Source organism: Triturus cristatus, chromosome 4_1 (genome assembly GCF_964204655.1).
Source record: "Triturus cristatus chromosome 4_1, aTriCri1.1, whole genome shotgun sequence".
NCBI classification, from domain to species: domain Eukaryota; kingdom Metazoa; phylum Chordata; class Amphibia; order Caudata; family Salamandridae; genus Triturus; species Triturus cristatus.
This window is the reverse complement of record NC_140585.1, coordinates 1,030,504,202-1,030,576,290: the sequence shown is the minus strand read 5'-3', so window position 1 is coordinate 1,030,576,290 and position 72,089 is coordinate 1,030,504,202.

Here is a 72,089-nt window from a genome sequence, read left to right as displayed (position 1 = left end):
GGTACGCCAGCTAACACTAAAACATATGGGCAAGATTCTGGGGGTAAGTTGAGGAACTGGCCTAAATTATTAGCAGGTCTGTTTCTTACTAATGGGCCTCCGCCAGTGCTTGTGCCATCCAGAGTAATACCTATCCTGTCTGTTCGGGAGGCTTGCGGGGTCTTGGCATCCGGGATAGAGGTACCAGTTACTGTTCCTTCTAGACCAGGGGGGTCATGATCAAGGCCCGTGGACAATGTAGGTAAAATGTTAGCAGAGGTACTGTTAGGTAACACAATTTTATCAACAGTAGGGCCTTGCATATTTACACGGCTGAGATCAGCGGCGACATTCTGGCCCCCCTCCCTCAGATCCTTACATAAAGTTTCTAATTTACTCATAATTTTGTCACCTCGAACAACGTCTAAGCTAATAGATCCTTTCCTTTTAATTTCCTCTTTTTTAACAAGGTTTTCGATTTTGTCCAGTCTCTTAAAAACAGTATTAAATTGTTTGACTATTTGAATTTCAACTTGTTTAAAAATAGTATCGACAATTGTTTCTATCAGGTTGCCATTGAATTTAAGTAAAGAGTTTTGATCGGTGGCCTCAGTCTGGGTACTGACTGTATTAACGCTACTCTCCTTGGATAACATAGAGACTCCACAAATACTTTTGTCCACAGTTGGGGACTCTAGTCTTCATGTGAGAGTAGTAGGTCTCTCAGATCCTTCATCCAATGGAGATGAGGAGAGTAGTGAGTCCTCAATGGCACTTGATGTTACTATTTCACAATCTTTGGCTTTATCTTTGTTCCACATACTCTGTGGCGTTGGTTGATTTCTGCATCGACCTGGTTGTTTCCTTTTGTTTACTATACATTTCACTGGGCCTCTCTTGCGTTTCTCTCTTGCAAGTTTGTTGGAGCGTGACGTTTTGTCTAATACTGGCTCCGCATGACAGTCCGTTACAACAATGGTCTGCAAACTTGATTTCCCAGTGGTCAAACTTAAAGTGTCCACGTTGCTATTTGTTTTAACAACTGTTACTATGGGGGAGAGAGGGAGGTCCGGGTTGGATGAAGCCTTAGGTGATTGTGAACATGGCACAGTAGTAATAGTGGTGGGGAATCCAAAAGACATTCTACGTTCGGTGTCAGCGATCTCATTTGCAACCATAGTGAGAGCATTAGCCAACAGTGAATCCATTGTTGTGGACGAATCAACAGGGGCGGCAGTAACAGTGCATGTAGTTTTCGTAGTACGTTTACCCATGCTTAGAGTAGTTACCTGTTTCGTATGTAGAATCAAGGGGGGTGGCCCAGCCCGGCCTCTTCCGTCCCCTGAGGGCCACAGAGGGCCCGCCCTTTGCCCGGGCTTCTCCCGCGGGTGCGACTCGCGGGTGCGAGGGGCGTTCCGTGCCTTAAGGTGCCTCCTGGCGCTCGTGCGGCGTCACTTCCGCCGTCGGGGCACCTGGGTACTGTAGTTCCCCCGAGCGTCGGTGTGCGAGCGCTGGCCGTTTCCCTCACGGCTGGAGAGCTGGAGAGCTGGAGCGCTATTGCTGGGCACGCTGGACACGCTGGCCGTTCCCCTCACGGCTTGAAAGTAAGTCCCCCTAAATATTAAATTGGGAATTGGCAGGCACAGCGATTGCTTTAGACCAGATAGAGGTTGTGATTTTTTTGTGATGGGTGGTTGCTGGTGGAGCCCACCGGCACTCATTTTTGGGGACTGGCATTTATTTTTCCTCATCAGCAGGAGAGGGAAAAACAGACAAGGTGAAAAGAAACAAAATGGCACAAAGGGAGAAAGCAAGGACTGGCAAGATTGAGATAAAGTGGCAGAAGTGTCTGATAGTGGATTAAAGAAGCCTGGGGCGAATTCAAGACTACATAGCCTTGGTATTTTTGTATTTTTATTAGCACTGCCAGAGCAGTGCTTTGGACAACAGAAGTCATTCCTTTATAAATGAAGCACTGGATATAGTAAAAAAAGAGTGAATAGAAAAAGAGAGAGAGAAATGAGAGAGGATGAAGAGAGCGGGGATGGCTGGAGCATTTTTGCCAGGGATGCTTTTGGTTCCCAGTCTAGCCCTGGCTGCTGCTTCAGTTGGAAATACATGTTTTATTCAGAATGTCAGAGTTTATTCTCACATGGCTCAGGAAGATAGAATGAATTTATAGCAAACGTGTTCTCATTGTAGCTTCAGGAGCATCTTCCATAACCTCTATGAGAAAATCATGAGAGAAAACTGTTTCGTCTCAAACATCATTTATCAAAGCACAGTAAAGGATTTTTCACTTAGAATGCACCACAGTCACTGAAATTAGTATGATGCCACCCAACAATTATTTAAATGGTGACTAAAATCTGTTATCCTCTTTGTATGTGATCCTTTTAGTGACTGCAAGGAGGAGAGGAAAGCCTGATAACGATATAATCAAAAAGTAAATAGTATTGAGGATGTGATTTTTATGACCAAATTTGTAATACTGGCATGTGGATTAGCACAATCCATTTGTAATTTTATGGTTCAAATCTCTTTCTTTGCATTTTTCATACAAAAATAGCACAAATAGAGCATTGCAGTGCTCTGCTTATGTACACTACTGCGTTCATAATAATATTAATGAGAAATGAAGAAGTCACCTTCTAAAAAGAACCCTCCCCACCTCTCAGTATGCAATACACAGTGATATGATATACATGACAATACAAGCCTCTTCAAGAGTCTATTTAACTGTAATCGACTGGTTGTGTAGGAGGTGACATCTGTCAGGCGAAGTGGGGGTATTTAGGACAGGCAAGCTCCTGAAACTCTGTCGAAAGAAGGGCAATGAGTGGGTGCCAGAGCTTCTGTAACAAGACACTCTGGGCTGTGAGAGAGAGGGAAATCTTTTCCATCCCCAATATGTCCTAGAGGCGATGGAGTCACCACCGGTGTGTTGGGGTGCGCCCTGTGCCCCAATGCGTTAGTATATTCTGGATTGCTGCTCCCAGAGCCAACCCTATCTGCCTTCCCTTATGGGATTATAATGGCAAAGTGAGCAAATTAGGCAGCCCCAGGATCGTGTAGTGGGGAATCTGGGAAGTTGTGCGTACAAACGTAGATCAATGTCATCTAGGATCATAGCTGAGTACTCCGATAATTTAGGGCAATCCCATAGAAAGTGTAGCAGCTTTCCCAGGAGCCCTATTCCCTCCAGTAGTCAGGGCTCCTCTTTGAATTTCCTTTATGTAGGCCAACCAGTGTGAGGTACCGATACGTAGCTATCTTGGTGGCAGTTTCAATGCTGCCTACTTTGTGTGCTCTATATCACGCTCTGTGAGACAACTTCTTCATTCTTTCAGTGTCAATTGCCTCTCCAGTTCAGTCTCCCACCTTCTCTGGCAGGGAAGGTTGGCGAAAAATGCTCTACAATTCAGTGATAAACAGTTTATCCAAGGTTTTAGCTACTTGCCACTTCTCAAAAGGTGTGAAATATCTCTGTGCCCCAGAGCAATTATATGGGTGCAACAGCCAATATCACACCTGCAAATAATGCATCCTTTCAGTTTCTGGAAGTTCATACTCAGTGTGTAATTGATAAAATAGTATCACACCAACCTCATCAAACAGATGACTCACCAAATGGCATTTTGCCAATTGCCATGCAGAAAATACCACCTGGTTCATGCCTGGAGTTCAGTCGCCATTGCCCAGAATTGGAGTCAGTGGAGAGGGAAATGACGATAAGCCCTTATGAAATCCCACCGAGTACCACACCTCCATCATAGCCCTTGTGATGGGTGAGGAGTTTTGGCTTCTCCGGTGATGTGGCTTTTTCAAGAAGGGAACTTTCCAGAGGTGCTGCCCCGCTATCTCTCTATTTTGAAATGATCAGCACTTTTCCGATTCACCCCTACTCTATTCCATCAGATATCGCAGCTGTGTCGCTTCATAGCATTGTAGGAGATTAGGAAGACCCAAGCACCCCCGATCAGGAAGTCTGAAGGAGTGTTCCTTTCGCATGCAGGCCGTCTGTCCACCCAAACAAAGCAATTTATTTCCCACTGTAGGGCTTGAATCATCCCTGAAGGAGGAGTCACGGAGAGTCTGGAAGAAAAATAGGACCTTGAGCAAAGTAGTGCACTCATCCGAGCCAGGAAAGCTGGAAGTGCCTCCATTGGGGCAAATCAAGTTGGCGTAACAAAGACCCATAGTTTAAGGCAGCAGTCATTTGAACTGATGAGGCTAAAGAATCCCCGGGTATGGTATGGATGTGGGTGCCCATTGTATTGGACAGCAGATTTCAAGTTATGTGATTGTCGCTGGAGATGCTGATAGGTTAAGAGCCTAGGATTTACTCACATTAACACGAAACCCTGCCACCAGGCCCAAGGTCTCTAGTTCAGCCAAAATGGCTGGAAAATTCGAGGTAGGATTATCTAGGACCACATCATCTGCATAGAGAAGGATGATATGTTGTTCCCCGCCAAACATAACCCCAGTGATATCAGGAGTGTCCTCGAACACGCTGAGCCATCGGCTCGATATAGAGGACATACAACATCAGTGAAAGCGGACACCTCTGCCGGGGACCCCTAATTATAGGAAAGGGTGTTAAAACATATCCATTCACTCTGACTGTCTCAATCGGAGGACTGTAGTTGCTTAGGACCCAAGCCTGGAGCCTCTCACCGAAGCCATAGATATGGAGGGCCAACTCGAGATAGGGCCAATGTACTGGATTGAAAGCTTTATCAGCATAGATCGCCAAAAGCTTTGTATATGATGTGTAGGATGCATATAGTGTTATCGCTAAACTGTCTATTTGGTATAAACCCTGCTTGATATGGGTCAGTTAGGTTAGGCATGAGGGGCCCCAGGCAAGTTGCTAAAACACTATTAAAATGTTTGAAATTAAAGAGGGGTATTTGATGATATGTGCTGCATTGCTGTTTATCCTTACCTGGAACAACCACTATGGCTGCTGCCAACATCGAAAGTGGAATCCACTCTGGAGCCGTAACTGACGGGTCCCGGCAATTTTAATGGTTTCTGGCAGGAGATGGCGGAGACAACCTTCTCTATTCAGATTGGGCAATCCATTGAGGCTGGTTGCACTGTGGAGAGCCTGGCCAAATGTTCCCTCTAAATATAAGTTATAAATTAAGAGTTTGCCCCAAATAAACCTCCTTGTAAAAGTCCTGAAAGGTGGAGGCTATGTGAGTGTCCTCCACTATCTCAGTGCCATCCGAGTCCTGAAGAGAATGCACCTTCACTGCTTGTCTTTGCACTCTCAGTCTGTTGGCTAAGAGCCAAACACATTTGTTCCCCCCACGTCGAAAGAATGTCAGAGATGGAGTGCTGCGCATTCAGCCTTGTCCAGGTCAATACCCCCAGATGAGAATGGGCTGCCTCCAATTGTCTCCATACTCTCAGTGTACCCACTTATGCTGTACACCTGCTTTTAAGTCCACAATTCCTATCCAGTCCCCACCATATTCAAGATTACTAAGAATTACTAAGCAGGCACATATGTAAATTGCTAATACTTATTTGACACAGCAATACCTACTGTGATGTCATATATGCCCCAGGTGAAGGCCAGGAAAGCTTTTTACATAAGGCAGTATCGGAGGTATTGTCCACTACAGAAAGGTTGATAATCTTGGAGAGGGACCTCAGTTTGGTACTCAACAGTGACTTGGACTGGTGGGTGTGCTCAAGCTCTCTCACTTGTTGGAACAAGTGGACCCTCTTTCCCTTACATAGCTCATTGTATGCAGAGGAGATATCTATCAGTTCTCCCCTTATTACGTGCTTTAAAGTCTCGCACAGTGTAGTGATAGAGGTATGAGGAGTAGCACTGATTTCTAAGAAGGTGAGTATTGCTTTGTTCATCCGGGTCACTACCTCAGGTCTATGTAGAAGGGTTTCCTGCATCCTCTATGTCTGGGTGGGGGGTAGAACTGGGGAAAGCGCAATAGTGAGGGACACTACTGAACTGTCAGATATGGCTTGTGGCTCTATCTCAGATGCTGTTTTTAAAGTGTGCAGGTCCCTTGTCCCTACAAAATAGTCCAGGTAGGCATACGTTTCATGAGCGTGACAATAAAAGGTATAGTCCTGATTGTGTGGATAGTGTTCCTGCCATAGGTCCCGTAGCCCTATCTCTTGAAGCTACTGCGTCCCTCCCTGTATTAACACTAGGGGTGGGCGGAATTTGCGAAATCCACATTTGCTAATTATCCCGAAAATGTAAAAAATTATCGCAAACACGCGAAAATATCGCGAAGATGCGGAAGTCTTTTTCCCGCATGTTCGCGAGATTTTCTGCATGGTTGCGGCTCGCCAACTTACCCATGCGGTTGCTCGCGGGCGCGGCCATCTTGTTTTCAGTTGTCTCGCGGTGCATGATCGCGAGAAGAAAGACGTAATCGCGCGACGCATGACGTCACTGCGGGCGCGAACTGTCGCGAGACAGAGCAAATGGCTAAAAACAATACAACATCTCATGGAGAACGCGACCGGATCAAGAAAACTTGTCGGCGAACGCAGGGATTCAGGTAAGGCGATCGCGCGCGCGCGAGAATGTATTATTTTACAGCGCGAGCAAGAACCAAATTATCGCAAAGCTGCGGAATGCGGAAATGTTGACATTTTCGCGCTTTCCGCGGAACGCGAAAATGGCAAATTATCGCAATTTCCGCGAACGGAACGAAATTTTAGCCCAGGCCTAATTAACACCCCTGTGTGGCTGTATCACTGCGTGGACCTGTCCAGGTCACTGTTGAGTAACAAACTGAGGTCCCTCTCCAAGATTATCAAACTTTCTGTAGTGGACAATACCTCCGATACTGCCTTGTGTAAAAAGCTTTCCTGGCCTTCACCTGGGGCATATATAACATCACAGTAGGTATTGCTGGGTCAAATAAGTACTAGCAATTTACCTATGTGCCTGCTTAGTAATTCTTAGTAATCTTGAATATGGTGGGGACTGGATAGGAATTGTGGACTTAAAAGCAGGTGTACAGAATAAGTGTGTGACAATTTCCCTCGTCGTTATGCTGGTTACTTGGGGATGGGGGGTGAGGCAAAGGCTCTTTTCTGTCTGCCAGAGTGAAGCCAGTGTGAAGCCAGTGAGGACAATTTCTAAGGAAGAATTTCCTCATTGGAAGCCCACCCACTGTAAAGAGGAGCCGAACCCAGCCAACTAACTATTAGAAAATACATACATGCATGAGAGACATACAGTAAGCTGCTTCACTCCTACAAATCGGCATCAAATGTGATACTTGTTTCTATTATTTAAGCACACGTGAGTCGTATAGTAAATACTTTTCACAGATTTTTTGCAAATCTCCCTAATACATTCCAGACATGATTCACAGATATTTCTATCAGAGTATATTTTGCAGAGTAGTCCAGAGTAATAAAAACCACATTTTTCACATTTGCTAATTCTAGAAAATAATTTGCATGCATACAAAATCAGTTGCATAGATGCAAAATGATTTGCTTAAATACGTCTGCCCCTAGTGCACATTCGGCCGTCAAGGACATGCCAGAAGGTATGGCAGGCACAGATTCTAGTGCATGCCATGTTCACAGAGGCATCTGGCACCCTTTCCAGTCCCCAGGGCACTCCTGATCTCGCGTAGGGTCTGCAGCCAGGGAAAGCACAATGTTGCAAGGGGACAGAATTCTAGTGCAGAAACATGCTCCCAATTGCTTCTGAATCGTATGAAACATACGAGCAGTAGAAGAAAGAATTGTATTTCCACTCTTAATTTAGGCATGGAAATGTAATTCCTTGCCCTCATATGTAAGTCACTTTCTGGCATCTGTATGGCCATTTAAATCTATTCACATGGATGCAAAAGGTACATGAGATGCAGCTTCCTGGTATTGGCCCACCTGCCCAATGGGAAACAGTGTATACCGAAAAGAGGGGCATATTTACAAGGAATTGGCATGGAGCAGCACTGTAAGAAATGTTCCTGGTTTCGCCAATTCAAAAGGGCAGGAATGCATCTCATTTACAAGATACGCAGCATTTCTGTCCTTTCAACAAGAGCACAATTAGCAGCTGTGCGCCAACACCTGAACCCTTGCACTGATGATGAGGGTTATGAACCCTTGCCCTGCTGATGAGGGTTATGAACATGAGGCACAGGGTCAGACTGATTTGCACATGGCCATGTCTGAACTGGGGTGGTTGCGTGAGCTAAAGAATGATGATGGATTAAACCCATATCAGTTGACTGGGGGTGAGTGTTTGATTTGCTCAAACGCTCCGTCATCCCCTTTGGTATCGCTTTGTTCGCCCTAAGTTGGCAGGGTATGCCCAGACGTGGGTCCCTTGCTCATTTTGCCACTGGATTCAAGATAGCCTGGCTGATGAGGGTTATGAACCCGAAACCGGTCCCAGGATGCTTGTTTTCGGTTCAGAGAAGACATGGCTTGGCAGTTCGGGATGGACTGTTCCCATGAGGCACAGAGTCAGACTGATTTGCATATGGCCATGTCTGAACTGGGGTGGCGGAGTGGGCTAAAGAACGGTGATGGATCAAACCCAGATCTGTTGACTGGGGGTGAGTGTTTGATTTGCTCAAACGCTCCGTCCATCATCCCTTTTGGTGTCCCCTTGTACCAGGCTGTCTGTGTTGTTGTCAGGATTGATTTTGTGCAGGAAGGGACACCCTCCTGCACAAAAACAGTAATTCAAGGTATTGTTTCATGTGTGATGCAGAATGAGGCACTCGAGGAAATAGGAAAAAAACAGGAGATATTTAAACATTTCTCCTCGCTACACCTACTCTATGGAGATGCAAGGTGTTGGCGCTGCCCCAGATTTATGTGATATTATAAATCTGGGGCAGCATCAAAGTCCATGGATGTTGTGTGGGAACACCCACAGCAACAGCCATGGAAGGCTTCTTTAACGCAGAGTAAGGCAATGCAGCGACTTGAGTTGCCTTGCCTTACTTCATATCTACAAGGCCCTGAAAAGCCACACAGGGTGGCTTTCCGTGGCTTTGTAGATATGGCTAAGCCCTGTGCACTACCAGAATGTCAAAAAAAGTGACAGTCCAGCAGCGCACCGGGCTTGTAAATAGGTAATGGGTATAGGACCAGGTTAATGGGTATAAGACCAGGCCAAACCTACAAGAACAGCATCCGTGCTTACTGCCCAACTTCCACCGCTTCAGAAACGCAAATTATGAATTGGGACCTAGGGTACATAAATTGCACCTGCACATTTGTGGATTGCATTTTACATCCCATAAATGGGTGGATGTAGTGTGTAATGAATCATTCATGTATGTCCTTAGTAGAGCGTAGAATGTGTTAAAGGAATGTGTTTTGCTTCTAGAATGTAAGTATTCTTATTCACTTGCCATCAAACCCATTACAATTTCTTCAGCATTTGGGATCCTTCCTTTAATATTTAATACCAAAGTTAACAATTACTGTACAGCTGTTGGTTAAGGAACAAGCCTCTAGGGAAAAACGTGTGTGCGCACAGGGTAAATCCTCCCCAGACATGAGGTCAGTGATTCATTAATACTTCATTTGGTTTAACACAACCACAAAACCATACAGATAAAAACATTAAAAGCATCCATGAATTAGTTACATTAATATATTTACAGAAAGTCCTTCAATTACACTGATAAATGTACCACAATCATGATATGATATGAGGTCGTATCAGATTATGACTATTCCGTTCATTGGGCACAATGAAATGAATTCGCTTTTCACCATTCACAATCAAAATTTATATTCAGCAGGATTTGATAAGGTTGGTATCTTTTCCTAGGGAAGTTCAGTTTGTTCAGATTATGCAAACCTATCTGTAGGTCAGTAGATGAGACTGCAGGGATTTCCAATACTAGTTAGGGCTAAACAACCTGCACAGGGATAATTGCAATACTCTGGTATGTGTCCACAATGTTAGGTCCTACTTGCAGTAATAAAATATTTTGAACCTGATTCACAAAATGGATTTATGAGTGTGTGATTTAGGTCTCATGGGGTACTACTGCACAGACTCATAAATGCAATTCACATAGGTCCTATCTCTCCTATGCAGATTTCTCAAAAAGTGGGTAAAACTATGCACCCATGGTTTTACTTTTTAGGTGAAAATATCGGAGTGCTAAGGATCATTGAGAGCATCCCCTACACGGAAATTTTTAGAACATGCAGGACTTGCAGTACTGACTCTGCTTTCCATAAAGAATTTACTACCATGCTCAAAAGATTTGAACAGAGAGTATACAAACCAGCTATATTAAATGCTGCATTACAAAAAGCACAGACAGTGGGGAAGGGAGAACTCCTAATTCCTTGAAGCAAATTCACAGAGGAATCTACAGGAAAGAGTAGATTTATCACTACATACACCAGCAGGAAGGGGACCTAAAAGGATTCTACAAAAATACAGACCCATACTCTCTGTAGAAAAGAGTCTAAGCAACTACATTGATGAAAACTCTAAGGTCACTTTCAGAAAAGGGACCACACTTAAGGTTGATTGAGTTACAGTTACATACGCAGGCAATAACCTGACAAAGCCAAAAGGCTAAAGGGTTTCTTCCCCAGACTCAAATGCAAAGCTTATAGACACAAGCACAGATGCGACAGAATTTCTGTCACCATTGACAGGATTTAACAAGAAAATCAGCCAATATTACACATGTACCTAGGATTTTGCGATATATGTACTGACATGCTCTTGTGACTTAAACTATGTAGGGAGTACTACGTACCATGCTATGAATAGAGTACTAGAACATGCACAAGCAATAACTAACTTAAACCAACAGTACCCTGTAGCTTGGCATTTCAATACATTTCACAACAGAGATTCAACTTAACTCAAATTCTTTGTAATTGATCACACACCAGAACAAAGCAGAGAAGGAAACAGGACACGTGCCCTGAGAAGGTTGGTGTCTAAGGACATCTAGAACTCAACACCAAATCACCGTAGGGGTTGAACGTAGATGAGGAAATGCATAGTCATTTGCTATAGCCACACATTTTTTATCTCAATTTTCTGAGTTTACCATAGGACTATGCCGGTAGAACTCTGTCATATCTTACTAATTGATATCTTCTTTCTATTTTTTTCTCAGTTCATCCACTGTAGTATGTAACTTAGAGGGTTTTTTTTACCTTTTTTTAAGTCAATAGTCACAATATAAGCTTTTTTCTTCTCTCAATAACACTGCAATTTTCACACATTCTTTTCTTGCCTTGCAGGGTTGCAGAATCGAGGCGATGAGTGCCTATCATTCTCAGGCAACCATGAAGCTAAAAGCTTATATTGAATTTGTTAATTCATTTTTAGTTTTTCCTTGTAACCTTGTGCATCTTATATATTTTTCCCAATGGGGCACGATTGGTTTTAATGAAATGACTGTTATCAGTGTCAGTATTGCAAGATGTCAATTAGCCTTGCCTTGATTCCTATATGTTCTGTGATAGATAATCAAGATGGCAACTTTGCAATTTATTTTCTGTATGCCACAAACTGGTATCACAACCATAAGCAAAATTGCAATACATAAGATATGTTAAATCATTCTTGATGATCCTGCCATTTGTACCTTAATGGCAGGATGCCTATTACAATTCTTACTATTTGAGCATGCTTTGATTTTCAACATTTTGCTATGTATAATCATGTTGTTTTTCATAGGTATATTTGTGTACCCTGCAAGTCCTTTTTTCATTTTAATTCATGTCAAATGTAAGGTTCAAATACCCACAGAGAGAACTTCTTTTCACCCGTGAGCAAGGTGACAGGTTCGCCGAAACGTGTTGGATGTTTTTTGTATCCATATGGCTTGTGTTTGAATTTATGGAATACAATTAACCGAGCCCACTATTAGAGTGGGTATCTTTCTTTGGCTGAAGTGAGACAGGAGGAGTGTTTGTGCCATAAATGGACAAAATTCACAAAGGTAAACTGAGCTGAAAGTCTATCTTTATGGGTTTTGGTATTCACAAAGGGCATTTCTGATAAAGCCCCATACAAATATATATGTCCCACAATTCTCGCTCTTCCACGCGGCGAAGAAATTCACGGCACTGTGAAGAAAAAGGTATTTTTTTGATAATTTATTTACCACACCATAGCGCAAACAAAAATATGAATGGTCTACGTGTTTCGGCTCCCAGCCTTATATTGTACCACAGACTCCCTTCGTCTAGAGCGTCTTTAAAGTGCTCAAGTGCTTTATTCCCTCATTGCTTTCCATTGCGATGTATCCCTAGGCTGCTAGCCCCCATATTCTAACAATGGTAAATTTTATCGCCCATTTTGGAAGTGCTTGTAAAGTACATACAATTTGTTTCAATATGTTCCTTCGTATGGCATTAAGTGCAGGTGCATATATTTTCAGAAAAATAGTGGGAATTTGATACATACATTAAGATAAAATTGTCCCAAGAAATTCATGTTTGTTTTGGTTCTTGATGAAGTTAAAATAAAAGGGAGATTGATGTGAAAAAGTTTTAATTGCATAAGAATGATAAGATTTATATACATATATCAACTATTGATGAAATTCAATATCATAAAAGTGATCGGTGCAGTTGAGAAGATATAGGTGAGAGACGTTTCTCTTGTATCAACATTCTCTTTTGGATCAATTAAAAGTAAAGTACATTATAATTGATTCCTTTATCATTCCATTATTAGAATTCTAGCAAATTATTGAGAAAAACTTCCTATTACCAATTTTTCAGGGTTTCTATCTTATCAGTTTTAGCGATCAGTTCCCATATAAGTGTAATAATAAAGTGCTGGTCTGTTTAAGAAAATATGATTTAAAAGAAGCATCATTCTGCATCATCTCATTGTTGTATTTCCTGTTTTTCTCATTTTTCTTCCTTCTTCTTTCTTCCTAATGTGAAACTTTTCTATTTTGAGGCAATTATGAGAAAGTATAAACAGAAAAAAGTTCAAAGTTAATTTTCTTGGATCGATTGCGACTTCTACAAGTATATATGCAGTTCTGCATCCAAGTTGTGTCCAAAAGGGTTTTATGTTCCAATGAACCATTAACATCAAGTGGACGGATTGAAAAAGTGGATCAATCCAGATCAGAAGAGATCCACAAACACTACAGCATCCATCCTCTACTTTCTAAAGAAGTCATTGGTGATGCTATTGATCTCTTTCAAATGAAGCAAGCAAAAGAAGCTCCCATGCATGTGTTGGAGAAAAATTTGGTAGTTTGCTGTTTTCGCAACTGCTTCCCATTGGAGGAAGTGGCCAATTTGATGACTGCTCTGTACAGATACCAGCAGCTGACAGTCAACCAGATTAAATTGAGGGGGTACAAGATTTCAGCAATGTAGTCCCTACATAATCCATCTTCTGTTTGAGAGTGACTTGCCTGGACTTTCATATGCTGTTAACCATATACTGAAGATAGGAGTTAATCTTCAAAATCTCTCTGTAAAAGAATTCATTGGCAAAGTTCATGGGGAGGACCAAAACCTGGAGTATAGCTTGAGTAATTTGATAGCGTGCCAACATGACACCAATGAGTATTTGTATCACCGTCATGGAGAACTGAATGCATGTTGAGAAATATCGGTGCACCTACTTGGTTGCTGACAATCAGTTGTGCAGAGGGCACCCTGGATAACCTGCTTGAATTTTTAAAATAGGAAAACTCTAACATGAAAGACTTCAAAGTGAAGACAGCCAGAGAACTTTGCTCCTTGGATAACGCTAGTGTTTGCAGATAAATTAACCACCGGTTTCAAGCTATAATGTCTTTCACCTGCATTAAAAGAAATCCTCCTCTTGGCAAAGTAACTGATTTATTTTGGTGGAAAGAGTACCATGCAAAAGACTGCTAAAATTCACATGTGGTTATGGATAAAAGGTGCACCAAAATTTGGAATAGGCAGTGATGAGTCTGCCTTTTCTTTCATGGAACAGCACCATCTCAAAAGACAGTCCTGAAAAGGGCTTCAGACAACAAGTTCTTTGCTTTCAAACTCATAGATGTGGAAGTACTGTTCGTGAAAATACAGATGCAAAAGAAAATTTTACACAAGATATCGATTTGAATTCCTAAGACCTGTGATTTCTCAAGGAAGAGTGAACTGCTTTTTGTCTGCAGTCAGACTTACACTGACACAGAAATCACCCATAAACACATACAGCCAGCGCCAAGATACTCCTCGCGGAGTGATAGCTGTGCTTTATAAATACAATCTCAAATCAAATCAAATAATAATGACAACAGCCCTGTGATTCTCAAGACGTGGAATGCAAATATTGATCTACAATTTGTTGCAGGCAACTCATTTGCTGTTCCTCAGTACGCCATTTCCTCCAATGATGACACCCTAGTTTCTCAAATATTCCTGGGAGATTTCAACCTTCACTGGTCTAACCCAAACAATCAAGCTGTAAACTGGCTAACATCTTTCCTATTGGAGCACGAGCTGACACAATACTGCGAGAGTCCAACCCATAACAAGGGTGAAACTCTGGACCACATCATCTCCAAAGGCAAAACCATCTAAATAAATGCCATTATCCCTTGTGATTGGTCTGATCATTACAGCATCTTCTTCCTAGTTAAAAAAGAGGTGTCACCAAAGAGGGTCCAACCCAAGAAAACAAAGAAATTGTAAAGGAACCTTAAGAATATGTTCTGTGGATCAAGCAAACCACTATTGAAAGACCTTGACTCCCCAATCAGACATGTCTGATTTTCATGTCCTCATGGATTTCTATAATACCACCACCGCTGGAATCCTGGATGAAATAGCCCCTCTACAAAAAAAATGCCTACCTCAGAATCTCCAAACCTTGGTTCAATGGTGACCGAAATTCTGAATGCCTTTACCTAAGGGTAGCAGAAAGATCCTGGAGATCAGTACTCTTCACTGAACATCTAATTCACGTTAGATCTGTTAGGAACACTTATAACACAAAAATCAGATCTGCAAAGGTTGACTTCTTTAGAACCAAACTCAATTGAGCCAAAAACTGCCCCAAAAAACTGTTTGAAATTGTTCAACAACAATCGGGCCGGACACCCAACAGCTCTGACCTTGGCGGAGGCCATCCATCATGGGAAGAATTGGCGGCCTTCTTCACTGAGAAAACAAAATCATCAGTACAGACCTGGAAGCTAAAATAACTATTCTCCCAACATCTGCTCACCATGAGCGGCTCATTCCCTCCAGTAGTGGCACCAAGAACAGCGCCTTTACTCCCCTCAACAAAAGAGATATTTACAACACTCTGCGGGTGATCAACCCACTTAACCATTTCACTGACCCGCCACCACCACCCATCTTCAAAGATAGCAAGGATACCATCCTCCCCCTATGGACAAAGATTGTCAATGCCTCGATGTCGCAAGGCAAGATCCCCGACTGTTAAAAGTAGCGCAGGTCTCTCCCTTTCTTAAAAAACCTAATGCAGACAGATCTGATCCTAATAACGTCTGGCCTATCTCCACCATCCCCACGCTGGCAAAACTGCTGAAAATGTGTGTGCAGATACAACTTTGTGCACACATGGATTATTTCTAACTTCTGGACCAACATCGATTCCGGATTTCAAATAGGTCACAGCACAAAATCTGCTCTCACTCACATTATGGATGACATCTTGAAAATGCCAGACCACAACGAAGCATGCCTCCTGATTCTCCTTGACCTTTCCTCAGCTTTTGACAATGTTAACCACGATAATCTCTTATCCATCCTTGAACACATGATGGGCTTTTCAGGTCCGGTATTGCGATGATTTGCTTCCTTCCTCCACAATAGATCACAAAAAGTCAATGTAAATCAATCCCTATCCCAGCCCTTCTCAGTTTCAATGGGGGTTCCCCAGGGTTCTGCTCTATCACCTATACTCTTTAATTTATTCCTAGAACCTTTAGCAAATGTTTTGAACTCCGTGAACATCTTCTTCCATATGTATGTGGATGATACTCAACCTTATCTGAAAATCACATCCCCTGAAGATTTCAACTCATTCATCTCTAACCTTATGGATACGCAAAACTGGCTAATTGACAACCACCTCAGGCTCAACACCCCCAAAACTGAATTCCTTCTCATCGCTCCGCCTAATCACTCCCCCAAGATCGACCACTGGCTGAAATATCTTATGGCCTTCAACTGCACTCTCTGCATTATCGATTCTGCGAAATCCCTCGGAATCACACTTGATAAGCACTTGAGCATGCAGAATCAAATTAGCAATTTAAGCAAGGGGGCTAAACACTAGATGAACACACTAAGGAACCTAAAATCATTCCTTTCACAAGAAGACTTCAATATGGCGGTTCAAGCTATGGTACTAACTAGGCTAGACTATGGTAGCTCCATGCTCTGTGGACTTCCCAAATATAACTTGGCCTCACTAAGAGCCTTCATTAGTGCAGCAGCTACACTTATCACGGGTTCAAAACGAAATGAGCACATTTCCCTAGCCCTCAAATCCTTAAACTGTCTGCCATATGAAGCTAGAATACAGCTAAAGATAGCCTGCATGACCCACAAAGCCCTACATCTCAAGACGCCCACTTATCTGGCTCAAATATTAGAACTATCTGGATTCTGGAGTTTGCAGACAGTCCAGAAGTGCAAGTTCATTGCTCCTAAAACCACAGATTTTCCACAAAATGAGAACGAGTCACGGAGCCTTCTCAGGCACTGCCCCAATGATTTGGAACTCTCTTCCACCGGAAGCCCGACAAATTTCGTCCACTACTACCTTCAAAAAGGAAGTAAAAAAAAATCCAAATGTCTAGGTTTTTGCCATTAGATGGCCCTGGCCACACTGCTCATTGAATGCTCCCTGATTGACTACTAGACTGTTGGACACCTTTGAATCCCAGCATTTGACTGCCATGCTTATTTATGTGGTGAATATTATCAAACATTCTCCTCCATGATCTGGATCCACCCTACCTTAACTGTGATACCCAAATATCTTGTTGTTTTATGCACATTCACATATTACCCATCCTAATTGTAATGAGCTCTGATACCCACCTGGGTCACGTTCACACTATAGAAAACTTTCAAAATAAATAAATAAATACATTTCATACATTACAAAATCAAAGAAGACAGACATGAAGGAGATGTGGGAGGAGATTTCTGCTGAAAATGTTTTCCCATAGAGAGATGGGATCCTATGAGTGCTGTGACCGGTTGAGTTAAGCCAGTTTTTTTCTCAAAGCCAAAGGGTGATAACCATCGCAAAAGTTACTTAACGCAACCCTCAACATCGCAGTCCATCGCGGGAAATATATGCCGTGTTAACCAGGAATTCACAACACGGCATTACCGTGCGATAGTCACCAGACAATGCGTTAAAATCAATGCCACGCCGCAAAAATGAGAAACACGAACGCCAAAAAAGCTGCGATGAGGCCAATCGCGATACAAAAATCAGCAAAAACCAGCCACAGGCCTGCAATCCACATGCGTCAGATGGGAACAATCACCATAAAAGGTGAAAAAAAGAGACAAACAAATGCCAAACTACAGCAAAGAACCATGGATGTTGCAGGAGCAAGTACGGAGGAGAACCAGAACCCCACAAGCCCCCCGGAGGACCTGCCTGGGACCTCGGGTTCAGGGAAGGCCAAGGAGAAGAAGAGTAGGAAGAAGCACTTCAGTCCGCAGGAGAACAGGATCCTGATAATGGAGGTGGTCGAACACCATCAACAACCTTTCGTCACCTCCACTGTGTCATTGGCGACATAAAATGGACTATGGCAGGCCATCATGGACAAGGTGAATGCAGTCGGAGTGCTGAAGAGGGCAATGGACGAGGTCAAGAGGTGCTGGAATGACGTCAAGTGCAAAACAAAGCTGAAACCTCGCCAACAACCGGAAGGCAGCAATGCAGACTGGAGGTGGCAGTCCTGTGCCACAGGAGGAGCTGGACGACATGGAGGAAATGGTGGCCACAGTCATCAGTGAGGAGACAGTGGCAGGAGTTGGGGGACCAGTCACTGCTCAACAGGACCGGAGACAACAGCAAGAGGGTGAGTAACGATCAGGGACGGGGGCGGGGGGAGATGGGCACAATGGCACACATGCACAATTAAGTAGAGCACAGTTATGGACAAATCATGCCCCAGACCCCAACTCCCACCAAGAGAACTATGTACCCAAGTATGCAACTTTCAGCACTGTATGAGCACAGAAGTCAGAGAGCCACAGCATGTAAGGGATAAGGGGCAGCCAAATCAGAGCTGCAGGGGTGACTCCCCCAAAATGCGGTACACACACATCGGGCCCGATTCACAGAACTAACTTAAGACAAAATCCTAAACTTACTACTATTTTGGTATTCACAGAAGGCACTTACTCATTTTGGTATTCACAGAAAGCACTTACTCATTTCGGTACTCACAGAAGTTAGGAGTCCTAACTTTAAGACTCCTAAATGCCTTCTGTAAATACCGAAAGTCTTAAAGTTAGGATTTTTCTCAGTTTAGGAGTAGTAAAGTTAGGACTGCTAACTTTAGGACTCCTAAATGCCTTCTGTGTATACCGAAAGTCTTAAAATTAGGATTTTTCTCAGTTTAGGAGTAGTAAAGTTAGGACTCCTAACTTTAGGACTCCTAAATGTCTTCTGTGAATATCGAAAGTCTTAAAGTTAGGATTTTTCTCAGTTTAAGAATTGTACAGTTAGGACTCCTAACTTTAGGACTCCTAAACTGAGAAAAATCCTAACGTTAAGTCTTTCGGTATTCACAGAAGGCATTTAGGAGTCCTAAAGTTAGGACTCCTAACTTCTGTGAATACCTAAATGAGTAAGTGCCTTCAGTGAATACCAAAATGAGTAAGTGCCTTCTGTGAATACCAAAATGGTAGTAAGTTTAGGATCTTGTCTTAAGTTAGTTCTGTGAATCGGGCCCATCATGTGCACAGCACATCAACATTGACAATGAAGTGGCACAAACCACAACACGTTCACCATAGAACAGAAGACACAACTGGTGCCAACTGGGTGTAGACACTGACCAATCACAAGTGGCATTGCAGGGAAATGTGAGTTGATAATGTACAAGTACTAACACACAGCCGTGATGTTGTCGAAATGTCCACAGTCCGGCAGCAAATGGGCAGCCCCTCCGAAACAGCCACGATGTACACAGTCATGCAGTCTGTATGTAAACCTGTACAATGTGACAACACACATGTGAACACATTCTTAAACTGCATCTCCCCTTCACATTGCAGAGGGACAATCACCACCTCCTGCAGAGCAGTCCCAACCTCTCTTCTCTGATGACGAAGAGGACCATGACACCTTTGACTCCGACGCCCTCAGAGAGTTCATTGACAGTCTCCGCAGCACACCTCCAGGAACAGGGCAGCCCATCTGCAACGAGGAGAACCCACCCCCTGCACAGACCACACTGCAGGCAGCACCCACCACCACGGCTGCCTCCCAGGGCCCCACAAAGAACACATGACCTTCCAACACTGTGTGTTGGGATGCCAGGAGCAGCTGGCTGAACAGGTGCAGGTGGGCTTCAACTGCATGGCAGACAAACTAGATGCCATATGTGGGTGTCTAAGTCCCATCAGGGACCACTCACAGTCCCTAACGGGCACCCACAGTCCGCTCCATGCTCTCCAACAAACCATGGCTGACATCCTAGAGTCCTGACCGTGAGACAAGAATGACTCTAGTCAGAGTGGCTCCAGCACGCTCGCCCGGGAGTTGGAACTCATGCAGAGGCTCATGGAGAACATGGAGTGGGGCAATGCGGAAGGAGCGGCTGCCACGGCTGCACACCGGCGTGAGGTAGCTGGGTTCCACAATGACCTCAAAACCATCCTCATGGCATTGCTACCACAAGGCCCGGTGCTGATGCATGCTGCTGCTGCCACTACATCCACATCTCCACCCCCTGAAGTGTCAGTGCCACACATTGTGGCAGACATTCCACCTCCGGCCCCTGAGGTGTCACTCCCACACAGTGCTAGAGAAAGGCCAGCACCACCCACACATGAGGCACATGAAACAGCAGAGGACGAAGATGCGGATGAATCTGCCCTCATGCTCAGAAGGAAGCAGTAGCATTCATCTCCGAATCATGGGAGGTTTCAGCTTGGTTCTGCCCTCTGCATCATCACCTTCCACTGTCCCCGGATACACTCTGCGACACTCACCTAGAACCTCGACATGGACTACCATAACTTGTTTGATCGCCAATGACACTACTATCAGAATGCAGACTGAACTCTTCCACTTCCTTTGGACTGGTCATTCCCTGAATGACTCTGGCTGGCCCTCCACAGGCCAACATTTGAAAGTGGGGTTTGCATGACTCTGTACTGATCCAGATGCAACACTTCACTGAATGTGCATTAAACATTCCGAAACACACAGATGTGTCGTCTCTATGGTCTTTCAAGTCTGGTAGCATGGATGAATGTTGGGTCAGTGAATTCCTCTTACTTCCATGTGGCTCATGTCGTTGTACTTGGGTCACAGGGTGACACATTGTTGATTGTTGTCCGGGTGGTGCCGATGCACCAACAGCGACACACACATTTGTTATTTCCTTGCCCAGCCCCGCACGGAACCACGCGCAGACCCCCGGGGTCATGGTTCAAACACTTACGCTGGAGTGGCATACACCAGGCCTGCCCACTATACTTACGCTCCAGGGGGGACAACAACGCCACATGTGCCAGGACTCCCCTGTAGTGATCTGCTGCTATCAGGTCTAGGTGTCAGCATGCCACGGCCACTCCCTCATGGCTGGTTTACACCCACACCACACCCATCCAGCACCCATGTCACAGCACATGTGACCCTGTTGATAAAACGGGCCGGGCGCACATGCACGATGCCATTTCCAACCTCTCTTGGGGTGTATCCATGCGGTGTGCATGTAGGCATGGGGACCCAGGGGCCTGCGACATCACATTCTGCAGGCCTAGAGGGGACATGATGGCGTCCGCACCACAATACCCAATCATAGAGGGTCCATGACTGTGGGGGCGCAGACTTGGTGGTACCGGATACACTGCGGCCGGCACAGGCACACCGCCACGGGATGGTGACTTTGGGTGCACTGAGGTAGGGGCACCTTAAGTGCTGAGCGGGTGTGCAGCCTGCGAAGATGCCCCATCCCGGTGGTCCAGACTGCTCAGGTTTTGTGTGCCCTAATGGACCGCAGCTTAGGCCTGAGCCAGCGGGCAGTGCGGGCCTACCGCCACGTGGCATCGCCTCCTGTATCACAGAGTTAGTGGCACCTATGAGGCTGAGCATGGCTGCATGATGTGGAGGGTGCCATATCTGCGGGCCCGGGCTTGTGGCTTGTAGCAGCACATGGTAGGCCCTCTTTTCTACACGCCAGTGGCAGAAGGTGAGCAGTAAGGCCTGGGTGCAAAAGGGTGGGCATGCACCACTGGGTGGCGCGAGGGGCAGGGGTGCAGCTGCCTGGGTGCGCAGGGGCAATCAGGTGATGATATCTTGTGCAATTGTATGTACTCTGCCATTCAGGTATCTGGACTCTGTTTCAGATGGTGGGTCTGTCTCAGATGTGGGACCTGGTGAACTGCACTACATACCCGCACGGGGTTGGAGACACACCGGTGGCAGCAGGTGGGCAATGTGGCCTGAGTGTGCAGTGTCAGCACTCTCTCTCCCTGTCCCTCTCTTCTTTTCTCTAGCTCTCTCTCCCCCTATCTGTTCGTATATCTCTCTCTGTCCGTCTTTCTCTCACTCCCCCTCTCTGTCTGTCTTTCTCTCGCCCCTCCCTCTCTGTCTGTCTTTCTCTTGCTCCCCCTCTCTGTCCGTCTTTCTCCCACTTCCTCTCCTTCACTCTCTCTCTCTTTCGCTCTCTCTCTCCTTCGCTCTCCCTCTCCTTCGCTCTCTCTGGCCTTTGATGTGCGCAGGACACACCTTCTCATCATGATTTTTGTCTTGCAGGCTGTGACATACAGATTGTCCCGAGGGGAGCCGACATGTGTCTTCATTTCTGTTCTGTCTTTATTTTAATAAATGTTCATTTGTTGCTTCGAAGGTGGATGTGTGATGCAAATTTTTGTGATGACACATGCATGTCACCAGATGTGATTGTACGACATCATGCGGGTAATTTGGTATATGTTTCTGTTTGATTGATGGGACATATCTTTGTCCGGGGGTGGGTGGGGGGTGCCCAGAGTGGGGCCCCGGGGAGGATGGGAGGTGGGGTCCTGGGGGTGATGGCAGTGGGTATTGTTGCCCTCTTGGGGCTCCTGGATGCATGTTCTGTGGCTCCATGTCATCTGTTGTTCATCAGGTGTGGCTCTGGGCTGGGCTCTCTTTTGTGGTGGAGGTTGTAGTCTGACTTTGCACCAGGTTAATGTGATGTTACCGCAGATCGGACTGGTCATTGAGAATGTTGTGGAGTGGTGTTGTCGCGGCCTTTTGTTCAGGAACGCCTACTCTGCATCTCATTAGCAATAATTGCCAGGGTCATCTGTGGTGACGTTTTTTGCAGATGCTTTCGCAGGAAAACTGGTGGTATCAGCTGTTAGCACCAGCTTGTGAATGAAGAGATAAATTGATTGCAACTTTGGCTGCGATAAGGTGCCGTTAACTTGGCGATAGCTCCTTGAGAATATGGCCCAAGGGGTGTTGTTTGGGTAAGTCTAAGCCTAGTACATGAAATAGAGTGTTAAAGTCTTTCTCAGAAATTCAGTACTTAGTAGAGTTTGACTCGGAAAGTACGGACATTATGAAACCAAATATGTTGGACACGTACTATCCAAGAAGGAGCCAACATCTGGAACACATGTGCCTTTATGAAGTACTTTAACACTACAGATACAAAAGGAATGTAATAGAAAAATAGAAGAAGCAAAATGTGCTCTAGTTGCATGTGACAGTTGTTTGGTGAAACATGCAAAAGGAAATCTAATTATACACAGAAAACTTCCAGACAGAAGAGAGTTTTTCTATGTGGCACTTCAACAACTCTTCAAGTCTTGACATGCTGAATCGGAATTACTTGGAGACTATGACTGCTACAAAGATTCTTTCAACACTGTGAAAGACAACATTCAATAATCAGTTTTTGCAAACATTTTGGCAATGTTAAATGAGGAGATTCAACAAATGGAAACTCTAGCTAAGAAGAGCTTACAAAGCTTCCAAAAGTTCTGGACCACTGAGTCAAGATCCTCTTGGACAACCAATTATTGTGCAAGTGAAGCTGTAATAGCTGTGATTGAGTTAGATACTACAATGGAACAAGTAAGCCAGGAAAGTGTTGATTTTGAACATTTAGTTGGACAATTGAACAATGAAGGAAATGCATTTATGTGAAGATAAAACAGAAAATAGAGCATGGATTTCTCCACTAGAAGAATGGATGTAAATGTTCATCATTTAAGCAAATACTGTTATACATCAGTGGCAAGGCTGGCACCGGAAAAAGCGTTTTATTTAAATTTCTCACAACTAATCTGCAGGGAACTACAGAATTTAATTTAGCATGTGTAGTAAAAGCACCCACTGGATTGGCTGCATACTACATTACAGAAATACTCTACATTGTCTACTAATGTACCCGTTGAACATGGCACTAATATGAAATACCAAAAGTTATCCAGTGAAGCTTTTCATGAGGTGTCAGGAGTGTTGAAGAAACTGCAGCCTTGGATCAATGATTAGGTGAGCATGGTCTCAAACTCCCGTTAAAAGACAGCCTGTTTTCAAGTAACCCTGAGCGTAGATCGCGAAGTAGCACTTCGCGAAGCAACGCAAAGTGCAGTTCGCTCTACGTGAGCTACGCGTAGCACTTCGCGAACTGCATAGTACCTTGTTCACACTGTGCCAGATGTCGTTTTCAATGATTGCACAGTGCTGACAAGTAACCGGCACTGTGCAATCATTGAAAATGGCATCTTGCACAGTGCAAGCTGTAGTTTTCTGCTGCTCGAGTAGATTTTTACTCGAGCGGCAGCTTTCTCAACTCGATCTGGTAGTTTCTCATCGCGAGCGGTCGCGAGCATACGCGACCACTCGCAATGAGAAACCTGACCTCCTCGCATTGGGAATCTCGCCGGAGGTTTAGTTTCCATGCTCGCGATCGCCAACTTGATGTTGATGATCGCGAACAAGGAAAAAGTCTCGCCGGGATGTCATTTTGCTTGCTTGCGGTCGCCAACTTGACGTTGAGGACCGCGAGCAAGCAAAAAATGACCGCAGCACTACGCAACACTACGCTACGTGTGTTCGCACTGTGCTACGTGCAATTCGCGTAGTGCGAAGTAGCGCGAACTTCGCAAACTACGCGAGCGTAGCGTAGTGCTTTGCCCAGGCTTATTTTCAAGACACTTCTGCATGATAAAACTCAGAATTCTTTGTGAAGTATTGGCGATTTAAACATTTGACTACATTTGAATACAAGGAACTACTGAAAGTATGTGTCAAGCATCTGACATGGAACACAGGAATATTCTTACGGAAATATTCTTACGGACATTAGAGTAGGAGTTCTGACAAAGGCGAGGAAACGTATTTTAGAAAGCTGACTTACAAACAAACTTTTTTCCTCTAGGGACACAGCAGCACAACTAATGTTCAATTTTATTGGAGAAGGCAAATCTTTAGTCTATTTAATGCCTACATTTCAAGAGCACTACAATTTTAATGAACAATTGCTAAAAGTGGAGAAAGAACAAATTTTGGAAAGTAAAGCTCTTGACAAAATGGAACACCAGGGAATAATAGTACTGCTAAGTTGGAAACTTATAGCAAAATTTGATTTATTGGAAAAAGCTGTATCCAGGACTGCAGTGATAGAAAATTGTTTATGCGTATGTAAAAAATGTAGAGTAATTCTGTGGCATAATTCACATGTTGAGGAAGGATTAGTAAATGGTGCAATGGGTAAAGCTATTGATTTTATACATTTTCCAAATAGGGATGAGGTTGAATATTTAGCTATCAAATTTGATCAGACTGATCACATGAAGCAGATTGGCCGATGTGTTGTACGTTTTGTGCTTGTGAAAAACTTATATGTCTATTGACAGTAGTTTCCAGTGTCCCTAGCATATGTTTTAACGATCCATAAATCTAAAGGTTTAAGTGTAGATGCAGCTTTTATTAATATTAGTGGTACTATATTTAAAGAAGGTATGTGTTATGTTGCATTGTCTTGAGTAAGAACATTCTCTGGTTTGTTTTTGGTTGATTTTAATGACTGGAAAGTTAGTGCTGATGCAAGTTGTGTCAGAAGGTACAATCACTTTAAACGTGTGTGCGCTCCTCATTAGACAGTATCCCATTCATGAAAAATGGATAGACTGTCCAAAGTGGAAGCCCACTAAAGAATATATGAATGTTGCTGAAAAGCAGGAAAAGAAGGAGAACACAAAGGTAATAATAAGAAAAAACTTGAGAATCAGGGAGAAATTGTAGGTTACCAGTTGTCAAACACTTCTGGTGTCAAATGCTATGCAAATGATGTTCGTAATGTACTGTTTAATTTACCACATCTTATAAATGCAACAGAAACCAGAGGAGAGATTATGTTCTGCACTGTATGCTTTAGACCGATTGGCCGCACTCTGCTAGTCCTACCAGCGTGTTACCCCAAAGCATTGTGGTCCATGAAGTGGCGTCGGCGAGTACGCCTATGCCAAAGTTTAAAGAGAAAATGAGTGTCGCGTTAGCCATCCCTGGACACGTGTTTCTAGGTAGTTGCCTCTCGTCAGCAGGGAGTAGGTATGTGTGTGGGGTTGCTGCGCAGGCTGCCATAAAAAGTATTCTCAGGTAAAGTACCACTAAAGGCGCGCAGGTGCGTAGCCATGGGCTCGTCAGCCCCACCGGCTCAAGGGAGCCTGAATACAAACAAAAGACCGATTGGCCGCACTCTGCTAGTCCTACCAGCATGTTACCCCAAAGCATTGTGGTCCATGAAGTGACGAGCCCATGGCTACGCACCAGCGCGCCTTGAGTGGTACTTTACCTGAGAATACTTTTTATGGCAGCCTGCAGAGCAACCCCACACACATACCTACTCCCTGCTGACGAGAGGCAACTACCTCGAAACACGTGTCCAGGGATGGCTAACGCGACACTCATTTTCACTTTAAACTTTGGCATAGGCGTACTCGCCGACGCTACTTCATGGACCACAATGCTTTGGGGTAACACGCTGGTAGGACGAGCAGAGTGCGGCCAATCGGACTTTTGTTTATATTCAGGCTCCCTTGAGCCGGTGGGGCTGACGAGCCCGTGGCTACGCACCTGCGCGCCTTGAGTGGTACTTTACCTGAGAATACTTTTTATGGCAGCCTACACAGCAACCCCACACACATACCTACTCCCTGCTGACGAGAGGCAACTACCTCGAAACACGTGTCCAGGGATGGCTAACGCGACACTCATTTTCACTTTAAACTTTGGCATAGGCGTACTCGCCGACGCTACTTCATGGACCACAATGCTTTGGGGCAACACGCTGGTAGGACGAGCAGAGTAAGGCCAATCGGACTTTTGTTTATATTCAGGCTCCCTTGAGCCGGTGGGGCTGACGAGCCCATGGCTACGCACCTTCGCGCCTTGAGTGGTACTTTACCTGAGAATACTTTTTATGGCAGCCTACACAGCAACCCCACACACATACCTACTCCCTGCTGACGAGAGGCAACTACCTCGAAACACGTGTCCAGGGATGGCTAACGCGACACTCATTTTCACTTTAAACTTTGGCATAGGCGTACTCGCCGACGCTACTTCATGGACCACAATGCTTTGGGGTAACATGCTGGTAGGACGAGCAGAGTGCGGCCAATCGGACTTTTGTTTATATTTAGGCTCCCTTGAGCCAGTGGGGCTGACGAGCTCATGGCTACGCACCTGCGCGCCTTGAGTGGTACTTTACCTGAGAATACTTTTTATGGCAGCCTACACAACAACCCCACACACATACCTACTCCCTGCTGACGAGAGGCAACTACCTCGAAACACGTGTCCAGGGATGGCTAACGCGACACTCATTTTCAATTTAAACTTTGGCATAGGCGTACTCGCCGACGCTACTTCATGGACCACAATGCTTTGGGGTAACACGCTGGTAGGACGAGCAGAGTGCGGCCAATCGGACTTTTGTTTATATTCAGGCTCCCTTGAGCCGGTGGAGCTGACGAGCCCATGGCTACGCACCTGCGCGCCTTGAGTGGTACTTTACCTGAGAATACTTTTTATGGCAGCCTACACAGCAACCCCACACACATACCTACTCCCTGCTGACGAGAGGCAACTACCTCGAAACACATGCCCAGGGATGGCTAACGCGACACTCATTTTCACTTTAAACTTTGGCATAGGCGTACTCGCCGACGCTACTTCCTGGACCACAATGCTTTGGGGTAACACGCTGGTAGGACGAGCAGAGTGCGGCCAATCAGACTACTGTATGCTTTACCACAACTGTTACATAGTGACAGGAGAATAATACATTGTGTCCCAGGCATTTGAGATCAAGTAGATATATGCAGTGGATCAGCAATATGTCTCAGAACAGTCAACAAGATGCACAGCAATTTATCCCCTTCAGTGCCCCGCCCTTTCCCCCTCCTGTGCCGGGCGTTGTATTAGCGGGCAGGGTCCATGACGAGACTATCTCGTCATGGGCATAGAAGAGGTTAAAAAGGTCATCCAGGGCGCTTCAGAAGAAGAAGAAATAAGTGTTGATGCCTTATTTGGACTGAATAACATATAGAACCATGACTACGAACATTGTTCTTTTACGTCTACCACTCAAAAGAAATCTGAGAGATTTCTGTGTGTTACACTACCAGATAACAAAAATGTACCTTTTAACAGATTGATTAAAATGGCTAACCAACATATGACCTGCCTAAACTATAAATCAGATGTTATATCTCCATTGCAAATACAAAGAAGTGGAAATACATTATATTAATGCTTCAATGATGCATCCAGGTGGTTTTGAAGTCAAAACCGAAATTACAAACTGTAAAGCTGGACAAATATTAGTTTCTGGAAGAACTTCTACTTCTATGGCTATCATCTTTCACAAAGGTCTTAATGTAACTTCTGGACACTATACTCTCTATTTAAAGAGTGAGAATGGATGGGCAGAATGCAATGACAGCAAATGTCTTACCTTTTGTTTCTTCAACCAGGGTTCTAAGGAGATTTACTGTTAAAAAAGTGCTGTAAGTTATTTGTTCTATATGGATCGTCAGTGATACAGACATCATTCGGCCTGGCAGGGGTGACTTCTTTAAAAAGTTTTCCAAAGCTCCAGAGTCCTTTTACCTTCCAAAAAGGAGTTAACATAACATCTGCATGAGGCAATGTCTAATAAAAGAGTGAAACTACATTGACACAATGCAATCAGAGTAACCTTCAGTTTAAACCAAAATTGCATTTGAAACTATGAAATTGTCAACTTTTTTCTTGAACTAAAGTTTTAAGTGCTATTTCTAAAAAAATATATATTTATATATCTATATATTGGATTTCATCTACATGGATTATCAGTGTTTTAAACATTACTCGGCCTACTAGGGGTGATCTTTTCAAAGGGATCTCCAAAATTCAAGTGTGACATTTATTACATTTATTAGTAGGATTATATCAGGTATGATAATAAAAGAAACAGTTTTAAGATAAGTGTGTTTACATTAGTGTACTAAGTGTAGGGAAAACTGCTGTTTAACGAAATGTGAGTGAGTGCAAAGTATAGTGTCACTCATTTATAGTGATATACTGTGCAGTTTTGATTCCTACAATCCATATGATTGTTTTTATACAACGGGCAAGGATGAAGCTTCATATAGTACATTATTTGTGGTATACATTAATGAAAGGTGAGAACAGTAACAATGAGAAAATGCAATGTTTTGCAATACTGAAATATACTGTTACAGCTGAAGCAATGTGCACTGTTATGTTTCTGGAATTCGGTAAAACAAATGCTAAAATATTTCTATTCTTTTTGATTTCCAACAGTGTTTCTGGTGATAAACCTTTAGATGTGTCAACTTACTTGTACTGCCACAGAAATAATTCTTTGACATACTCATGGAGAGGGATATGATTTGTCCCCAGTTTTTTTTGCCAGGAAGGGATGGTGAAAAACATCCATTCAGCTGATTACTGCTTTCCTGAGCTGTGGCAACGAATCCTCACTACTATCAGATGCCATTTAATTTACAGATGGTGTAAAAGCAATATAAATAAATTTAGAAAAAGAAAAGAACAGGTGCTGAATTGTGAATGGGGTATTATTTTACCAATGTTTGTGGTTGTTCTTCCTGCACAGTTGAACAATTAATATTTATACATATTGATTATGGTGTACAGCTACAAAACATAAGAAGAGTAAAAAAGTGGAAAAATAAAACATTACTAAAATGTGAAGTAAGTTTGCAACATATGAAATTCCTATTGTTTACTCTGAAATGTGCAATTGTATATTCTCATCAAGACAGTCATATAGACAGCTGGACATGGATAACCCCACTTATACACCCATTCAATCACCCACTCAGCCACTCACACATCCATTTACTCATCAATACATTCCGAAACCGTCCAAGACACTTATACATACACATACAGCTACATATACTGAGTTTTTCAAACAGACACAGACACACCCACACACTCACTCATATAGGTACTAAAACAAGCACTTTCCATCCATACAGGTACTGATACACTTATTCACTCACTCATACAGAGTCATGCACACACTCACTCACTCACTCACTCACTCACTCATACACACAGTCATTTATCTACTCATTCGATCATATATTCACTAAGACAAACAGTCAGTCACCCATGTATGTACTGGCACATCTAATCAATGACCCACACAGCTAATAACACAGCCAGTCACACACCCACATAGCCCCTCATGCATATTCACTCATCCATATACCACTAAGGCACTCATTCAACCACTCCTACAAGTGCTCATGCACCCTTTTACTTACCTATACAGATACTCACTCACAGAGTGATACAGTGACTCAGACACTCACTCACTCATATAGCCACTCATGCCTACTCACTCACCTACACATCCAGTCACACAACCAGTAACTCACACATACAGTAACTCACACGCCTACTCATTCACCTATACTGCTAGTGACATACCTATTCACATACAACTATTTATACACCCAGTCACTCACTAATACAGTCACTGACACAACTGCTCACACACTCATACAGTTAAATGAATACACATTCACTCAGCCATACAGCCATTTACACACACTACAAGAAGTCACTCACTCATTCATACAACCGCTAACATATTCAGTCACTCACCCATATACCACCTATCGCACCCATACAACAACTCATCCCCATACTCACTTAGCTTTATTGCTATTCACACCCAGTCATTAACTCATAAAGCCACTCACACACTGTTTGACTCACTCATATAGCCACACAAAAACCCACTCACTCACTTACGTACCTATACATCCACATATGCATCGACTTACTCACCCACATAGTCATTTATACACCCACTCATTCACTCATATAGTAACTTACACACCCACTCAGCCTGCCATACAACCACCCACACAACCGCACACTCACCAAGACAGCCAATCAAACATCCATTGACTCAATCATACAGCTACCCACACACCCATCCAGCCACTCACACACCTACTCATTCACTCATACAGCCACTCATACCAACCTACTCACCCACATACTAAATCACATATCCATTAACTCATACTGCTACACATACACCCATGCAGCCACTAATGCATCCAATCAATCACCCATACAGCTATTTACATAGGGCCCGATTCACAGAACTAACTTAAGACAAAATCCTAAACTTACTACCATTTTGGTATTCACAGAAGGCACTTACTCATTTTGGTATTCACAGAAGGCACTTACTCATTTCGGTATTCAAAGAAGTTAGGAGTCCTAACTTTAGGACTCCTAAATGCCTTCTGTGAATACCAAAAGTCTTAAAATTAGGATTTTTCGCAGTTTAGTAGTAGTATAGTTAGGACTCCTAACTTTAGGACTCCTAAATGCCTTCTGTGAATAACGAAATTCTTAAAATTAGGATTTTTCTCAATTTAGTAGTCCTAAGTTTAGGACTCCTAACTTTAGGACTCCTAAATGCCTTCTGTGACTACCGAAAGCCTTAAAATTAGGATTTTTCTCAGTTTAGTAGTAGTATAGTTAGGACTCCTAACTTTAGGACTCCTAAATGCCTTCTGTGAATACCGAAAGTCTTAAAATTAGGATTTTTCTCAATTTAGTAGTCCTAAATTTAGATTTAGGACTACTAAATAAAATGAGTAAGTGCCTTCTGTGAATACCAAAATGAGTAAGTGCCTTCTGTGAATACCAAAATGGTAGTAAGTTTAGGATTTAAGTTAGTTCTGTGAATCGGGCCCACAGCCTCTCACAAACATACTCACTAACTCATAGAGGCACTCACACGTGCACTGACTCATATATAGAGCAAATGACATAACCATTCACTCACCCATACAGACACCCACGCATCTACTCACTCATATATACACTCACTGACACGCTGACAGACATATCAAGATCTGTTCACCGTGGTACAAACATACATATAACATATAATTTGTCATTCTTAAACCGGAATTGGTGGATCTAATATGAATTTTTCTTCTTCATTGTTTAATATTTGTTTCTTTTTTGTATTTTCTAAGAATTTGGCTTTATTATGGTGCTTTTTTGTTTCTTCAAAAAAGAAGCTAAACACTGACCTTTTGAACAAAAGAACAAGACTAAAGGAAGAACTAAAACAAAACTGAGTGTTTATGATGTCTTTTAGAGCAGGAACAGACTGCTCCCTCGTGCTAAGAATGTGTTTGCAATTGAGAGAAAACTGTCCAACTCTTGACAATTTTGGAATATTATAGGAAACTGTGATGTTAACTCTGGAGCTGATGATGTGCCTGGTTAAATTAAATTAAATAGTTTGAAAGCATGGCCTTCAAGTGTTTTAGAATGCTGGAAATACCAAAAGTGTACTTGTGGTCCATTCCTCTTGAAAATACGTTCTTGCAAATAGTGCATGTAACCTTCTTCACATCAACTTTCTTCTGGCCTTCTAGGATGCTAAGAAATTACCAAGCAAGGCTTTCTTTCTTTGGCCTAACATCTTCCTAAGATAAGCTATCATTGTTTTCTTCAGAGTCAGTTCCACCAACAGATGCCGTCTTTCTTCCAACAAAGAACAAAGTAAAACACCAAACAAAAAACAAAATTAACTAAGAAGATACACAGGTGTCAAAAACAATAACCACTCCTAAAGGTTGCTCAAAATGGGTGTGAGCCTCCTCTTGCAATGATTGAAAGGTGATTCAACCTATCTTATCTATTTGTTCATGGGTCACATGGGATTCACAAAAATGTTGTAATGATGTTGTGAACCCAGAAAAAACATTTAAACAAGAATAAAAATATTTTAATGTATGTTACTAATATTTTTAAGACTTTATAAGTAAACCTCTTTTTCTAAAAAATAATTTAAACTGTCTATATATATGTTTTACTACTCCTAAAATTACGGTGGAGTTGCGTCCCCACCGTAACTCAGGAAATGCATTAAAATAACCTTTAAAATATGTTTCTTCTATAATTGCACTACTTTTATATCTGTAGTACTGAACCACTTACTTTACACAATACTTTAAAGTGTCTACATATCTTTTTCAACACTACAAAATCACGACGGAGTCGCGACTCCCCCACTTTGGGTCAAGACTGGTCTGCGACTCCCCTCCAAAAAATAAAATAATAATAATATAAGCAACAGATTACTGCATTTACCTGAAAACCACCTTAAAAAACTCTGGAAATATGCTTAAAAACACAACCACAGGAGGGTGTGGCCAAGATGGTGACCGGAGCAGTCGCAACCTAAGGAGCTCTGTAGCCTGCCCACCTTATAATCCTTAAATTCTCTGTCCTACCCTGTCATGTTGGGCAAGCAGCGGTGCCCCCACCTTTTGGGGCAGGAACGGAGCCACATGAGACCCCTAGTGACATTTGGCCACAAGCCAACGAGTAAGTCCCATTGAGAGTCCCGGAGTGCTGAATGACCCTGATAGTGAGGCCGACTGTGAAAACCTTGGGTACCCTGATTTGAGGCCTACGGTGGCAGACAGTGTGCCTGGAAGGTAGGCCGGTCCTCTGCCTAAAGCTTTGGGCCCACCAATTGCCTGATTTCCTGGCATGCAGTATCAGCCGCGCTGCCCTCCACCCCTCTGGCACAAAAAGAAATTGATACATTTCTTATTTAGTCTTCACAGAGGTAGGACTGCAATTAATGATTCAGTAAATCACAACACTAATTGTACAAACAAACAACTGAACTCAATTAAATAGTGTTGATGGATGTATTGAAAAAATATGTATTTTAAAGAATTAGAAATACATAACAAGACAGATACACACAGTACACAACTACCATAAGTGTTTTTTTGACATTGGCAAAAAAAAAAGAAGTGAATAAAGTGGTTATCTACATGTATCAGTAATACAAATAATACATAACAAATATAACACATAGAACATAAATTGATTGCACAGCTTTGTATTAAAAATGAAAAGACCCAAACACGACCTATGATTCATCCTCTTCGTTGTAAAGGTCTAGTTGGGCAACAACGCTTATTTTGTGAATGTCGACATTTCGACCCCTATTGATTTGTGTATTTGAAATGCATCACAGTTGCTTCTTCATCAGGACTGAGAAACAATTGTACACTACCTGTGTACAAGAAAAGTAGGTATGTTTTAGAAATCAGTGAGTGAAGGATCAAAGAAGAGGGGGAAAGCATCGAACTAATGCTCACCTTCTAAAGAGAATGGAGAGCTGCTAGCCGTGTTATCAATATTCAATAACCTGTGCATCCAGATACAGGTATCTAATCGTAGGAAGCCATCATAGGACGGGCGTGATATTGCCACAGAGAGACACTTTCGAAAGTCAACCAGGACAGAAAAACAAAAAGTGACAGAGTGGTTTGTTTCTCGACATTTGGCAATAAGAGTAATGAAATAAAAAAGATCATCAATCGCAAGTGGTCTTTCGTATCTGATGAGATAGGCACCACTGATCCACTGCTCTTTGCTTTTAAAAGAGGATGAAGCATCAGGGACCCATGTGGTTAGCTCCCACCTTAGGGCCAAACCATCTGCTGACATACGTTCCCAACTTATGCTACCACCCTTGCAGGGTCACTTCAGATGTGGTCGCTGCAAGGCATGTGACTTGACGATTGAGCAAAAAGACTTTATGTATGCAGGCAAACAGTATTTTCTCCATCATCATACCAACTGCAATACAAATGATGTAATTTATATAATCATGTGTCCTTGTAGTAAAGTATATGTTGGACAGACCAAACAAAAGATCAAGACCAGAATCTTACAGCACTGTTCAAGGATACACTGTAAGGTTCAGGGTGCACCATTAGTGGAACACTTTACTGAGATGCGCACCCTATTGACCGTTTGAGGTGGTGGGTTTTGGAAAACAATTATCTAATCCGAAGGGAGGTGACCTGACAGCTACTCTGAATGTGCGCGAATGCAAGTGGATACAGCTCCTTGATTATGTCAGCAAGGGATTGAATAGATCTGAGGAGATCTCTAGACAAATCTCACTTCTATGCACAGAATAAATGTACCAGTCCTTTTTACTACTAACTCAGGTTGTGCAATTTACTGTGTCAGGTTTGCGATTTATAAGAATGATTGTTCAATTGATATTACCTTGATTTCCACACTGAAAAATGTAAATTGTTACTTAACACTTAAACACTACTATCATGGCAGTCTCTTTATGATGATCGGATATAAACTATGTCGTTAGAACTGTATATGTAATCTAGGTTGACCACGTTTTTGTAATAATTACTACAATTTGGATGTATCCCTCTGATTGTTTGTCTTTGCAGTACACAACCTAGGACATCCTTTTTTAAGCCATTCAACTAATAACTAGGATTTAAACAAAATACAATCATGTAGTTTCGTTTTATTTTTTGATTTTATGCTAGTCCTAATATAGCAACACCGGTTCGGACATTTCCACCACACCGGCATCCCTAACCAATAAATGACGACGCACTTCTCTTTCTATGATTGCGGGAAGTGCCATCACGGGTCTGATTTTTCGTCTTTAGGACCTTAATCAAGCCACATGGACCTCCCAAGATATATTAATATAGTACAATGACATTGGGTTTAGTTTCCGTTTTATTTTGTTCTTGCACTAGTCTTGTATTAGAACTAGAGGGACGGCCCTCTTACAGCATCGGCCTCCCTCTCAATGGCAACACAGGGGTTGCCATGACTACAGTTTATGTATAGGAATTTGCATTCCTAATGTGTCTGATGTGCACGCGGCCACATCCAATCCTGCCAAGTCTATTTTACTGAGAAGGCACCACAGGCTGTGGAAGTGCTGTGTCAGTAAACTCCGAGTGTGAGACACTGGAGGTGAGTTTTTCGATTGAGGATGTTAATTTGAGTTGCTTTTAAATAATAGCCTTAGATTTGCGTAGCTTCCACTGAAATAATTTGGAATTAGATTATATTTGCGCTACAGGATCCAAGGAAGCAAGGTTGCTCCTGGTTTCTGACTTTTTAAGCAGATGGAGGCCGCTGGCCCTGGTAGCCCATTTGATTGTGTGTGCGTCACTGTTGGTGGAGGACGCGCTAACATTCCACTCCGAGCGCCAGATGCCAGAGATGAGTTGTTTACATTTTGGGCTGACCATGCAGTCATGTTACACTGGCCTTGAATTTGAGATGCAATTATCATGAATTTCTCTTCTTTTTTGTCATGTCTCACCACAGGATCCAAGGTAGCACGTGTTTACCTGTCTCTACGATACACATTACATCCTAACTTACAACAAAGACGCACACGCTTTCCTAAACTTCTACCTGATTTTTTAGTCAAAGGGATTTTAAGGTAGGGACTGAGTTCTGCTTTTAATATGGTAATCAGTGCAAATATGTATAAATCACATCTCACAGGTGCATATGATTTATGGTAGGAGGAAGACTACTCCACCACCCACAGTTGGGAATTGCCAAGTGATGGCTTCTAAACACTTTTGAATGGCCCCTCGATGACTTCTTACGATTAGATACCTGTATCTGGATACACAGGTCATTGGAAATTGATAATGCGGCTAGCAGCTGCTCCATTCTCTTTAGAAAGTGAGCATGAGTTTAATGCCTTCACCCTCTTCTTCAATTCTTCACACCCTCATTTCTAAAACATACCTACTTTTCTTGTACACAGGCAGTTCACAATTGTTTCTCAGTCCTGATGAAGACCCAACGGTGATGCATTTCAAATACACACGTCATTAGGGGTCAAAACGTTGACGTTCACAAAATAAGCGTTGTTGTACAAATAGACCTTTACGACAAAGAGGACAAATCATAGGTCGTGTTTGGGTCTTTACATTGTTTATACAACGCTGTATAATCAATTTATGTTCTATGTGTTAAATTTGTTATGTATTTTTTGTATTATTGATACATGTAGATAACCACTTTATTCACTTATTTTTTGTCGCCATTGTCAAACAAACACTTATGGTAGTTGTGTACTGTGTTTATCCGTCCTGTTATGTATTACTAGTTCTTTAAAATACATATTTCAATACATCAATAAACACTATTCAATTTAGTTCAGCTGTTTGTTTGTACAATCAGTGTTGTGATATACTGAAACATTAATTGCAGTCCTACCTCTGTGAGGACTAAATAAGAAATGTATCTTTGTGGCAGAACCACTGCTCGTATAACGTACTGATCCCCAGGTTCTGAACGTGACTGGGTTACCCCATTGTTATTATCGAGCTCCCCCCTCCGGGGCACGAGATCTCTGGGCCAAGGTTTGAAGTGCTGGGGGAGATGAGGGGGGCCTGATTGGGCATGCTGGCCTAGAGTCATTCCTTACTGGAGGGTACAGTTGCCACGCAGAGACTCCTCCTAACTTTTCACTTGAGGTCACCATAAACTGCGGATAGCCGCAGCCCAATGCCGGTGCCTCGGGGTGACTGGGACAGGTGGTGGAGGCGCTGGCCGGCCAGTCGCTGGGACCTGGGGCAAAGTGGTGTGCCTGCAGCAGAATCAGACCGCACACCAGCGCCTAACTGGATCCACTGGGTGGGGGGGCCACAAGAGTTTGGCCACCTGCCTGTTGAGGAGAGCTTGAATAAACACAGCCTTGCTCTCCTCCTAGGGGCAGACAGCTGAACCGGGTGAAGTCTGTTAAAGCCCACAATAACCTATCCCTCTTAAGCACCCTAAAGTGCCACTTGAACATTAGAAACAGTTTCTCAAGCACTCAGTTGACACAGTCATGGGGAAGGACCAGCAACTGAGAGGGGTGCAGCAGGCAAAGAGGGAGCAATATACAGCAACAGGGGGGTGGCAAAGATGGATGCACTGCGTGAGGCAACCATGGACAGAAGTAATGTGCGAGCGGACCCCACTAGAGCCCAGATCCTTGTGGCCATAGAATTATCCAGTGCCGCTGTACAGGCCAAGATAGATGCTATGTCCCAAGACATAGGACTGCTGCGGGTGGACCTCCACACAGTGGCTGAAATGTCCATCGCAACCAAGAAGAATGTCACAGAGCTACAGGGTGAGGTGTCAAGTTTGAAAGCATCCCTCACAAACTAGGTCGCAAAAACGGTGGACTTAGAAAGGCATGCCGAAGACACAGAAGGAAGCTCCTGCAGGTGCAATCTACCATTTGTGGGCTTTCCGGAAGGAGTGGAAGGTAAAGCACCTGAGAATTTCTTAGAGTCATGGATTAAAAAAACACCCTCAGGGGCTCGCCTCTCGCCTCTCTTTATGATCGAGCTCGCACACAGGGCTCTAGCCCTGTGGCTCCCAGCAGACACGCCGCCATGGACTACCATTGCAAAAGTCCTCAACTACAGAGACCAGGAAAACATTTTAAAAGCAGCCTGCCAGGAAGGGGACCCAGTGTTTGAAAACCACACAATATGCATTTTTCCTGATTACACCTGCCAAGTGCAGCAACAGAGAGCATTCTTTGGAGGGATGAAACAGAAATTAAGGGCAATGAATTTACAGTACATGCTCCTCTACCCAGACAACCTGAAAGTTCTCCATGGCGATCGTGCCCTCTTCTTCGTCACACCGGAAGACGCATAAGACTGGCTTCAGGTATGTGTGAGGCGAGACCCCTGTGACATGAGGTACTGGCGCCAAAGACCCCAGTGATAGGCAAAAAGGATAAGAACAGTAGGTGGGGCAGATGGCCAAGACGCACTGCACGCTTGACTAAAAAAACTATTGGTACGGCGAGACGGATTCTTGGACATGAAGCAGTTGGAGTTGGTTGCGGAAGACAATGGGTCACCCAGAGTAGACCCACAGCTGTAGTTGGCAGAGCATGAGGAAGCGAGGGCTCTGGTGGAGTAAGTCACAGCCTTGGGCTCAGATGCCAGCGTGGAAGATGTGGTGTAGGACACCCCTCAGTCAGAGACCTGATATACCCGTGGACCGGAGATGAGCTTCTCAGTGGTGCCAGATGAATTAGTGCGATTGGATGAGAAATGGGCAGTGGGGAGTGGGGAAAGGGCTGCAGTCAGTGTGCATGGGTCTCAAGTGGATGCTTGTGGTCAGGTGCCATGAAATAGAGAGACTGGGAGCAAATCAAACGAAAGGTGGGCAGACTTGCCCTCCAACCCTCTTTTTCCTTTTTCTTTCTCTTCTTTTTCTGTGGACAGCTGTAAATGTGAATGATGGATGAGTGACTAGGTGATAGATGGTATGCCTTAGTGTGAGTGGGGACCGGGAATGGGGGGTGCATTGGCAGGTCACCTCAGGGCTTAATCACGTACCAAACCCACCCGGCATAGATTGTACTCAAGACAGCTGAATGTTGTGTGATAGTCGGCCGGATGACAATCTCAAACCATTGGCCTGAATGATTGAGGAATAGTACTATATTATATTCTTCATACTGTTAATGTTTAATTCATAGATTAACCTTGACATTTTCACAGGACATGGGGGAGGGATGGGTTCAGGGGAGCCTAAATACTCATGCACATATTGTTTTCATAGTGTCTACCCAGGGTGTGGGATGTTCCAAATGTTGATTTTACATGTTTTACTGGAGGTAGTGGTGGCACAGGCAAAGACAGCAGGAGTGGGTGAGACACCTGTGACAATAAGAGGGGGCGACTTAGATTCCCAACGTGGAATTTGCAGGGGCTAATCTCATTTGTAAACATTACAGAGAGCAGACATCTGCAGAGACCGGGGGCCCAAATAGTATTACTACAGGAGACACACTCCAGAGGCTACATAGGAATTGGAGGGGCAGTCATTCTACACTACCTACTCCACATCTGCAAGAGGGGTGGCGATATGGATAGCCCCAAAGGTCCAAGGCTACAAAGAAGACACAGAGGGGAGATACATGGTGGTACATGACTTACTGGATGGTGTAGAAGTGTTCTTGTTGAACATCTATGCCTCAATCCAAGATGATGGCAATTTTTACTTGGAACTGGAAGGTCTGTTAATACCTTATCTGAGGATACTGATAATATGTGTGGGAGACTTTAACTGTGTGCTGGATGGCACCGTAGATAGACGCCCTCCGAAATTAAACACCAAACCTAACATGTCAGCAGCCGAGCCATGTAGGGCGTAATGAAAGGCTTACACTGGGTGGATATATAGCGCGAACAACACCCAGCCGCACAGGGGTACAGCTGAACTGTTTCCAGTAGACTTGACAGATTTATGATCTCTGAGGAGGCAACCATGGCTGCAGCACAGTCCAGTCTGCTGGGCTGATACTTATCGGAACATGCCCCAGTGTCACTGGGATGGGGGGCTGTGCACAGCAGAACACAAGTTCCAATGTGACGGCTGTGTCCGGAGGCTCTCCGGAAAGTGGAATTTAGAAAAGAAATCAGAGAGGCCATAAGGGGATTCTTCACCACAAACTAGTTATCCACAGTCACCAGAGGGGTAGAATGGGATGCACTGAATGCGGTTACACGCTGAGAATGTCTGTAGAAAATAGGGGTCACCCGGAGATGATTGGGGAGGGAACTCACTGAAGCAGAAGACGAGCTAGCCAGACTACAGCACATAAGCCAGGGAACAGAGCAACAAAGTGAGGTTCTCCTACAGGCACACCATGGGGTTGGCGAGGTGTGGGACAGGCTGGACTGTTTCACTAGATGTGAGTACTAAGAGCTACTACAAACGGAGTGTGACAAATCAGGCAGCCTACTGGCCTGGCTCCTGCTTCGGGAATGCCCTCCGCCACTCATATTGATGCTCTAAGCCCCTGATGGTACTACCACCAAAACACAAGAGGGGATAAACTCCCTTTTGTGGGCCCACCTGGTGGAGGTGTATCGGCTGTGCCCAAGGGCTTATCATGCCGCAAGCCCGGAGTTCCTAAACAGAGTGCCCCTCCCGTCCCTTACAGGTGAAAAGGAGGCAGTGCTTGAGGATGAGATCTAGTTGGATGAACTAAAGGAGGCTCTCCAGGAGAATTTTACCAGACTTATTCAGACTTACTGATTCCCCGACTGCTGCAAATGTTGCAGGAATCCAAACAAGCAGGGACCCACCACAGTCCATGAGGGAGGCCCAAATCGTAATGCTCCCGAAGCAGTGCAGGGATACAAGAGACCCAGGAGCCTACAGACTCCTATCAATGCTGCGTGTGGACGCAAAAATACTAGCTAAGATTCTAGAGGCTCGCCTTAACAGGATGGTAACACAGCTAGTACACAAAGACCAATGTGGTTTCATGCCAGGAATGGGCACACACATTAATTTTTGCCGCTTCTTGCATGTAATGCATATGATGGCAGGTATTGACATCAGGGTGGCTATTGTTGCCTTGGACATTGAAAAGGCGTTCGACACCATGCGTTGGGAGTATCTGTGGGAGGTCCTAAGGAGGATGTTTTTTTTGGAAAGAATATATTAAATGGGTCCAGCTGCTCTACTGCCAGCACAGTTATAGGGATGTTACATTCACAAAACCATAGAACTTCAGCAATTATAGTTACCGGAGCTAACAATGACTTATGCCCTGAAATGCACTGCTTAGGACCTCCCATATTACATGACTCATGACATGTTACGTGATATCATATTGAGATGTCATGAGTGATATCACTTACCATGTCATGACTCATGAGTCATGTAATATGTGAGGTCCTAAGCAGAGCATTCCAGGGGTGTAAGTCATAGCTAGCTCAGGTAACTATAATTGCTGAAGTTCTATGGTGTATCTATGTCTGTGCTGTGACTCCTACAGCTCCATCTATGTGTGTTGATAAAAACACAACATAGAGAATCTAATAAGACATAACTATGTCAGTGTTAGAACTAAGGGGCACATGCATCAACCAAAATACCGGTCGCAAACGGCCGATTCATAGAATCGGCCCCTTTGCGACCGGTATTTTTGGCATTTGGGATACATCAGCCCAAATGCAAATTCGCAAAATAAATTGTGAATTTATTTAGGGAGTCACAAAATGAGATTCCCTAAATGCGATGCATGAAGCTCTTCAAAATTGCGATTTCGCAATATGGAATCGCAAGTTTATGGTAATTAGCGAAAACATTGAAAAATGCCATGTTGCACACACACGCCCTTGGGGCGTGTGTGTGCGCAACATGTTATCACATGCCAATTTCAAGGGTGCATCAGGCTGGCCTTTTGGCCCCCTTAAACCCTTGAAATTGCATGCGCAATATGCAAGTAAATATGTGGTACTCGCAAATTGTGAATGGGAAGGTATTCCTTAATTGCGAATCGCAATTTGCAATTAAGGAATATGTAGGAATAGCTAATACTTTAGAGAAACCTACATGCGTAGGCAATTGCGATTCCATAATTGCGATTCCTTAATAATCGCAATTATGGAATCGCAATTACTTACATTGATGCATATGCCCCTAAATTAGCACGCACAGAGGGATTCCATTTTAGAATGGTGTATATTGGCAAAATTAGCACGCACAGAAGGATTCCATTTTAGAATGGCGTATATTGGCAGTAAATGCAAATATGACTTTCAGGTGTGAATGCCTACGCACATCAGACATTCACAGAAGCCATCTCTGTTGGTGACTGATGTAATGCATGGCAATGGTAAGGATATTCCTACTTGGACGTCATCACAGTTGTTTTTGACTACTCAAGCTGGCATAGTGATGATCTTATTATAGGTTAATATGTTTTCCAAACACATTTCTGCATGTGTTATGTGCCGCTCATATAGTGCCAGACACCAAGCCCAGAAACCAGATGTGTGTGCACCACAACATGAAATGTTAGTTGTTGGTTGTTTTTGTCTGATAAATTATGACATGCACATATGAACAGGAGACCTATAGGCCATGCAACATACCTTTCATATCTAGACAGGAATGCAGACAGATACTATGATCTTCAAGTATGGCTATAATCATGTATGACAATGTGTATTTCATTTGCGTCAAAGTGCAATATCTGTAAACAATTAATGCCTTCTACTGTGATACCTACATCAATACTAGCATAATACAAACTGCAATACATATTTATATGTCAAGATATGTATGTAGGGAGGTGGAATCTGACAACATGGTTGCCCCCACTTTTTCCTGGTGTTTTGATGGTTTTTGACTTAGTTTGGCTGGGAACCTATTATTCAGGTCCCCAGCCTAGCTGCTTCCTCTCTAAATTGATTCCATGTACCCTAGGTACATAACAGATTGGATTCTGAGATGACCTTATAAGTCCCTAGTATATGGTATACTACGTACCCAGCGCATAGGTATCCCAGAGGTCTACAAGGGGCTGAAGCATGTATTATGACACCCCTGGAGCCCTCCAAAATGACACCACAGGTCTGCTACTGCAGCCTTGGTAAGGTGGTGCATGCACACCTTACTGAGATATAGGTTCACTATATCTCACCTATCACTGCACATAGAAACCTATCAGTCACCCCTATGGCAGGCCTTATCAATCCTGAAGGCAGGGTGGTTGGTTTTGTGTGAGAGGGTACCCAGGCATCAGCTGAGCCCCTCTGCAGCCTTCGGAATCTCTTCTCCGGGGTTGTCTGTGATGCAGCCTGACCATATACTCTTAAGTGCATTATAACCCAACGGTGAATGCTAAATTTTGACTGGCTGCATGGAAACATGTCGTGTTTGGTGTCAAACACCTTGGAATCATGCCCCCACACCAGTAATTGGTGTGGGAGTATGACCCACCCTTCTAGAGGGAGAGACATGACAGCACCGGTATACCCAGTACCAACTTAAAAGAGCCCTGGCATCACAAAATGGATGCTGCAGCCACAGACACGAGTCCTCCTGCTGCTGACCGAAACTCTGGCAGGGGAGGCCTGGGCAATAGGTTTCCTGTCACAGGGAGGTGTCACCACCTCCCAGACAGGCTTTAGTGTATTGGGGCTGGGTGGGTGCACTCTGAGAGTGCTTTGAAGTCCTGCACTAGGGGCACGTTTGGCGTCCCTGTGCATAGTCCAGCTCAAACCAGTTCAGGCAGGGCCGGACTGGGAACCAAAACCGGCCCTGGCAAAGTGCTCGGCAGGCCCCCCCCCCCAGGGGTTGGGGGTGCCGCCGAGCTCTTTGCCAGGGCCGGTTTTCGGTCGATTTTGCTACAGGACCGATTTTGCAGTTATGCTGCAAAAACGGCCCTGTAACAAAAATGCCCCCCCCGGGCCCAAAACCGGCACCCACCCGTGCGGAGCACCGGGGGATTGCCCAGTGCCCGCTACGGCCAGTCCGGCCCTCAGTTCAGGGGCTACCAGCCCCTGCTCTGGCGCAAAACTGGACAAAGGAAATGGGTGTAGCCACCCCTCTTTCCATACCCTCACATAGGTGGGTCCCCTGAGTTAGTCCAACCCCTTTCTTAGGTATAAGTAAGGAACCACTGGCAACAGGATTTTAGATATCCCTGGACGAAACTCTGCAACTGAATCCTGGAGTTTCGATGCTCTACTCAAGACTAGAGGACTGAAGAAATCTCCCTTGGGGTCAAGGAGTGACTCCCCTGCTTGGCAGGCACCAACAAAGTAATTGCCAGTCTGCATCTCCGAAGCTCCCGACAGACTCCGAAGTATCTGCAGCTCAGGAAGAGGATTTCCAGACTTATCAGAGGCCGACCCGAGTCTCCAGCAAAGCTGAGACCCGCAGCCCTTGTTAATGACGTGGAACCGGAACTCCTGGAGACCGTGCACATTTGCCAGTGCATTAACTTCTCAACATCATTTGAAGTCATGCTTTGGGTTACTTGTAGCCCAAGCCCCGAGCACCTTTTGCACCGAAGATTGTGAGCCTACACTCCACAAGTGTTCCGTGAGCCCGCTTCTTGCATTTCCGCTAGAGGCTCCTTCGCGATCCCTGGTCCATCAACTGGTGGGTCCCTGGGAAGGCAACTATGATTTTCTTTGGGCTTCCCTGGTTGCTCTAGATGTGCCCTGACCATGTGGTGAGTCCCTCAGACCTTGCAGGTCTGCATCGAAGCATCTTTCTCTTTTCTGTGTGGGTTGCTGTTGCCAAGGCTTGTTGTGTCCAATCCAGGCATTGACACTGCAGCACTCGACATCCTTTGTGGGACAGCTCAAATCCAGCTCCTGGTTGTCCTCGACACCTTCAGGTGCCCGTGGCTGAAGAGTCAAGCTTCACCTTCCACACCTTCCCCACCCTTCATCTGTGCGTATTCGTCTATCGTGCCCCTGGTCACTGGCAAGTGACCCAGACTCTGTCCCCTCTGCTTTCAGGTTCTTCACATCTTCGATCCAGGCTTGGATCTCTTCGGACACTTCGCATCTTCCCGGCAGCAGCACTTCTTCGCCAGCTTCTATTGAAAACGACGACGCGACCCGACACCAGTTGACACCTATGCACCCGGCTTCCCTGGGTGAGGTAACTCGAGTACTCTGGTGCTCCAATGGGTGTTGACCCTAGAACTGCCAAAGTCCAAAATGGTTTGGTCCTAGTCCACCTCTAAGCATCCCTTATCTTTAAAAAAAACTTACCGCGACTTTCCCCATAGAAGCTAACAGGAGCTCGCGGATGTGTTCTCACACTGCACAGAGCCCCCGTGGGTCCCCTGTGTCACTACCTTGGGCGGTTTCTTGGGGTCCCTGCAATTCTAAAGGCTCTAGGCCTTGTGTCTAGTTAAGTTGTGGTTCTTTTACCCCTTTTTTAGTATATGGTTTGGCTCGCCCCTAGGGCCTAAAGTGTATTTCGTGCTACTTTACTGTTTATTTGAAGTGTAACTTATGTGCTTTTGCCTCTAGCCTCATAAATAGACTAGAGGGGTGTGTTTAGTAATAAAAACATATATATTATATATATATACCTGGTGTGGTTTCCTTTCATTTAGCCATTCAGGAGATTATAGACTGGTAAAACAAGCTGCTTTACATTCCTTCAAGACTTAGCCTGAAGGCTGCTCTCCATAGCTACCACTAGGATAGCTTTCAATAAAGGTTGTCTTTAACCTATCATCAATAAGGGGTTGTTTGGACTGGTGCAAGGTGCCCACTATAACTAGTGGACAGCATATACCAGGACAACTTCTCACATTGGTGTGCAGTGTGTGGGATTCTAGCTTGCTATTGTTTTACCAGATAATCTCAATTGAGTGACTAACTGAAAACCACTAAAGGTACCTAAGGTACATATAATACAAGCTTAGAATACAGTAAGTTCTACTGAACTTAGAGTTGTGTGTCAAGAGCTTAGCACACTCTTTCCACAAGTCAAGAGAGTTTAGTAGGCCACACTAGAGTAGGTAGTGCATACACCACACCTCACTAGTAATGTCTTCAAGGCAAGGAACCAGTGGGTCCCTGCCAGAAGCCAGTGGGCTTCTAGCCTCCAAGTATGACAAACTCCGATTCTTGGAATTGAGAGCATTGTGTAGTACCAGGAAGCTGAAGACAGGCAAGAGTGCAAACACCCAACGCCTCATAGAGGTACTCCTCCCAGGTTATCTCAGAAAGACCTCAGGGTCTAATGGGGTAGGTAGAGTGGGTGGGGCAGCTGATGAGGAAGGGCCTAGGGGTTCAGACACCCCTAACCTGACCTCTGGAGACGGCCAGGGGGATGACAATGATCCTGACCTGGAAGATGCAACTCTTCCTGAGGATGATGAAGATGGCAATGATGTTCCTGTCTTCACTCCACCAGGAAGGGTTGGAAGTGTGCCCAGGAGGTCCAGATCTCCTTCTCAGGAGTCTAACCACTCTGGTACATCCATAGGGACCTCTGTCTTGTCTCATAGGAGCGACACCTCCCAAGAGAGGAAGGACAGACAGCTCAAATATGAGGAAGCTCATCTTAGAATCAGAAGAGCACAGAAAGCCCTAGAAAGTGAGTCCCTAGAGCTCCATAGAGCTAGACAAAAGATGGGACTAGAGTCCCACGGTGGCAGCAACATCCCTATTGTTAGGGAGAGGTCTCATGACCATAGAAACCTAAATAAGATTGTCCCTCCCTACCAGAGTGGGGATGACATCCACAAATGGATTACTGCACTGGAATGGGCCTGTAAAGTTCAAAGGGTCCCACAGGAGCAGTGGGCAGCAATCTTATGGCTCTCCTTTGCATACAAAGGCAGAGATAGGCTCCTCACTGTCAGAGAAGAGGATGCTGACAATTACAAGGTCTTGAAGAGTACTCTGATTGATGGGTTTGTCCTAACCACTGAACAGTATAGGTTGAAGTTCAGAGATACCCAAAAGGCTCAGACTCAAGACTGGGTTCAATCAATCAATCAATCAATCAATCAATCAATCAATCAATCAATCAATCAATCAATCAATCAAACATTTGTAGAGCGCACTACATACCCATGAGGGTCTCAAGGCACTGGGGGGGCGCTACTGATTAAACAGCCAGGTCTTGAGTAGCCTCCTGAAGGTCAGCAGGTCTTGGGTCTGTCGGAGGCTCAGTGGGTGGGTGTTCCAGGTCTTGGCGGCGAGGTGGGAGAAGGATATCCCGCCGGTTGTTTTTCTTCGGATGCGTGGGACGGTGGCGAGTGCATGGTCGGCGGAGCAGAGCTGGCGGTTGGGGATGTAGAAGGAAAGTCGTCTGTTGAGTTAGGCTGGGACGGTCTTGTGGAGTGCCTTGTGTGTGTGGATTAGGAGCTTGAAGGATATCCTCTTGTTGACGTGCAGCCAGTACAGGTTTCTCAGGTGGGGCTTGATGTGGCCGTGGCGTGGTACGTCGAGGATCAGTTGTGCCGAGGCGTTTTGGATGCGTTGCAGTCGTTTGATGAGCTTGGTCGGGGCTCCCACGATGAGGGCGTTTCCGTAGTCGAGTCTGCTGCTGACGAGGGCCTGGGTGACTGTTCTTCTTGTATCTGTCGGGATCCACCTGTAGATCTTGCGGAGCATGCAGAGGGTGTTGAAGCAGGAGGAGGAGATGGCGTTGACTTGCTTGGTCATGGAGAGCGTTGAGTCGAGGATGATTCCCATGTTGCGTGCGTGGTCGGTGGGTGTCGGGCTGCCCCCAGTGCCGTCGGTCACCAGGAGTCGTCCCAGGCTGAAGGGTTGGAGCCGAGGATGAGGACCTCCGTTTTGTCCGTGTTCAGCTTCAGTCGGCTGATCTTCATCCAGTCGGCGACAGCCTTCATTCCTTCATGGAGGTTAGCTTTGGCAGTGATGGGGTCCTTGGTGAGGGAGAGGATCAGTTGAGTGTCGTCGGCGTAGGAGATTATGTTGAGGTTGTGCTGTCGGGCGACGTGTGCGTGCGGGGCCATGTAAATGTTGAACAGTGTCGGGCTGAGGGAGGATCCCTGGGGTACGCCGCAGATGATCTCGGAGGCTTCGGATCAGAATGGGGCAGGTGGACGCTCTGGATTCTGCCAGAGAGGAAGGAGGTGGTCCTTTCCAGGACTTTGTCTCGATCCCTACGGCGTGGAGGCGTGCGCGTAGTGTGCGGTGACAGATGGTGTCGAAGGCGGCGGAGAGATCCAGGAAGATGAGGGCTGTGGTCTCACCGTTGTCCAGCAGGGTCCTGATGTCGTCGGTGGCAGCGATGAGGGTGGTCTCGGTGCTGTGGTTGCTGCGGAACCCTGACTGGGAAGGGTCCATGATTCTGTTTTCTTCGAGGTATCGGGTTAGCTGTCTGTTGACGATCTTCTCGATGACCTTGGCCGGGAACGGGAACGGGAGCAGAGAGATGGGCCGGAAGATCTTGCGGTCTCTAGGGTCTGCCTTGGGTTTTTTGAGTAGGGCTCACTCTGACTTTGTAGATTGTGCTACTAAGGCTTTGGAAGGTTGGATACATGGCAGAAAGGTGCATGACTTTATAGGATTGTATAATTTGATTATGAGGGAGCAGATCCTTAATAATTGTCAAAAACAGCTTTTACACCAGTACCTGGTGGACTCTGATCTGACCTCTCCCCAAGAATTGGGAAAGAAGGCAGACAAATGGGTCAGAACCAGGGTAAGGCCTAAGAATCAGGGTGGTGACCAGAAGAAAGATTCTACCAAGTCCCAAGAGAAAGATGGGGATAAATCTAAAGATAAGTCCCCTACAGGGCCCCACAAGTCCTCCCCTGGGGGTGGGTCCCAAACTCCTTCCTCTCCTGAAAAGAAAAAATATTGCCATGTGTGTAAAAAGCCTGGCCACTGGAAAACTGATCCCAGTTGCCCCAGGAATGGCAATAAAGAAAATGTTCCTCCTGCTAACAACTAATACTACCAACCCTCCTGGTACTACAATAGTAATCCCCCAGGTGGTAGTGTTGCACCCAAAACGTGAGGTGCATTCTAATGGGCAACAGAGGTGGGCAATAGTTTAGACAGGCCCCCCTCAAAAGCCTCCTTAGTCTGTGATGGTGGCATGGGATTTGCCACTGTTATCATGAGTCCCAACCCTTTGGTCAAATACAGACAGGAGACCTTGATCAATGCTCAAAAAGCTTTGGCATTCAGGAACACAGGGGCTACTGTCACCATGGTGACAGGGAAACTAGTGCCCCCTCACCAGCTTTTACCTGAGTTTAAATAACAGGTGACCAACATAGATGGTATCAGGACAGATCATCCCATGGCCATAGTCAATCTCAGCTGGAGAGGGGTCACTGGCCCAAAGAGAGTGGCAGTGTCCCCAAACTTGTTTGTCGATTGCCTGTTGGGCAATGATCTGGAAATTTCAGCCTGGGCTGAAGTTGATATACAGACCTATTTAAGAATGTTAGGCCTCCCTGAGAAAGTTGGTGGGGCTGTGATGGCCACAGCCCAACTCCAGGGACATTTTAGAGTGATGGAGCCTGAAAGAAGGGCCCATTCTCTTCATCAAGAGAGCACAAGGGTTGAAGAAAAGTCTTCATCCCCCCAGATTTTAGGTAAGGGTCAGCCTCCTCAGGGAACTGATCCTACCCCTAGTGAAGGAACTGCCCCACAGGTAGTCAGGCCTGTCCTGGCAACATCTCTGATGGCAGTGGACACTTCCAAGGTGGTACCCAGTTGGGAGCAGGTAACCTGCCCCTCTCTACCCTGCCTCATTCAGCCCAGGGCTCCAGAGGTTAGTGGACCCCACAGTGCCCCCTGTCCAGAGGAAACCCCTCATCAGCAGATTTGGTGCAACCAGTCTAGTAACCCTAGCCAGGTGAAAATTCCTCAACCCACTGAGGGATCCCCCACACCGTTGTGTAAGGACCTCCCCCAGAAGGACTCTGTTGGGCAAGGGCAAACCTGGGAGCAAAAGGTTCCAAACCTGCCATGTCCCTCCAGTGTTCCACCAAAAGGGACCCAACACCCAAAGGTTGGCCCTTAGAGAAAAGTGCAACTCAGTCATGGAAAGAGAGGCATACATGGTGATCTGAGGAAGCTGAGACCAATTTTTTAGGGCCTCACTTAACTACTCAGACACCTTCCCAGCCTTTGTCTTTACCAAAACACACCACAGGTAGTAATTCCCCATGGTGGAGACCCTCTCATACCCTTAAGGTGAGGGATAGTTTAGTGGACCATAAGACAGGGGATATCCCTGCTAGTGAAGGTACTTCCGTATATGGCCACTTAGTCAATAAAGGCTCAACTGGCCTAGGTTAGCCTTATCTCCTTTCGTTTGGGGGGTTATGTAGGAAGGTGGAATCTGACTACATGGTTGCCCCCACTTTTGTCCTGGTTTTTTGATGGTTTTGACTTAGTTTGGCTGGAAACCTGCTAATAAGGTTCCCAGCCTAGCTGCCTCCTCTCTAAATGGATTCCATGTACCCCAGGTACATAACAGATTGGATTCTGAGGTGACCTTATAAGTCCCTAGTATATGGTATACTATGTACCCAGGGCATAGGTACTCCAGAGGCCTACCAGGGGCTGAAGCATGTATTATGCAATCCCTGGAAAGCCCTCCAAAATGACACCACAGGTCTGTTACTGCAGCCTGGGTAAGGTGGTGCATGCACCCCTTACTGAGAGATTGGTTCACTATATCTCACCTATCACTGCACATAGAAACCTATCAGTCAACCCTATGACAGGCCTTATCAATCCTGAAGGCAGGGTGCTTGGTTTTGTGTGAGAGGGTGCCCATGAGCTGAACCCCTCTGCAGCTTTCAGAATCTCTTCTCCGGGGTTGTCTGTGATGCAGCCTGACCATATACTCTTAAGTGCATTATAACCCAACGGTAAATGCTAACTTTGGACTGGCTGCACGGAAACATGTTGTGTTTGATGTCAAACACTTTGGAATCATACCCCCATACCAGTAACTGGTGTGGGAGTACGATCCCACCCTTCTAGAAGGAGAGACATGACAGCACCATTAACCAAGTACCAACTTAAAAGAGCCCTGGCATCACAAAATGGATGCTGCAGCCACAGACATGAGTCGGGCCTCCTGCTGCTGACCGAAACTCTGGCAGGGGAGTCCTGGACAATAGGTTTCCTGTCACAGGGAGGTGTCACTACCTCCCAGACAGGCTTTGGTGTATTGGGACTTGGTGGGTGCACTCTGAGAGTGCTATGAAGTCCTGCACTGGGGACACGTGTGGTGTACCTGTGCATAGTTCAGCTCAAACCAGTTCAGGGGCTACCAGCCCCTGGTCTGGCGCGAAACTGGACAAAGGAAATGGGTGGAGCCACCCCTCTTTCCAAACCCTCCCATAGGTGGGTCCCCTGAGTTAGTCTAACTCCTTTCTCAGGTATATGTAAGGATCCCCTTGCAACAGGATTTTAGATATCCCTGGATGAAACTCTGCAACTGAATACTGGAACTTCGACACACTACTCAAGACTAGAGGACTGAAGAAATCTCCCTTGGGTTCAAGGAGTGACTCCCCTGCTTGGCAGGCACCAACAAAGCAATTGCTGGTCTGCAAGTTCGAAGCTCCCGACGGACTCCAAAGTATCTGCAGCTCAGGAAGAGGATTTCCAGACTTCTCAGAGGCCGACCCAAGTCCCCAGCAAAGCTGAGACCCTTAGCCCTCGTGAGTGACGATGAACCGGAATTCCTGGACACCGTGCACATTTGCAAGTGCATTAACTTCTCAATGTCTCTTGAAGTCTTGCTTTAGGTTACTTGTAGCCCAAGCCCTGAGCACCTCTTGCACCGACGACTGTGGGCCTACACTCCACGAGTTTTCCGAGAGCCCGCTTCTTGCATTTCCGCTTGAGGCTCCTTCGCGGTCCCTAGTCCGTCAACTGGTGGGTCCCGGTGAAGGAAACTCTGATTTTCCTTGGGCTTCCCTGGTTGCTACAGATGTGCTCTGACTCCCCTCCATGTGGTCAGTCCCTCAGACCTTACAGGTCTGCACCGAAGCATCTTTCTCTTTTCTGCATGGGTTACTGTTGCCAAGGCTTGTTGTGTCCAATCCGGGCACCGACACTGCAGCACTCGACATCCTTTGTGGGACAACTGGAATCCAGCTCCTGGTTGTCCTCAACACCTTCTGGTACCCGTGGCTGAAGAGTCAAGCGTCACCTTCTTCAACTGAAACACCCTAGATCTGTGGGCATTCATCTATTGTGCCCCTGGTCACTGGCAAGTGACCCAGACTCTGTCCCCTCTGCTTTCAGGTTCTTCACATCTTTGATCCAGGATTGGATCTCTTCGGACACTTTGCATCTTCCCGGCAGCAGCACTTCTTCGCCAGCTTCCACTGAAAACGACCACGCGACCCGACACCAGTTGATACCTATGCACCCGGATTCCCTGGGTGAGGTAACTCGAGTACTTTGGTGCTCCCATGGATGTTGACCCTAGAACTGCCAAAGTCCAAAAGGGTTTGGTCCTAGTCCACCTCTAAGTGTCCTTATTCTTTAAAAATCTTATCGCGACTTTCCCCATAGAAGATAACGGGAGCTCGCGGCTGTGTTCTTACACTGCACACGGCCCCCTTGGGTCCCCTGTGTCACTACCTTGGGCGCTTCCTTGGGGTCCCAGCGATTCTACAGCCTCTAGGCCTTGTGTCTAGTTAAGTCGTGGTTCTTATACCACTATTTTAGTGTATGGTTATGTTCGCCCCAGGGCCTAAAGTGTATTTCGTGCTACTTTACTGTTTATTTGAAGTGTAACTTATGTGCTTTTGCCTCTAGCCTCATAAAGAGACTAGAGGGGGGTGTTTAGTAATAAATACATATATTTTATATATATACCTGGTGTGGTTTCCTTTCAATTAGCCATTTTGGAGATTAAAGACTGGTAAAACAAGCTGCTTTACATTCTTTCAAGACTTAGCCTGAAGGCTGCTCTCCATAGCTACCACTAGGATAGCTTTCAATAAAGGTTGTCTTTAACCTATCATCAATAAGGGTTTGTTTGGACTGGTGCAAGGTGCCCATAACTAGTGGACAGCATATACCAGGCCAACTTCCCACAATGTACATGTGACAATATGTCTGGGTATCTTACAGCAATATATTGTCTTTCCTAGTGTTGACACCATGAATGCAAGGAGTCACACATGTGCGCACTGATAGCATACACATGCAGCATGTTATCAAAGATATTTTGTGCAATAAAAGTGATCCCTGAGAGTATTTACCTTCATTGAATCAATGAATACACTGTACCACACATAAAAGGCTAGCTGCATCAATAAAAACACATGCATTGGCCCATTGTATGAAGGATTGCACCAGGAGCGTTGGGCAGAAGCAACGCATCAATGCCAAAGCCTCAAAACAATACGTTGACATGTTTATTTATTTATTTAATGTTTTATAGAGCGAGAACATGATCTCCAAGGGTATTAGAGCTCTTTACAGGGATAACACGTTGTATACAAGTTTGAAATAGACAATAACATAGGTAGTGATAGATGGAAGTAAATACACTGGGGAAATAACAGGATATTTACAATATTCAGAGCTCCGAACATGAGAGCATTGTGCAGAGATATCCAGCTTTATATTTATGGGACTAATAAGTCATTACGGAAACAAAAAGCAACAACACAATCAAGAAATGAGCAAAAAACATAAAGCTATGCCACTGTGTGGTGTGGTCAAAGAATTAGATGTATGGGATGAATGTCCCCATTAGGAAGGATTTATCTTCATTTTTGAATTTTGACAGAGGGGATATACTCCTGATGTTAGGCTGCAGCGAGTTCCAGATTCCTGGTGCAGCCCAGTGGAAGGCTCGATTGTACGTTTTTTCCTTTCGGATGCGTGGTGGTTGGAGCACAAAGTCTCTGGAGGACCGGGAGTTTCTGGCTCTTCTAGAAACCATGATTATCTGAGCAAGATATTCGGGGGAAATTGAGTTGTGTGTAACTCACACATTGGCTGTTGGCTATTTCTCGAGCGATGTATCAAAAAAAAGAAGCTTTGGTAGGAAAAGTTACACATTAGTAGGAAAAGTGATGCATCCACTCAGGATATGATGCAATGGCTCAGCCATGCTGCAAACCAGGAAGTGTGAAGTTCCTTTCACTTTCACTTACAGTCTTTTTGTCTGTGCTGGCTGGTGGAGGTGTTTGGAGTGTGCTCTTGTGAAACATACTGTTTTTGGTCTTGTTGGTGTCTCTGCTGTTCCTTTTCTGTAGTCAAACTGTTATTTTTGTCATTTATTTGTATTTTGTATTATTTGGCCAGTGTATTGTTGGGAGTATGTCCATTTAGGGGGTTGTAGTTTTAGGAGTAATATGAAGGGTAAGTTTCTGCTGTGTTCGACTTTAGGGTGGGTAGTTTTGTTAGGGAGATGTCCGGTAGGGGCAGAGTCAAAAATCTGTCAGAGGAGGTGTTTAGTGGCCTGTTGAGGATGGTGGTCTGCTACCTACCCAACATGATCAGGAGTGGAGGTAGGGTGAGCCAAGGGTACCCTACATGAGACAGGTGGAAGCATTGGGCGGAGGTCCAGTGCCACATGAGCCGTGTGTTTAATGTACAACCTGCTGTCCACCAACTGAATCACCAATGGGCAGATGTGGTCAGACAAAAGGCAGATCTCCTTGGTCACCTGGTAATTGAAATTGGTGGGCCTATCGGTAAGTCCCTATATATATATATATATATATATATATATATATATATATATATATATATATATATATATATATATATATATATATATATATATATATATATATATATTTATTTCGGTAATTCCCTATATTTTCTGGCTTTAGCAAACAACTTGAATTGCTTTTCCATAGGAAGGGTCAGATATGTATTTAGGGTAGTATGGCATGATACATGGGCCTGTTCACAGTGGCATTATAATAGCCAAAACAGACCATGTAGTAGAGGGATGGCCCATGGTGCTGTGGGATCCAACTGGTACTGTGCAGGGAGGATTGTCACCTGGCCTGCTAGGTAAATACTGACTCTAAACTGTGGGAGTCACCCAGCATGTATGTTACAGAGCAGGACACTTACATTTCATCAGGCCACAGGTTTGACAGGGTGCTTGTTTTGCTCCCAAAATGTTACACATACATGTCTTTTGGAAAAATGGTCACATTTCCTTAATGAGACTGTACAGGGCTTTTATGATCATTGTTCATTTACAGTGTACTAGTAACATGTGAGGAGCAAAGTGATTAAGACAAACAAACATGGGTACTGTCTGATGTGTGTAAAATTGTTCAGAATTGTTCAGAACACGTATAGAGTTGACAATGCCCCAGCAATATCATACTATGCAGATTGTGGTCTGTCCAATTGATCTGTTCACATAGCCATCAAAGCGACCCATCCTTGCACCAAGTAGCAAGGTAGTTTTTTTTTACGTTGCCTGCGTTCTGTACACCAGTTACATGATATGCCTGGTATTGTCCGAAAACACTGCAACATGACACACATATATTCATCATTAGGGCATTACTACTTTATCATGTGCTATATGACCAACATAGAAACGATACCAGACATTTGGGAAGTCAAGTACTGTCCTTAATATGTACACAGTGTATGTGTTCAGAATTCACAGAGCAATGTATGATGTTTTAGTCTTGTTTGTGGTCTGGATCCATACACCTGTGGTGAGGTGGAGCGCTTCAGAGATCCCAATGTAACCAGTGAGTGCCACCTGAATGTTTCTGTGCTCTGTAAGGTTGTGGGGGTTCTTGTATATTGTTTGCATTCAGATGTGTAACGGGAATCATCGGTCAACTGAAACATGTAGATTCACAACAGAAGTAGGACAATGTTGTATGTGCAATTGATAGGGGCAAAAGGTCATGTGGATAAATTAGCAATGTATACAGGCCCACATGATGGATGGGTCAGAATCTGCTCTGCTAATATTGAGCCAGCTATGGTGTGGATAGTTATGGCGCATGTACCCTCACCTGCCCCCAAACCAACAGATGGTCATACGTTCAAATGTCTCTCACCCATACTATGGACAGAAAGTGACACCATGTTACCCACATTTTGTGACAGATATGTTGCATGGGACGAGCTATCTTTTTCTGGCACAGAATGTTTGCCGAAGTCTAAATTTGAGCTGGACACAGGTTTGTTTGGGGTGTAACACATATCCCATACAATATCACGAATAGTCACCAGTAATGTTTCATGTGGAAATGTGCACAGTGAACATTTTTCCAATTTAATAGCCCTCCTATTGTGTGTTCACATCAAACAATGCCCATGCATGCAGAATATGTCCCTCGTCGTTATAAGGATTTGTACAGTGTAAATGATTGAAGGCATGTCAGACATTCATGCCATTCAAACAGCAAAATGTTTTGTGAACCATGCATGTACCGATACAAATAGCTTTATTCAACAATATGTCATAAAAGCACAGACAATACATATAACACAAACAATTAAATAGTACCTAAGTTTACACATGTTAAGAAGTTATTAAATACAGTTCATTATTGTCGAGTAATTCATCATAAAATTCATATATAACCACATTAAAAACGTTTTCCTTAAAACCAGCAATAATAAAACCATCCTACATTATTTAACTAGCAGCTAGGATTGTGCAAAACGTGTCCGTATAATCCAGGCCACTCTTAAAAATGTTGCTACAGCAATAGCTATACAAGGGGAGCAATCTGACTCCAGTATCCTCATGGCTTCGATATGCCGTCGTGTACCCATGTTTGAGCAAATGGGTTTCAACCACTTGCGTCTTGGACCAGTGTAAAGGGGACATACAAAAAATAAGTGAACAATTGACTCAGCCATATCAGGACACTGAGTGCATTTGTCATCTGGAGGTTGAACCCATTTGCAAGTAAAAGCTTTGACTGGCAGTGATCCTACCCTAAACTGAAAAAACAGTTTGCGGTCTAGGGGACTTGCAATAATATCCCAGTAGGATTCACACCATGGTTTAGACTTAAATGTTAGAAAACAGCCTGTAAGGTTAGTATTCATATTGGCAGAATGAAGTGTTGAAAGAACCATTTCCCAATATGTGGCTTTTAGTTGCTTTTTTGATGGGAAGGATGTTGAATACGGTGCTTCCCATGATGAATTGAGGTCTAATTTTTTTATAAGCAACCTAATCTCGATAAGCCAATGGATTTTGTGGAATCGATCAGCCCGAATTATGTCCTTCAGAGCTTGAGCATAATGTAAGAGTTCTGGTGTGGTCCAGATTCGCCTCCAGTATAGGAGAGGACGTAACCTCACTATATCAACCACATTTTTCCTACCTAAATCAAGTAAAAGAGGAACAGTGGGAGTACTTTGGGGGACGCCAGCTAAACTACGTAGGGTTTTGTTTTCTGCTTTGGACAGTTGGCTCAGGTTGTTAAACCCCCATAATTCTGACCCATACAAGGTGACACTCAACACTTTCATATTATATACGTCCAATGCAGGGGTGATTGGTTTAGTGAGAGAAGATTTAAATGTGGACAATAAAACGCCCGCATGCTGATGGAATTTTAAAGTTGCCATATCCAGATGACGATTCTAACACATATTACTCTGGAGTAGAATTCCTAAGTATGTGAAAGCCTCTACTTGCTCTAAAGGAGTATTATTTAGTATGATGCTACCTCTAAAGGATTTATGTGGATTAAAAGACATGAACTTTGTTTTCGATGTATTAATTACAAGTCCACGCTCCTGACAAAAATCACCAAAGGCATTAACTGCCTTCTGTAGCCCGCTAGGAGTCCTTGAAATAATCATCGTATCGTCCGCAAACATGAGGACAGGTACATGTTCCCCGGCTATTACAGGGGGGGTCAGTGGGGGAGCTACGAAGATGGTTGACTATTCCGTTTATGTATAATGAGAATAGGGTGGGGGCCAGGACACAACCCTGCCGAACACCACACTTGACAGGGAATGTGTCTGTGACCTCCCCCTGCGCCCCCCATCTGATTCTAGCAAAATTGCCCTCATGCAAGTGGACGAGAATAGTCAGTAACTCCGGCGCCATCCCCAGTTCAGCAAGGACTCTCCAAAGTTTGCAACAGGGAACCAAGTCAAAGGCCGATTTTAAATCTACAAAAACTGCGTAGAGCGACCCTTTAGTTAAAACCACATTCCTCCAATAGAGCATAATAAAATAAAAAACCTGATCTACAGAACTGGTACAGGGGCGAAAACCAGCTTGATATGGGGATAAAATAGTATCTCCCTCAATCCAAGATTGCACTTTATTTATAACTAATCGACCCACCAGTTTTTGCGCAGAGTCAATAAGACTGATGGGTCTATAGTTACTTGGGAGGGATTTGTCACCTTTCTTAAAAACCGGGATGATTTCTGCTCCCTTCCAGGAAATTGGGATTGGAGCACCCCTGGCCAAGTCGTGGTATATTGATCTCTCGCCTCTCTTATTTTGGTAGGGTTCCTTGTCCTTAGTGCAGAACTTAGATTGTGCCGAGCAGACTTGCAATGTGTGTTATACCACTTAGCCTTTATTTGCTCTGCGCCTCTTTTTCCTGGGTTCCCATCCCTCACAAAAAAAGTTTTAAGTCTCGAAAAGAGGAGAGAATACGTCTCTGTCATAATGGTGGGAAAGGCTGGATCACTGCTTTGGATCTTGAGTCGGGCCAGTTCATCCACAACCTACGCTTTTAGCGCATCCATTTTTCCAGGATCCTCTAAGAGTTTACTCCACTTGATCCCACGCTGGTTGTTTGAAGCAACTATATCTAACGTGACTAACCCTTCTCTTGTGCGTTCAGCTCTGTCCCCCTTTTGAACTTGGAATTTCGAACAGAGGGGGTTATGATCGCTTTCCAACCGGGTTTCAATGACCATATCTATTAAACAGTGCCATATCCTTAAGTCCACCAGGAGAGAGTCAATACGACTACTATTCCTTCCGTTATCAAACGTATTGGCTCCCTGTGTGTCTGAGGTAGTTCTCCCGTTTGCTGCTCTAAGACCTCTTTCTAAACACAACGCTTTTAATTGAATAGCTATGGAGGACCATCTTTTTATTACGGGAATTTCCAATTTAGGTACTCCCCATCTAAGGTCCTGCTCCTCAGAGAGGTCCTGGTCCTCAAGGCCTAGTGGTTCGTAGGTGGTGTTAAAATCCCCTTCTACTATAGTAAAAATCTGTTCTGAGAGGCCTCCCAGTCTGGCATCAAGGGCTGCAATTACCTCTGAGCTATGCCCCCCTATTATCCCCCTAGCATATATGTTAAAAATAGCCACCCTGTGGCCATTGGGCCATTCTAATTCAATCATCAAAATATCCTTTTCCCTAAACTCCGCCTGTACAACCTTACAGCACAAACTCTGTCGAACCCAAATCACCAATCCCCCTGCAGGCCGGCCCTTTGGTTTTTTGTGGCTGGAACATAAAAATTGAGATATCCCAGGCGACATATAGGAGTAGTAGACCAGGTCTCCTGAAAAATGGTAATATAATATCGGTCTATGAATCTACACCACTCCAGGGACTCAATCTTGTTACCCAAGCCCGCAATATTCCACGAGAGCAGGGTTAAATCTACCATTTGTTGTAGAGAGGTATTTAAGATGGAGGAACTCTCCTTTCCTCCCTTTGTGACACCCTCCTCCGTTAGAATCTGATTAGATATGTTAAACCTGGAAGATTGGGAATTCAACATAGTGCTAGTCATTGTAGTACATCCCTCATTCATTCTATGTTTATGATTTATGCCTGAAGGGAACTTAGCATCGTGGGTTAGACCCAGGTTGGCAGGCTGACATACTTTAGAGTAGGGGGGTATAGTGAGATCTTGGCATGTGACATTATTACCCAAGGTCCGGTTGGTAACAACACCATTGCTCAGGGAATTATTACCTATAGATTTTGATTGTTCATCCTGAAGTCAATCACAATCTTCCATATTGGTAAGAGCCCCAAACCTGTTCCTTGTACTTATTCCATCCCACAGAGGTACTGTTCGCCTCCCAAGTGAATTGTGGATATACAAATTTTTCACCCAAAACCTACGAGAGTTTCTTGTGCGTCCAAGTTCTCCATAGAAAAAGTACAAAGTCAAGGGTTTTATCATCGACTCTCTGTGTTGTGGGGGAAATAGATTATCCAATACATTTGTCAACACATGGGGACTGGAAAAGTTTATAGCTATACAGTCACCCTTAAAACATTTCTTTTGATTACCAAGCCATGGGATCCTTCTAGCCTTTATAATTTCACTTGCCAATTTTTGCCTACCCTCTCTGGATATCCTCATGTTATTGGTTAACCAATGTGTTGCTTTATTAATAAGAGTGGATGTTGATTCCACCTGACCTGGACCCAGGGAAGGAGCATTGGCCAAAACAAGTACCAAGGGGAAAGCCTCTGGGATAAACTGGAATGGTTCTCCCTCTAATGGTGGCTCATAATTAACCGCCAGGACATTCCCATCTGTCACAGAATTAGCTGGTGGAGCCTCTTTCTCTGTTATTATGCTGTCACCAGTGGTTGGTTCTAGATCTTTTACCATTAGAGTAGAGCCTTCATTCTCAGGAAGGACGCATGGATTAGAGCAGCTTAGAGGTGTTTTCTTTTTCTCCGCCAGTCTCTTGTTAATAGTAATTGGTTGCCTATCAGCCTCCTGCGAACCAGACATAGGTCGTCTGAGGGAAAGGATAGCTTGGGATACTATCCCAATATTTCGTTCTAAAGCAGACACCTTATCTTCTATGGAAGTCAATCTGATCATAATAGGTGCTAAGGCGGTGACTAGTTTCTCTTGAAAAATCACTGAAAGGGAACTAGATAAATCCTCTAGGGAAGGATAGATATTTGGAGACGATTGGTCAGATACTTTACGTATGGTTTTTGATACCCGACCTCTCTTTTGTTGTATAGCTTTGCTAGTACGTCCCAACCCACCAGCCCTAGTACGTCGTTTCAACATAGGCGAAGGAGATAGACTAGTCAATACATCTCTATTACTATCACGAGACACTTCAACAAGGGAATGATCACAATTTTCCTGGGGGACGCCAGATGAGTTTTACTTGACTGATGAGGGCCCGGGGAATACCTGGCGATGTGATTGATACCAGGGGAGTAGTGCTTTCTACCCTTTCTCCACCTGTGGGATCAATAATGCAAATTGGGTCCAATGAAAGCCTTCGTTCTGTTCTTTCAATTTCATCATTTAACAAAGTCAAGACCTTCACCAGATATGAATCCAACGTTGCTACTCCCCCTCCATTAGATTTTGCCAAGTCAAGACGCTTTTCCCCCATAGTTTTACAGGTTTACGGAGCTTTGCTTGGCACAATACCTCTTTTTCTTGCAGATGTCAGGGTGGTGGCCCAGCCCAGCCTCGTCCTGCCCCGGACGGCCACAGATGGCCCGCCCTTTGCCCGGGCTTTGCCCGGCACGACCCGCGCGCGAACCCGCAACGCGGGGCCTGTCGGTGATTTATGGCACCTCCGGGCGCGGGAACAGCGGTGCTGAGCAGGCTGGGACGTGTAGTCTCTCTCCTTCCTCCGCTCGGCGGCCGCTGGCTGGACTACTACGGCGGCGGGAGGGAGGGCGATGAAGGCAGCAGCTTACAGATAAGTTTCCCCCTGGAAAACACAGAGCCCGCTCCACCGAGCCTGTCGGTGATTTATGGCGCCTCCGGGCACGGGAACAGCGGTGCTGAGCAGGCTGGGAGGTGTAGTCTCTCTCCTTCCTCCGCTCGGCGGCCGCTGGCTGGACTACTATGGCGGCGGGAGGGAGGGCGATGAAGGCAGCAGCTTGCAGGTAAGTTTCCCCCTGGAAAACACAGCGCCCCCTCCACCGAGCCTGTCGGTGATTTATGGCGCCTCCGGGCACGGGAACAGTGGTGCTGAGCAGGCTGGCAGGTGTAGTCTCTCTCCTTCCTCCGCTCAGCGGCCGCTGGCTGGACTACTATGGCGGCGGGAGGGAGGGCGATGAAGGCAGCAGCTTGCAGGTAAGTTTCCCCCGGGGCCGGGATGCCAACTCTTCCAGGTACCGCCGATCCCGGTGCGGGTCTTTTTCCGGTTCCTGCGCGGGAAGCCGGCTCCCCTATTTGAACAAGCTATTCCAATGCGATTGTTGGGAAATCTGAGGTTTACATCCCCTCATTCTTACGGACTAACTCACGCCCTTGCCAAATGTATCACCTCCTTCAACCCTTGACATGGGTGTCTTCTTTTGACACAGCAACTTTCCCTACTCCGATGTCAATGAATGGACAGCATGCTGCCCCGCGTTTACGTCAATAAACACTCCCCGTAATCCCCGTAATGCATGTACCAGTAGCTCAGTGTCTAGACAACTTACGGACTCCAATGGACTTGCGAGACCGTGTGAGTAGGTTCGGCATCTCCAAACATTATTCCTTCATAGTATAGATGATGCATATGTATTTGTGAGGTAACATAGGTAAAATGTTTCATTCATTACAGCAATACCAGTGGTCAAGTTATATATCCCCATTTGTTGCTGTAAGTCTGTAAGTCCATTTTCCATATCAATGACTTACTTGACTCCACCACTTAGCCCATATTTATTATAATATGTGTCAACTGTCATCCTGCATCATGGGTACCTGTATAACCCTCAGAGTGCTGCATATAAGTTACATGTGAGATGGGGTAACAGAAGAGCTATTAGTAAAAAGGATGATGTGCAGAGACTCCATGTGAACATAGAATTGGACGGATAAACTTCAACCTCCCTGGCTTATGCACATTGCTAGTGCTGTTCCCTACATGGCAATGTATGGGCAAATATGTGTGGCATGTCCCCACAGGGGGTGAAGATTCCTACCTCAGTGCAGACAGAATAGGTATGTGTACATGTGGCACACATCACCAGTCCACACATGCCAATGCAGTTAAATGCCTGAGCCATGCCCTCTTATGCCCAATGTCCTATAACTGATGCATGATCATTCCTTTGTAGTGCTCTTTGAAGAAAAAGGGCAATGTGGAAAGTACCACAGGCATGTATGCACTGTATTGTCAGCATACAGGCCATTTCACTGTCCAGCTACTACTGCCATTACCCATGATGTCTCCCCCAGGGATTTTCACCATTAAGCATATTTTGGCAATTACCTGCAAGATACAGCCCAAGATACTCATACATATGAGATCTAGACATGCATGCACACACACTCATCACATGGATATATTATGACTTTATGTGCATCTAGGTAGCATTCCGAACTGAAATGTATGGAGATAAGCTAGCATATGTAAAGGGCCGCAAGGTATTGTTTGAATTCCATTACACGATCTATGTACTAGGGTTCCAGGTATTTCCGTGAGTAAGCACTCGAGAAGTGTCCAACAGGTCTATTGTTTTAGAGGTAGCTAGCCACCATTCATCTATGTTTCAAATACCTGGTCCAGAGTCATTCAATGCTGCAATATGTCTGGCCTTGTGTATTTAACAGAACAGTTGTGCATTTCTAATATGCAATACATGTACTTTCTGTACATTACTCATTTCACATAGGTTATTGCGCATACATTACACCTTCTTGCATGCTGCATGACAGACCCAAGGGAGTACCTATATGGTCCATGCGTACCATTACATGGGTGCACAACATCATTGTTCTTAATCAGTCTTACTATTTACATGGGTTTATTAGGCCAGACACTGCCATTTCATTAGGCCTGGGCGAAAATTTCGTTCTGTTCGCGGAAATTACGATAATTTGACATTTTCGCGTTCCGCGGAAAGCGCGAAAATGTCAAAATTTCCGCATTCCGCAGCTTAGCGATAATTTGGTTCTTGCTCGTGCTGTAAAATAATACAATCTCGCGCGCGCGCGATCACCTTACCTGAATCCCTGCGTTCGCCGACAAGTTTTCTTGATCCGGTCACGTTCTCCATGAGATGTTGTATTGTTTTTAGCCATTTGCGCTGTCTCGCGACAGTTCGCGCCCTCAGTGACGTCATGCGTCGCGCGATCACATCTTTCTTCTCACGATCATGCACCGCGAGACAACTGAAAACAAGATGGCCGCGCCCGCGAGCAACCACATGGGTAAGTTGGCGAGCCGCAACCATGCAGAAAATCTCGCGAACATGCGGGAAAAAACTTCCGCATCTTTGCGATATTTCCGCGTGTTTGCGATAATTTTTAACATTTTCGCGATAATTTGCGAAAGTGGATTTCGCAAATTCCACCCACCCCTACATTTCATGCACCCACAAGCTCAATACCTGAGTACTTTAGCATTGTTACTTTAGGAGAAGTATATGCTTCTTATTACAGTTGCCTATGATTAGATCCATAGATGTTCATTTGGCTAGACATGCCACATGTGCTGCTATTTGTAAATCAATCATGTAATTGATGACATGTACAAGATCAGCTGTGTCTGATACATATGTCCTTCCTCTCCAAAAGACAACATGACCCCTGGCCGGAAGAAGGCCTATCGCATTAGGTTGGAGTGGTACCGCCACCTGAGTGATGTTGCCCCGCCTACAGGCACATGGAAGGGCAGTATGAAGATGGAAATGTATTTGAGACATGGAAGTGGCCACCTCAGGGACAGAAAGGGATGGACAGGCCAAGGAACAGACATGAATTTGATGTGTCCTGTTGTTATATTCCATATAGGTACCCTATATAGGCGCAGGTATCATTGCAACCTTTCACCTATATTCTTCCCTACATTACATACATAACGGTTCTTAGGAACTGACCTTTTACCTAGATACAACACTGCATTCAGAACGTGGGTTTTTCCCTAGTTCGAATCTCATACATTATGCACGAGGCTTCTTGTAAGCACAGCAGGCCGAACATCTCCCGTAAAATATCTCTGTATAAAGTTCAGGCCTGACGTCATCCTTTAGGCCGACACAGTAACACAGCGAGGTAGGACCCCTGGGGAGACCTGTTGGTATATATACATCATGCCTTGCTTAGAAGGACAGAGGGGACCGAGACTTCCTGGCTGACACACTGACCAGAGACGCTGAGATTCCTGCATGAAAACGCTCCAATTCACAGTGATCTAACATCCCTCGTGGGGTGTCCAACTCGAGACCAGGATAGGGTCCCATATTCTCTCATTCTCAGGTAACGGGGTGGACAAGATCCTAGAGGTATTCTTGGCATAAAACCTACATAGATGCTAGGTACAATTAGGTACATCTAGATAGGAAGACATCATATGAGTATGCACTTTTTATCATGTGTTTCACATACTCGTATGTATTCATGATTGTTGCAAGATGGTAGAGCTATACCATCCATTTACTTTCTTAGTGCTTCTAATCATATATCTCTGCTACTGTCTAATGGTTGTTGCAGCTCATCTATTCTACACTAGAATAACAAATGTTCAATATCTTCTTATTGAAAACGCCTAGCCTGTTTATTCTGTGTATCTCTCTGAGACCAACTAAGTGAGCACGAGTGACTGAGCGAAAAGTAGTTTATTGTTTCCACGATTCTCAGGGATCAGGGTTGTCATACTCTGAGGTTGCCAAGAACTATTCTCTCCCCGATAAGAGGAGATTCTAGTGGCACTGTGAGCTAGCTGATACAAGACATGCTAACCAATCTGCTGGGGGTGTACAGAATCAGTTTGCCACCAATCCCACAGTTTATGTTATTCAAACGTGCAGATCCTGTATAGGTTATATAGGAACTACACAACATGGTTCCGCCAACGTTGGTTGGGTACTTATTTAACAGTAGAATCTGAGTAGGTCTGTCGTGCTATTCTCAGAGACCCCTACTCACAAAAACCAGAGAAGTCTGGAGTGGGTGGGCACAAACTCCGCTACAGCTGAGTAGGCTAAAAAATCCTATTTATTGGCTGCTGGTTAATCAAGCTTGAGGGACATTGAGTTGCTAATATTGTGCAAAACACCGTATCTTCATTCCCATGAAAAGTTATTTAATGTTCTAAAAACAATGACTAACCAGGTCTTAGACCCACTGCAACAAGCACTGCCTCTCTCTGAAGGAAAGGAAGATACAGATGCAATAGCTATTGCACCGAATTTTAGAAATACAGTCACACTGAAACTGCTAGAGCATGGTTTAACACCTAGGGGTGGCTTAGTAGTTTTCGTGATTGAGGCGCACAAATCAAACAGAACAGATGTATTTTATTCAAGGGTTACATTCCCAGCAGCAAATGCAAGAACAAAAACATTTTACTCCTACACAGAAGGAGCTGCACCAGCAGAATATTGTCCGTTCGAGGGCATTGAGGTTCCGCTCACATACCAGGAACACTTATACTGGGTTACAGGAACCCTACCCCACATAAGAAGAAGAGTAAGACTGGGCCCACTCGGAAGAGAAGAGGAATCATGGCCAATATTAGCGGCCTACACACAACATCCTGACATTGAAACAATGCCACCAGGAGATTTACTCACACAACACAAAGATTTAATTAAAATCTACAGAAACTTGACACAATTTACAGTCCAACCAGCAATAGTTGCAAAAAAATGGAACTCAAGCTCAGGGTACAGCAACTAAAATTACACCACAAACATTACACGCAGTGATTGGCAAAGTGCCCTCTAAACATGAACCAATGCCATTCTGGGTAGCTCAGAAAATAACTCATCTGGAGGCAGTATTCCCGAATACTACCACGTATGAAAAACACAGAATGCTAACAATCTGCTTGTGGAGGATTGTACCACTAGGGGTTCAGTCTTTGCTGCCATATATACCAGAACTCATGGTATCCCGTCATTAGCAGTAGTACCTGATGTATTGAGACAAATACAATATCAGTACAGAGCAGAGCCTGCTCTGAACTTAGGGATGAAGTTACTAGGTAACTATGCCCGGGTATCAGCCATAATATTAGCTAATATTAAAGGGGATGCAGCTTCAGTTGCTATCCGCCAACTCCTATGGGAGTTCAGTCCTTTAGAACAACAAAACAAACTACCCAAAATAATTGAATCTGCATATGTAGAATTAGGCAGAGACAGTTTGGGTGAGAAAGCTTTAAAACCACAACTGATGGGCAGTCCTAAAAAGAACACTTCCAAATATATACCTACTTCTACAAGATGTTGGACAATAAAAAACAACAGAACTTTAAAGGAAACTAATCTCAATCCAGAGGTAGATCTCCTCCACATTATCCCTCCGAAAAGAGTTAGAACCTAAGGAATAGGATTATCATTAGGAAGCCTGACAGGTATCAGGATACTGATACATGTTCCTTTCGTTCTTTTCAGGGTTCATCAAAAAACTCTGAGAGGGAAGGATGGTCAGACAGACAAGAAGAGCGTACAAAGTTCAGAGACAAGCAGCACACTCAATATTACACTTCTAAAAAAGAAGAAAAGCCAAAGCAGAAGCAACAGTTCAAAAAGAAGAAGGTTTCCGGGCTAAAGATCAGACATGCCCAGAATTCTGAGGACTCGACTACTGAACGGGGAATGGGCTCTGACGATGCAAGACAGTGTGGCAGAAATAACAATAGCTCGCCAGAACCTGATGGAATTTCTGGTGACAGCGGACTTGAATGATTATATCACAGTAGAACCACCTGATACAAGGGTAAGTGTCCGACATAAAGTATATGAAATAACGCTCCAGATTTAGGGAGACAAATGTAGAACAGTGAAAGGTCTCTTTTGGGAGAACCTGACATTTGGCTATGACATTTTGTTAGCTGAACAAGATTGGCCGCCAGCATTCGTCATGGATTGCCCTAAAGGAGACGGTCATTTGACCAGCATTCTCAGATCATATTCCCACACATCTAAAACACACATATGCGCTGGAGTGGGCGGTAGCACAAGCACCAGCATTATATAAAAACCATGTTGCATTGGATGAGGATTCAACCCACCACATAATTCCTTTAAAAACACTCAAACTGCACAAAGGCAGCATACAATAAAGCAAAAAGCAAAAAACAAGATCAACTTGAATATCAGAGGTGATTGAAACTTGCATCTCATCAACAAACAATATATTTTTTCCTGTCATGAAACCTGACAATTCATATTGTCTAGTTTTAGATTACAGACATTTAAACGCTTGCAAAAAGATGTTTGCGGTTCAAAATGCACACAGTGCCGTATTAATGAATAACATTGTGTGGAAAAAATATAAAACAACACTTGCTATCTCGAATGGATTTCCCTGCCAAAATATAGCGCCTGAAAGCAAATACCTAACAGCATTCTCAACGCTAGGTACCCAGAGGCAATTTTGTTGACTCCCCCAGGGGTATAAGAACAGCCCGGGATTGTTTTCGGCCAGAGTAACTGAATTACTTTAAAATTTTGACACTGAGGCATTGTCCTATGTGGATGATATTTATCTAACGGACAATGGCCTAGAGGAGCACTTGAACAGAATGACTACCATAATTTTGGGATTTGCATCTGAGGGCTACAAATTTAGGATACAAGCTTTTAAGTGAAGGGAAAATCCTGGCAGGAAATTTTTTTGAGAAAATGCACGTTGCTCCTACCTCCAAAATCATTGAAAATTTTACAGTCAATTCTGAGATTCCTAAATTTTGGTAGAACATACATTTGGGACACGCAGAAAGAGTAAAACCTTTCTACGATTTAATAAAACCTGATTTTTCAGTAATACAATGGACACATTGTTCCTTACAAGATGACATGATAGCTTCCAAACACTTACAAACATGCGTAAACGTATGCAACCTGGTGATCCGGATATTTGCGGGTTAATCTGGGTACACCTATCTGACATATAATGAAGGTGAAACAGTACCAATTGCATACAAATCACTTTTGTACACAAATGCTGAGATGCGTTTTGCATCTACAGGAAATATTCTAACAACAGTACAGACTGCTGTAGTGAGAGAAAGTGCACTGGCTCAGGGAAAACGAATAATAGTAGCGACTCCAATTCCAGCCTTAGAGGCTGCGACAAAAGCGAGCGTTCCTAACGCTCAGGCCTTATACCCGAGATGGATACAATGAGCAAATTCTCTCACTGCAACAGACGTAGAATACAGGTACAACCAAATCTAAAGACACAAGCATTTCTCAAATACGAACAAGAATATCCTCTACCAACTTAAATAATGCCTCTAGATCAGAATGAATATATAACTTACATTGACGGATCTGCTCAATCTGCCATAGAAAGTAAGCAACAATATAGCACAGCATGCGCAATCGTTAAAGGTCACATGCGGGATGGAATGTTCCACCCCAGTTGCACAAAAAAACTGTCTCTAGGAGACTGCACGGCACAGCTGGCAGAGTTAAAAGCCTTGATACTGGTACTGGTAAATACGGACCGAGAATTCTCAACAGTAAGGTGGCGATTCCGTATCCGTATTTTTTTACGTACGAATCGTACAAGACCCATACAAACGGCGAAGTACGATTCGTATGTGAAAAATACATACGAGTTGCTTTGGGAAAAGTCTAAGAGACGTCCCCGGACAGTTTTACATACAAATCGTAAAACTGAAGTCCGAGCGCGCAAGTACGATCTGTACCGCCTGTCCGAAAACACAAGCGCATGGAAAAGGCCCCGTACGGAGCGAACTTTGTACGACCCCTACCACGAGTACACTTGTGCCCGTGGTATGAGTCGTATGGCCCCCCCAGCCTTCCCCCCTCCGCGGACGTCCGCACCATACCCCCCACCCCCTGTATGTCCGCACCGTACCCCCCACCCCCGTATGTACGGACCGTACCCCCCACCCCCGTATGTCTGCACCGTACCCCCTACCCCCCGTATGTACGGACCGTACCCCCACCCCCGTATGTCCGCACCGGACATACACGAGGCTTGGGGTACGCCTGGGGTACAGTGCGGACATACGGGGTGGGGGTATGGTCCACACATACGGGGGGTGGGGGGTACAGTGCGGACATACGGGGGTGGGGGGTGCGGTGCGGAAATACGCGGGTGGGGGTACGGTGCAGACATACGCACCGTACACACGCACTGTTGGCCTATGTACGGTGCGTACCCCAACAGCGTGTATGTACGCACCGTACATATGCAATGTTGGGGTACGACCGTACATGATGACACGTACGATGTGGGTGATGGCGAGTACGTCACGTACCGGGCCCCCTTTTCGTCGTGCATCGCAGCGTACTTAGCTTTACCGGCACTTTTTGGCTCCCGTAATAATATAGCCGTGCGGAGTGCTGTAGGTACGAATCGTACTTGCTGGTCCGTAAAACGCTGCCTGACTCCGTGCGGACGTCGCGTCGCGCTGTCCAGGATCAGAATTGTATGTATTTTATAGTCGTACGGTGTTTTTTACGATTCGTACGGAAGTGGTATTTCTGTACGAATCGTACTTGCTGGTTTGTAAGGTGGAATTCCCGGGTACGAGTCGTATGGAGAAAACGCTCCGTACGACCATTCGTACCCAGGTTTTACAGGATCGGAATCGGCACCTAAATGTGTGCTATTCATTTTACTGTGTACAGGCATATAATGAATATTTGCAGCACTGGGTACAAAACGGGTTCAAAGATGCAAAAAGTGGCACAATTAAGGACAAAATGCCATGAGAACAGGTAGTAGAGTTGAAAACGAACTACCAAGGGCTTCTGTAGTCGCAATCACTTGTTCGAAAACGACAATAGATGGTGGCTGTCATTGCTTCATGCAAAAACAGCAAAGCATTACCATTACTATATATGCTACTATCTATTCTATGCTTTTTTCGGACTGATTCTGTGTTCCTCTGCATTTGTGTATGTCGTTTGTGTACTCCACAGGGAAATGTTTCCCATAGAGTTTGTTTTTGTCTCTCTGAATGTGGAGGGAGACTCACTTGTTTGGAGAGCACCACACTGTACTTTACAGTTTAGAGTTAATACTTGCTAGAGTCACTACTAAGATGTGCATTCGCACTTAGGCATTGCCACTTTTGTGCTAATGTGAAATGACCTGTATAGGTTACACAGGAACTATACGACACTGTGTTGGTGATCCGGGAGCACTTTCGAGACCCTTAACATCACAGCCGGCAGTAGCACCACAGGCAGTAACCAGTACCCCAGGACAGCAATCTAATTTGGAAAGCAGGCCCTAAAAGACAATTCAGACATTATCTTATGTCTGGCCGGCTTTGATCTACAGGTTGTAACACACATGCACATGGTGCACAAGTTACAGCAGTCAGTGGACTGAATGGCTGAACATCTAGGCCTACGTCTGATGTTTTGCCCCTCACCAGTTTTTAGCATAGGTGAGGATAGGCTTAAGCATAGGGATAAGTTAGTGTAATTTTAGTGATTTTATAGATTTTAATAGTATTTTGTTGTTAGGTGGGTATGTGGTTGGGTTGGTTAATAAATGGGTTGGAAGTCAATGTTTAACCCCTTGCATGCTGCGCGCATTTTTGCGCTGTGCGGGCGATTTAAATAATGGGCGGGATTCGGATGGCCCCCGGCCTTCCTCCGCACATGCCCACCGTGACGTATGATGGCCGGGGGGCCATCCGAAGCATGCAAGGGGTTAAGATAGTTAAAAAAAAAAAAATACTGAAAAACATATCTTTTTTGGGGTTTTAGTGTGTAGGTAGTTTGTGTATAGGTGTTGTTTATGTTTGTATTGTATGCAAATGTGTTTTAATGGGGGTGGGGGGTTGATGTTTAACAAGTCTGTTGTAATATATGTGTAGAGTAGGATAAGTTAAGATTAGGTAGTTTAAGATAGTTTTAAGTTAGGTTTGTGTAGGTCATTTAGCAAAGGTTAGTTTAGGCATGGTTAAGATAGGATAACTTAGTATAGTTTAGGTAGTTATACACTTTTAAAATGTTACGATGTTTTGAATAAATATTGTTTTGCACTTTCACAGCTGCTTAATTACTGCGTAGCAGTTTTCGAATTTGCTTTGGTTGTGTGAAGAACATGCTTTCGGATTTCCAGGCAGTGCTTGTATACATGTGTTACCAGGTGAGACACCAATGAAGAAGATCCTATCAAGTTCGCAGTGCAGTCACTTTAGGGATATTCAAACATGATTGTGCACTGTATGTTACACTCTTGCTATGGCCAAAACTGGTATTTACCTACTGTTGCATTGTGTGTGAAAGTGATGCTAGATGTAATGTAGAAATGTTTTTCTGAAACCCAAGCTGCAATTTCTGGCTGTGTGGGGACACATACTGGCGCCTGCCACTTACACCCTCAACCTTGCACCCTTTTACCATG